General features: G+C 43.6%; 3 protein-coding genes across 5 annotated transcripts in view; 1 reads left to right on the top strand and 2 right to left on the bottom strand.

Annotated features, from left to right (window-relative positions):
* Positions 1-7,011: 7,011 nt before the first annotated feature.
* RNF20 (ring finger protein 20) lies at positions 7,012-33,369 on the top strand. Of its 3 annotated transcripts, none has more exons than XM_059411171.1 (20): positions 7,012-7,255; positions 8,399-8,553; positions 13,325-13,492; positions 13,602-13,749; positions 13,903-14,085; positions 18,417-18,535; positions 20,245-20,391; positions 20,566-20,643; positions 20,834-20,953; positions 22,282-22,461; positions 23,229-23,364; positions 23,695-23,816; positions 23,935-24,305; positions 25,504-25,621; positions 26,231-26,380; positions 29,546-29,758; positions 30,853-30,978; positions 31,136-31,276; positions 31,945-32,046; positions 32,281-33,369. In XM_059411171.1, exons 2-20 carry the CDS (start codon positions 8,425-8,427, stop codon positions 32,455-32,457), a joined length of 2,928 nt encoding a protein of 975 aa, XP_059267154.1. In that variant the 5' UTR covers positions 7,012-7,255; positions 8,399-8,424; the 3' UTR covers positions 32,458-33,369. The 3 variants fall into 3 exon arrangements, with proteins under 3 accessions (XP_059267154.1, XP_059267152.1, XP_059267155.1); XM_059411169.1 differs by having other exon boundaries at positions 7,013-7,308; XM_059411172.1 differs by lacking the exon at positions 7,012-7,255 and adding an exon at positions 11,275-11,346 and having other exon boundaries at positions 8,466-8,553.
* Positions 33,370-42,927: 9,558 nt separating this feature from the next.
* The window catches only part of GRIN3A (glutamate ionotropic receptor NMDA type subunit 3A), a 164,033-nt gene continuing 139,614 nt past the window's right edge, over positions 42,928-67,346 (bottom strand). Inside the window, exons 7-9 of the mRNA XM_059411168.1 lie at positions 49,378-49,542; positions 47,901-47,977; positions 42,928-43,267 (exon numbers count right to left, since the gene is read on the bottom strand). Of these exons, the coding sequence (XP_059267151.1) occupies positions 42,928-43,267; positions 47,901-47,977; positions 49,378-49,542 (582 nt within the window). The remainder of the gene's footprint in view (positions 43,268-47,900; positions 47,978-49,377; positions 49,543-67,346) is intronic.
* Positions 63,157-63,924, bottom strand: PPP3R2 (protein phosphatase 3 regulatory subunit B, beta). Its single transcript, XM_059412247.1, has one exon. It carries the CDS (start codon positions 63,775-63,777, stop codon positions 63,265-63,267), a length of 513 nt encoding a protein of 170 aa, XP_059268230.1. The 5' UTR covers positions 63,778-63,924; the 3' UTR covers positions 63,157-63,264.

Raw genomic sequence — 67,346 nt, 5'->3', positions numbered from 1 at the left:
GATGTGGGGCTCTATCCCAGGACCCTGGGATCATGACCTGAGCTGAAGGCAGAGGCTTTAACCCACTGAGCCACCCAGGCGCCCCTGTATCCCAAGTTTTAACATTGCCTTCATTTTCAAAGCTGGTGGGTTTGATCAGCAAGAGCTGGGACATAGTCTGGAAAGTCTTAGTCAACGGAATAGAGATTTGAATTGGACTTTAAAAGACAGAGATGATTTAGATGGTTGACCTAGGTGGATCAGTGAGCTGTTCACTTCGGAAAGACATGATTATAAGATGCTACTCAGCAACAACCATCAGGAAACTGAAAAAATAAAGGTTTATTTCTTCCAGAACCTGGAAATTACACAGCATTCCTGGAGCTACACAGTGAGCTTGGGGGGTAGGGTGGTGGCAGGGTTGGAAGGGGCAAGTGCACACAAGGACCTGGGGTTCTGCCTCTGTTGGGGTTGAGTGTAGGGTCCTAGAGTTCCCCCAGACTCACTATTGGTGAATCTAAATTTAAGAGTGGGAATTTAAAGTGATAGCAGAGAGAAAACAACAAAACAAACCAGTGGCCTAAATGGTCAGTTATCAAATCCAACATCTCTAAAACAAAGGAGCCTAGGGGTTGGGGAAGTGGTTTGATTCTTTATCTGATCTTGTGCTTATTCAAGATAGTACTCTTTCAAGTGGAGGTTTCAGCATTCAAAGCTTAAATCAGGGGGTGCCTGGGTGGCTCAGTCGTTAAGCATCTGCCTTCGGCTTCTGGGATTGAGCCTCGCTTTGCATCCTCTCTCTGCTCAGCGGGAAGTCTGCTTCTCCCTCTTGGACTCCCTCTGGTTGTGTTTCCTCTCTTGCTGTGTCTCTCTCTGTTAAATAAATAAATAAAATCTTTTTAAAAAAAGGGGCACCTGGGTGGCTCAGTGGGTTAAAGCCTCTGCCTTTGGCTCAGGTCATGATCCCAGGATCCTGAGATTGAGCCCAGCATCCGGCTCTCTGCTCAGCAGGGAGCCTGCTTCCCTTTCTCTCTCTCTGCCTGCCCCTCTGTCTACTTGTAATCTCTGTCAAATAAATAAATAAAATCTTTAAAAAAAAAAAGCTTAAAAAAAAAGCTTAAATCAGGTACTTGTATTACAAAAAGAAACCCAAGGGCTGGTGATGGGTTCTCTACAACATATAGGAAAGGCAGCAAAAAACAATAACAAAACAAAACAAACACTAACCTTATTTGCAGATGCTATGATTGCTCTCCATCCTCTGCCCCTCCCCCATATCCAAGAGACTCATCACACACTTTTCTAAGATAATAAGTCAAATACAAAAAAATATATAGTTGTCCTATATAGCACTTATAAACAATTGGAAAAATACAATGTAAAAAGTCTTACTAATGAAAACAACAAAACCTTGCACTATCTAGATATAAACTTGATAAGTGACTTGAAAGACTTATAAGAAGAAAACCATGAAATCTTACATACATAAGAAATCTTAAAACATACATAAAGACTTAAGATAATGGAAAGATATGATGTGTTTCTGGTTGGGAAGATTAAATACTAGAAAATTTCTCCTTTAATTAGTCTATAAATAGAACGCAATATATCATCATCTCAATGAAATTTTGTTTGTTGTACAAATTGTTTGGATACTTCCTTACCCCAAATTGTTGGGAGGAGTCCTCTGAGTTTTGGGGGAACACGATTCAGTCCATAGCACTAGGTTGTTAAAAGTGTTGGGAAATGGGCTCTTCTTCCCTTCTCTCCCCTCTGCAGGAATAAACACAGCCCGTAACTTTGGAGTAAATTACAAGAATCTCTTTACAAATCACTATTTGAGGTATCAAGAGGGTCCCTGTGTGCTGGGAACAGGACCACTTTCCATCAAAACTCAGCATTCATTTGCAGGAGTCAGATGGGAGCCCAGACCTCTGTGTCTCTTAAAAAGACTCCAAAGAGACATTCTTTGAACTCTCATTGTTTTGGGATCTCCATCACGGTTTATCGCTATCCTTGGGTCATCCAGTGGATGCTTTGGTTTGCTGTCAACATAATGGAAATTAAAATCATGAAAATATTAGTAACCTAAACATAGCATAAAAATGTAAATGATTGGGACGCCTGGGTGGCTCAGTTGGTTAAGCAGCTGCCTTCGGCTCAGGTCATGATCCCAGAGTCCTGGGATCGAGTCCTTGCTCTGCAGGGAGCCTGCTTCTCCCTCCGACTCTGCCTTCCACTCTGTCTGCCTGTGCTCGCTCTCGCTCGCTCTCTTTGACAAATAAATAATTAAAATCTTTTAAAAAAAATGTAAATGATCAATTCTATGACTATACCATAGACACAACGTAGCTTTTTAGGAGAGCATTAAATGAAGGGTGACTTCTTTGACTCTATCAGCTCTCATGCTTCCTGCCTCCCTGGACTAAAGCCACAAGCACAATTTGCAGAAATCACACCAAGAGGGTATAACATAGTGGACCTGGTGATCTGGGGAGAAGGAGGAAGGGGAAGAAGAAAGATGTGTGGCGATGGTGAATGTCTGTGAGTGAGGCGAAGCTGAGAACAAGAGCAGGGAGCTGGGTTCGACAGAATGCTCTCAATCAGGCAGAGCTGGATATCATCACTCAGAGCAGTGCTCCTCAAACGTGTCCGAAAGGGGAGGGCAGAATTAACAAAAGCAAGAATTTGCATTTCCAGAGAGTTTTCCTCTGGAGATTCTGATTCACTAAGTCTGGAGCTGGGGCCATGGAACCTGTATCTTTATATTTAACAAGTAATGTCGGGCTAGATAAAATACAACTCGACTAAAAGTAAGAATAAATAAGGAATAAATAGAAGAAGGAATAAGAAAGAATAAATAAGAAAGAATAAATAGAGGAATTGTGTTTAGCACACAGACAGTCCAATCTAGAGTTCTAGGAATATTTGAATGCATGGAGATGTAACAGTAATGTTACAGCAGAACATTTGTAAGGTGCATAGACGAAATGGTAAACAAAAATCCAAAGCATCTTAACTTTGTCCGTTAGGAGAGCATTGAGGCCCGCCCCCCTCCAAATAGTTGGCCAGATTTCTGAGGTGAATTGAAGACCCGACCAAAGGGCAATGCAGGGCAGTACTTGGCAATCAAAGCTTTAGGAGTGGAACTGGGGATGGAAGCATGTCGCCTGCTGCCACCTCGTGGCAGAATTGTGTAGTTAATGAAGACTGGTCAGAAACCGGAATAGCAAATGCTGGTCTGCTACTGATGAGGGCTAAACTTCTTTTTCTAGGGCTATCCTTTTTTCTCTGGATTACGATGTTGAACAGAAGGTGGCTGGTCAGAAATAGGGAATATGTTCAATGAGAGAGGTCTCTGTCATCCTCCCCTTCTTTTCCATTTCCCCAATATTTAGGGTGAGGCTACCTCTTTGAACCAGACGGGTTATGTCAGAGGTAATGTGAAAAGTCTCATTCTCAAAGTGTCAGATGGCTGACTGAGGCTTTCAGAAAAGACAGATCTCACCAGTAGCTGGAGAACATAGTTTTCTACATGATGAGAACCGAAGGGTTCTATAAAGATGTGCTGTCTTTTCACAATTTTTGTCTGAGTGTGGGTTGAAGTTAGGGGTGAAATTAGCATTCCAAGGTGTGACATTCCCTGAGACTCTTAGTTCTGCCCACCTCTGTGTTGGCTTTATTATCAAGCTGGTTGGCAAGAAGTTTCCAGCAGTTTCAGAGTCCTCACATAAAAAATTTAGGAGATAAGTAAATCGTTTCTATTGTATTTCAAGCAATTAACCCCAATCAAATGGTCCATTGTTAAGACCAGAACTTTGCTTGGGGAATGAGGCTTACTATTTTTATTAAGACGATTTTTAGAGATGAAATTGAAGTTAGCTTCCCCTAAGACATAGGGAATAAAGGGGGCTAGATGGATACTTGAATAAAATCCTCGTTGTGTTCTGTTCAGAAAGTGAGGGGAGGGGGGATGGATGCTGGGTAGGCAACAAACAATGTTCATCTAGTATCAGTGATTGGTTTGTCACAGTTCAACACTCAGGTGATGATACTCAAATGAAACTCAATTAATGGGGCGCCTGGGTGGCTCAGTGGGTTAAAGCCTCTGCTTTCGGCTCAGGTCATGATCCCAGGGTCCTGGGATCGAGTCCCGCATCGGGCTCTCTGCTCAGCAGGAAGCCTGTTTCCTCCTCTCTCTCTGCCTGCCTCTCTGCCTACTTGTGATCTCTGTCTGTCAAATAAATAAATAAAATATTAAAAAAAAAAAAAGAAACTCAATTAATGTGAGGGAACTGGTATTGGTGGGGATTATAGTAAACAAAAAGAAGAGGAAGCACTACTCAACTCTAGACAATGTGACAATGCAAGAATACAAGAATATACAAACATGTTAGAGTTTCAGCATTTTCAAGAGGAGTTGATAATCTGAATTTGTATGTCAAATATCCTATTTTATTTTTATTTTGTTTTAAACATTTTATTTATTTATTTATTTGTCAGAGAGAAAGAGCGAGCCTAAGCAGGGGCAGCAGCAGGCAGAGGGAGATGCAGGCTCCCTACTGAGCTGGGAGCCTAAGGCAGGACTCAATCCCAGGATCCTGGGATCGAGACCTGAGCTGAAGGCAGGGGTTTTCCAGACTGAGCCACCCAGGTGTCCCTCAAATATCCTATTTTAGATGTTGGAAATTAAGTTTGTTTTTGTTTCTAACCACAAAAGGCAACAAATACTGTCTAAAATAAACAAAGCTTATCTGTTGACAACATATAGCCTGTGAAACTCTAGTTTACCAATTTTGGATAGAAGAACCATTGCCTGTCATTCAGTGGTCCTGAGTATGCAAGGCTTATCAAGAACTGAGCAGCCAAAGGAGGGAGATCAGAGAGTTAGTGTCGTTCTTATGCAATACACTTCAGCAGGTGTGTCTGATGCCAGGATCAGCCAAGAGGAAATCTTGGCTTCGTGAGGATTGAAATCCACCTCGAGCCAGCGGTGAGTGAGAGCAGAATTTATTGAGGAGAGCAGATACAGACAGAGCTTCCAAGAAACTCAGAAGGGAAAGGAACATGAATCTTGTCTTTGTTTGGGGTCTGGGGTATTATTCAGGATGGTGGTCTGGTGTATGTGTCCTCTCGTGGCATCCAGGTACTGATTAGAACAAAGACAAGGGCCCCGGTATTATTCCTTGGAACCAGGGGGTCCTGGTGTTTAGTCTAGCTCTGGTGGTCTGGAGCACTCTAATAATAGCTTCCTCCAGTCATTCTCACTGGGTCCTTCCTTAGATGTTATCTATACTAGAGAAATCATTAACTCCTTGTCCCTTCTGAAGAGGACATAATGCTATTTGTATTACAATATGTAAAGTGGAGTAGGGTGCAGATCCTAGCAAGAATAGAAGCAGGGAAAAAACAAAAAGCGGATCTCTATGGAGTCCTTCAGCTTCCCTATTCTCAGGTTCCCAAACACAGTTCTCAGGCTTATGCTTCACTCAACAAAATCTGAATTCCACTGGAGCCAGTTACTCCTTTCCTGACTAGAAAAACTACTCTGCTACCCCAAACCACAAGCACTTGTTTATTTTCTTACTTCATGCACAGGTAAGACCCTGTAGGTATAGGGACCAAAGTCTTCATACTACCAGAAATCCAGCGTGGCCTAGGTTTGATCCTTATTTCAAAGCTGCCTGGATTCCTTTGGTTCATTTCCTTTTCTTTTGCTAATACAGCTATCTTTCTTGCATTTCTGAGCCCCTATCTGATGTCATTAGGTAGTTTCTCATAGTTCTGTGAGGCATACAGTTTTTTTTTAATTGATGAGTTAGATTGATTACCTTCCTATCATTAAAACATAGGCATTTAGCTTAATTGAATGGGAAATAGTTTGTTACTATTAATCCCTAATTAGCTTAAAATAAACTAATGTTCAGATCAGAAACTACTTTGATTTATGTTTCTTATCTTCTCCCTGGTCACTTTTCTGTTCCAAAGAAGCAAAAAGCAGTAACTGTATGCACCTTAGCGTCTTGGGGGTTTAAGTGCGATGGAGGACTGCCTTTTTTTTTTTTTTTTTTTAAGATTTTTATTTTTTTTATTTATTTATTTTTTTTTTTTTTAATTATCAGAGAGAGGGGGGGGAGAGGGCGAGCACAGGCAGAGGCAGAGGGAGAAGCAGGCTCCCTGCTGAGCAAGAAGCCCAATGTGGGACGCTGGGATCATGACCTGAGCCAAAGGCAGCTGCTTAACCAACTGAGCCACCCAGGCGTCCCTGGAGGACCGCTTTTTAAAAATGCCCATGCCAGGAGCGCCTGCGTGGTTCAGTGGGTTAAGGCCTCTGTTTTCCGCTGGGGTCATCATCCCAGGGTACTGGGATCGAGCCCCGCTTTGGGCTCCCAGCTCAGTGGGGAGCCTGCTTCCTCCTCTCTCTGCCTCTCTGCCTACTTGTGATCTGTCAAATAAATAAATTAAAATCTTAAAAAAAAAAAAAAAAAGGCCCATGCTGGGCGCCTGGGTGTCTCAGTGGGTTAAGCCTCTGCCTTTGGCTCAGGTCATGGACTCGGGGTCCTGGGCTCCAGCGCCCCATTGGGCTCGCTGCTCAGCGGGGAGCCTCCTCCCTCCACCCCCCCTCACCCCCCGCCGCTTGCCTCTCTGCCTACATTTGATCTCTGTCAAATTAAAAAAAAAAAAAAAGGCCCATGGCAGCCCCTACCCTAGAAGGACCAAAACTCCCCAAATAATTCCAATGTGTTGACAGGACCATATATACTTCCCTGTAAGAACCTACAAGCCCCGAAACCCCTCAAATCCTTTGGATTTTCTCCAGGACGATTTCAGCACAAAGGGGCCGGCAGTAACAACTTCCTGAGGTGCCTGAGGCTAGGTCCCTCCGCCCGGAGATTGACAGGCCCGTCGGCCAATCGGCAGTCCGAACGAGTCTCCATCGCACCAGTAATAGGCAATAGAACAAGGCACTTTATTTCAGTAGCAAAAACGAGGTCGCAGTAACACAGGCCAACAAACCGAAAAAGTCAGGAGCCCTCTCGCCCACGCCAGCGGGGACACGGCGCAGGTTGAGGTCGGCTCCCTCGCGTTGCTACGGAGACGGCGCCTGCTTCCGGGCGCTCGGCGCCCTCGCGGGACGTCACTTCCGCCCGGCGGCGCTGGAGCGCCTTCTTTTCTTCTTTCCCTTCTTCCTTTCCTTGGCCCCGTTTCCCGGAAGCTTCGATGGGTCCTCGCCTGAGGGTCAGGGGTGAGCCGTGGGGGCGCTGAGCGGACCTTGGTGAGTAACTGCCTGAGTTCCGCAGCCCAGCCGCGCGAGTTGCTAGAACCCAGGTGAGACCACGGGCGAGGGCGCTGCGGGACTGTGCGGGCCCTGGGGTATCTCCACCCTCTCGGGCTCCGGGGCTTCCCTGCGTTTGGCGGCGCGGGAGCCTGGGGTCCTTGCCTCCTCGCGAGTCGTGTTGCGGCCCCTGTCTTGCCCCTCTGTGTCCTGTGTCCAGGCAAGCTCCCACTTCGGTTACTGCCGCCAGTAACCCCTTCTGGAGCTTGAATCGGAAGCAGGGTGGTGTGTAGTCTCGGTGATGGCAGGGCTGCTTTCTGAAGCAGCAAGTGCTTTAGCATCCATTTCTCCTCCTTTGAGCTCCGAAACCCTGGGAGGCAGTTTAGGTAGCCAGAATGTTTGTTCGCCTCTACTGTACGTAGGGGGAGACCGAAGCCCTTGGGAGAACTCCTTCAAGGCAACCCGGCTCCCTGAGAGGTAGAAGGGTGATTCACTGTCAGGTCTAGGCTCTCCTTAGGGTTGTGCGACATCATGAGGAGAATGTTTGGGAGTAGGAGAGAAACTGCAAATCGAAGAAAGGGAGCTAGTTTTTCTGAGTGCATTCTTCGTGTTAGGCATTGTGCTACGTTCTTTCTATACTTATTCATTCCTTGAAAGGGGCACGGTGATTATTATATACTCGTATTCCTGGCTTGGGAAATTGAGCCTCATTGGTGATACACTGTTTGCTCAGTATTAATGATTTAATAGACATTTCTGAGATCTCTTTCAGCTCTGTGATTTTTCCAACACAATAGAATTAGTTCCTTTCCTAATCAAACTCTTTTTCTGATTCTGACATTTCAGGAAGTGAGATTTCTCTGACATTTTTCTTGGGGTCTTCATCTTTTGCCCGTTGTCTTATTTCTTATCAGCACCCTATTTAGAAATTGGTGGTTGTGTAAATTCAGCCCTGACTCTTGCTCCACAGGTTACTTTTTTCTTTCCAAGAGGAATTTGGAGATTGTGTCACTTGGTATGAAGTTAATGGATTTTGGTTAAAAGGCTGGCTAGAAAAGTTGCTAGTTTTTACACTGTGGGTGGTTTCTTTATTGTTGCTCTTGCATATCTTACCTAAATTTCTGAGGGTTTTTTCCCCACCAGGAAGACTGCTGTCATCCGGTGCCAAGATGTCAGGAATTGGAAATAAAAGAGCGGCTGGAGAGTCTGGCACATCCATGCCTCCGGAGAAGAAGACAGCTGTTGAAGATTCAGGGACCACCGTGGAGACGATTAAGCTCGGGGGTGTCTCTTCAACGGTATGTGGAAACAGTGCTGTGAGAGTGTGTGTGTGTGTGTTGTGTTTTGTTTTGTTTTTGTCAATTGCAACCTGAAAGTAAGAGATTATGGAAGCCTTCTGGTGTAAGAGAAATTTATTTGACAAGAAGAGGGAAATAGCCAGAAGTAGGTGAAATGATGTCGTCAGTTCTGAAAAGAGTATATTGACATTTGGTCTTTATTTTCAAAGGTGTGCTTCTCATCTCTGGTGAGTGGGGTGCCTGATACACCTTGATTATAGGCATTAGCAGTGGGAAACTGTACGTTCATTTTTCATTCACTGAAAAGTTAGATGCTAGGTACTAAGAGGCAGTGTAGCAAAATCACTGAGAGAATGGTGAAGAGTCAGAGTCTGAGTTCAGACGACCTGGAGTTTACCCTCAGTGCTACCACTTCTTCGTTGCTCACTTTTTTCTTTTCTTCCCTGTGCCTCTTCTCCTTGTGTATAAAATGTTTTTATTGTACCTACCTCATTGGGTTGTTGAGAGGATAAAATGAAAGAGGCCCTGATAAACAGGCTTAAAACATTAGCTTTAATATGGTAAGTATGCAATATGTTTGAGCTATTGATAATTATTATAGGGCTAGATATTATGAATGTAATGGTGAATAAAGTAGGCTCTGCCCTTGCTGTTATGGAGTTGACAGTTTCTTTAGACTGTTTCACACCAGAAGCTTAGAGTAATGTTATATGTCCATTAGACATCAGAAGCTCACTGTAATTGGTTTGGATTTAGATCAGGAGTCTGTGTTCTGGAACTCAGCCATGGGGATATGGTGTTAAAATGCTTTACATTTGTATAGCTTATAAAACCCCATCTCTTACTTATTTGAATTAGACTTAGGATCAGGGAGAATAATGGGAACATTCAGAGTAAATTGTTGATGAAGTGTCCTTAGTCTCTCTGGGGTTCAGCTGCTCCATACTTGGCCAGGAGGTGATTTTGTCTTAACACTGAATCACATTCTGCATCCCAAGGACATTTGCTAACTCAATAAATATAAATATTTGTTGAGCATCTGCTGTTTGCCAGAACTATGCTTTAAACTAAAGACAGTCCCTGGACTTCAGGCTGTCAGGTGACATTGCCAACGGAGCAGATTGTTCTAATGTTTATGAGTGGGGGATATGTTGTTCATAGGGATGAATAGCCCCGTGATCTTATAGAAGCAGAAAGGATACATCGCTGTTTGGATCTTATCCACAAAGTAGTGAGGAGCCATTGTAAGGTCTTAAGCAGGAGAGTAACATGTTGTCACTTATGCTTGGAGAATAGGTGGTAGAGGAGCATCGGTTCAGTTAGCAGAGTTGTTCCCTCATTCCTACTCCCTCTTTTCCTTTCCACTTCATCTCTCTAAGGGTAGGGAGCTGGGGCATATATCCACTAATTCCTGCTACAGTTGGTTGAAGGTTGCTCTTACAGGCAATAGCTTTTCCTCTGCACTTCGAGGTTGCTCTAGTGAGCCAGCTGAGTTGTGGAACAAAAAATGAAAAGACTGGGTGGCTTGAGGTAGGAACACTGGGGGTGTGGATGGAGCTCTCCACCATGGCTGTGTTGAAGTCTGGCAGGCTGATGGGACATGGCATGGGGCACAAAAGTGTCCACAGCAAGAAGCTGTTGCAGTAATCTTGATGAGGGATCATGGTGACCTGGGTCACTGTGGTGGTAGTATTGACAGATTTGCTGATGGATTGGATGAAGTTTATGAGATCCCAGAATTTTGGAAGTATGGACTGTCCACTTACTGAGCTAGGGAAGAGTGTGAGAGGAGCAGATTTTTTTGGAAGCTGTGGAGGATGAGGGAGGAGTTTGATTTGGGACATTCAAGTGTGGGAAAGTTTCTAGACATCTGAGGGGGTAGGTGGCTGGATACCACAATCTGCTCTCTGAAAAGAGGTCTGGGCTAATGCTGTGCATTTGGGAGTCATCATTTTGTAGGAGGTATTTAAATCCATGAGACTAGAGGCTCTAACTGAGTGTAGATAAGGAAGAGGTTTGACAGCAGAGCTCTGAAGCACTGATATTGACTGATATTTTCATGTCAACGTCATGAGAAGAGACTGACCAAAGAGACAGAAAATGAAGTAGGCGGAGAACAAGAGACCATGGGGGCCCAGAAACCAAATAATGAGAGTGTTTAAGGAAGGAGTTGTTCAGGTGCTGCTGATGGTTTGAGTAAGGGGAGCACTGAGACATTAGGTTTAGCAGTAGAGCCTTAGTGAGACCTATGTTCATGGAGTGGTGGTTCTAGAAGCCTGATTGCAGTGAGCTGAAGAGAAGAGGAGAGGAATTAGGGAAAAGAGGGGAGAGACCATGCCTGGCAAGAGTACTAATACAAAGCAAGACACAGAAAATGGGGCATTAGCCAGAGGAAAATATGGGGTTGAGAGAGGATTTGTTTTGTTTTCAAAGTAGGAGCTATTATAGCATGTTGATTGAAATGAATTGGTAAAGATGATCAAGTTGATGGGGTAGCAGAAAGAGGAGATGGTTGTTGGTGTGATTTCCACGAATAGGGGAGAGAGCATGTGATATAACGCACAGGTGGGGAACTGGCCTTAACTAGGAGCAGGGGCAGTTGATCTGTAGCAACAAAGAGGAAGGCTGTGGATGTAAGTTCAGCTGTAGGTAGGTCCGTAGCTGCAGTTATGAGCGATAGCTATGGACATTCTCTTCTGATTGCTTCTATTTTTTTTTCAGTGAAATCAGAGGCGACTCATCTGAGAGTGAGGATGGGGGAGGAAGTGTTGGAGGTTGAAGAGACAGGAGAAGGTATGAAGTAGTCATCTTGATGAGGGAACGGACTAGGCTATTTTTGCTGGCCAGCACTGAGGACCTACTTGACTCTGTGATCATGAGTTTAAAGTGAGCCCAGGCAGCATGATACTTTATGTTTTGTGGTCACGTTCAGCTGCATGGTTGTAGGCCTGTAGGAGTGGAGAGTTGGATGTTATGAGGGGTGGGGTTCTTACCAGGTAGGTGTGAAGAAGAAGCAGGGAAGGAGGAGGTTACAAAAGGTCAAGATTGCGACTTACTGCAGAATTTAAGTTCAATAAAGAAGGGACTGAGGAAGTGAGAGGAGTGAAGGATGGGAAAGATACAGAACCAATGGATTATAGATCTTGGAGGAGGTGCAGAGCTTTGGGAGTCAGGACACTAAAGAGAGTGAGCTGGTGTTTGTGGAGAATGGGGTGTTTGAAGTTGAGCTTATGAAGAGCATACACATATAGCTAAGTCTAAGAATAACTGGGAGTTTGGTGGCTGAGAGAGGCAGAGGACAAGATCATTGAAGGAAAGAAGGTGGACAACTTGATGATTTGAGATACAGGAAAGATAATCTCTATGGGGATTGAAATCAGTAAGAACTGTGATAGGAGTAGCATTTGAGAGTATAATAAGCTAGGTGCTAAATCTTTAGGAAACGTGGGGAGGTGATCTGGGCATTCATAGAGTAGCGCAGGAAGGCAGTGTCGCAGGTGGTGCAGACCAGGGCATGAGCTGCAAAGCTAGGAGGTTTTGGGGAGGCAGGTGGGCTAATGGCCTGGAATGGCAGGCTATTACAGAACAAGGAGGACGGCTGCCTGCCCCCAGGCCCAGTGCTGGAGAAACTTAAGGGGCAACAGGATTCTCATCCAGGTTTCAGTTAGAACAAGAAGGGGGAAAGGAGGGCTCAGAGAAGAGGTTGAGGATTTCATTTATTAATACGATTAATAGTCTTACTAGCTGTATGTTTGGGAAGCTCTTGACTAATTTGACATATCAAGAATTTTTTAACCAAAATGGAAGAAAGAAAATGGAAGCATTACAAGAAATTGGTGCTCTAATAAACAGTTCTTACTTTAAAATATTCATGAATTCCTAGGTAAAGTAAAAATGTAATCGTTTTCAATCCTTTTCTTTGCCTGGGATACTCACCCCATCCTTCCCACCCCTAGTCCCCACCTTGTCCTGGGAAAGGAATTAGGGAGAAAAGTGAAAGATACTGAGAGAGGTGTGGAATTACTGATGGAGTGATATTTTTGCAGAAACAGAGGAGAATGAGATCCTGAATAAAAGCTGAGGTCAAGGTATGGAAGATAGTGGAGACAGACGGACTGAAGGAAAAAGGAGAGAATACAAGGTTCTGGGAGATCTAGATGAGGACTGGTATATGGGGGTAAGGGCACAAGGTACCTGGAAAAGGAACAGAAATTCTGTTCACAGAATTTTAAGATTTCATTTATGGCACAGTTCCAGATAATGACAGAAGTCCAAGATGTGGTTTTTGAAATGTATGGCTGAAGCATAGTATGGGGGAGATACTCCCCGGAGTTAAGGAATTCAGAATGCAGCCTAGACAGCTAGAGGATTCGATCATTTGACCACATGTGCACCTCTCCGCATGGGTATTAGGTGCTGAGGTTCCTAAATGAGTGGGGGGCGGTGCTGAGGAGATAGATGTCAGCGGTCATCAGGGTAGAAGGTGGTCTAGCTGGACAGTGGAGCCTCATGGGACTTTGTGAGTGTTCATGAGAAGAGAACCGTGAGATGGGTGCGGTCCAAATTTGGTATATTAGCGTCATTCTTACTTCCCATCATCGCACATTCTTTCCTTCCTCTGTTCCTACTTACCCAGTTATTTGTTGTAAGATATTTAAAGATAAATAGCTTTAGTCATTGGAAATTACTAATTAATATGACCCTGTTGAATTTAAAAGCAGATTTGCCCAATTTCTTTGTGGAGACTAATAAGATTGGTTTCCTGGAGCAGGAGGAGCTAGACATTCGTACACTGCAAACCAAAAATCGCAAGCTGGCAGAAATGCTGGATCAACGGCAGGCCATTGAAGATGAACTCCGTGAGCACATCGAAAAACTGGAACGAAGACAGGCCACCGATGATGCCTCACTGCTGATTGTCAACCGGTACTGGAGTCAGGTAGCTCACTTGTTTGTTTGCTCAGATTTTTAAATATTTTTGTTCGCCTTAGCACTCTCTCCAAGTTGTGTTCTTTTGTTTTTTCATAACGGTGCCCACCCTCCTCCAGTTCGATGAAAACATCCGTATCATCCTTAAACGCTACGATCTGGAGCAGGGCTTGGGAGATCTCCTCACGGAGAGAAAAGCCCTTGTCGTGCCGGAACCAGAACCGGACTCTGATAGCAATCAGGAGCGGAAGGATGACCGAGACAGAGGTGAGTATTTGTGGTGCCTGCTACCACCACGTGCCGTGTGGGTTTCCGAAGTAGAGCTCTGCTTTCGGGATTTCCACTTGAGGAAAGAAAGAAGATTTTGATATTGCCAGTTTTATAATGTTGACGGCTTCTTTTTCTCCCCTGTGTCCACAGGGGAAGGACAAGAGCCAGCTTTCTCTTTCCTTGCTACTCTGGCCAGCAGTTCCAGCGAGGAAATGGAATCTCAGCTGCAGGAGCGTGTGGAGTCCTCCCGCCGAGCTGTGTCCCAGATTGTGACGGTCTATGATAAATTACAAGAAAAAGTGGAGCTCTTATCGCGGAAGCTGAACAGTGGAGGTGAGGCTGGGAGACTGGGAGAAGAAGCGGGGAGGAATAAGAGCTCTCTTTGCATGCTGATTTGTAGTTGCAGACTTAATGTATTTATTTTTGATTCCATTCCTTGGGATACAGTCTCCAGTATTACCAGTAATAACAGTAATGTCGTTGCTATGGCATGTTAGTATTTTCCAAGTTCTTCATATTTTGAGCCACTAACGGTCCTGTAAGTAGCTGAGGAAAGCTCCATTCTGATACGCTCTGTTAATTAAACACTTTTATAGGTAGCAAAATTAATTTTACTGTTTAAGGAATGGCTGTGTTTTTGGATATTTTAAATATTGGTAATTACACTTAAAAATTTTTTGTTTTAAGATGTTGAACTTTGACTTCAAGAGTCAGGGTTTTTTTTTTTTTAAGATTTATTTATTTATTTTTAAAGATTTATTTATTGGAGATTGAGAGAGCATGAATGAGAGAGAGCATGAGCTGGGGAGGGGCAGAGGGAGAAGCAGGCTCCCTGCTGAGCAGGGAGCCCAACTCCGGACTTGATCCCAGGACCCTGGGATCATGACCTGAGTCAAAGGTAGATGCTTCACCAACTGAGCCACCCAGGTGCCCGTAAAGATAATTATTTATTTGAGAGAGAGAGAGAAAGTGTGGGGCAGGGGGGTGGGATGGGCAGAGGGAGAGGGAGAGAATCTTAAGCAGGCTCCATGCCCAGCGTGGAACCCAACCCAGGACTCAATGTCATGACCCTGAGATAATAACCTGAGCCAAAATCAGGAGTCAGACACTTAACTGAATGACCACCCAGGCGTGCCCCCAAAGAGTCAGTTTTGATATGTTCTTGTTTTTTATTTATTTGTTATCTCTAATATTTTTTTTAAAAAGATTTTATTTACTTATTTGACAGAGATCACAAGTAGGCAGAGAGGGAGGCAGAGAGAGAGGAGGAAGCCGGCTCCCTCCTGAGCAGAGAGCCCAATGTGGGGCTCAATCCCAGGACCCTGGGATCATGACCTGAACGGAAGGCAGAGGCTTGAAACCACTGAGCCACCCAGGCACCCCATCTCTAATATTTTTGAAAAGAGTTGGCTCAGGTTTTAGAGTTGTTAGATGGTCTCTGTGTTTAAAAAGATAAAAGAGGGGTGGCTGGGCAGCTCAGTTGGTAAGCGTCCCAAATCTTGATTCTGGCTCAGGTATTGATCTTAGGGTCATGAGACTGAGCCCTGCAATGGGCTCCATGTGCTTAAGATTCTTTTGCTCCCTCTCTTCTCCCCTCCCCCCTCAAAAAAAATAAAAAGATAAAAGAAAATATTATATGAATGGAGAAGTGTCTATTTGAAATAATTATATTACTAGTTAGTGTTAATGGAGAAACTTAAAATTGTACGTTATATAGTAAAGTATTTGTGTAGCCAGGTTGCATCTTCTTAAATGCCCTGAATTCACATTTTTAATAATCATGCTCTAGTTGTAATAGCATAATTTCTGTGATTGTTAAGATGTTTAACCTTTTGGGGTGCCTGGCTGGCTTAGAGCATGTGACTCTTGATCTTAGGGTTGTGAGTTCAAGTCCCACATTCATCCCGGAGACTACTTTAAAAAAAAAAAAAAAAGATGTTTAACCTTTTGTTTCTGATAGTAATATGTTGAATGTAATGAACCATTGGGCAGGCAAATAAGAATTTTTAAATTATTATTATTATTATTTTAAGATTTTATTTATTTGAGAGAGAGTGAGAGAGAACATGAGAGGGGGAAGGGTCAGAAGGAGAAGCAGACTCCCTGCTGAGTTGGGAGCCCAATACAGGACTTGATCTTGGGACTCCAGAATCATGACCTTGAGCAAAAGGCAGATGCTTAACTGAGCCACCCAGGTGCCTTCTGTAATTTTTTTTTTTTAAGATTTATTTGAGGGGCGCCTGGATGGCTCAGCAGGTTAAAGCCTTTGCCTTCGGCTCAGGTCGTGATCCCAGGGTCCTGGGATCGAGCCCCGCATCAGGCTCTCTGCTCAGCAGGGAGCCTGCTTCTTCTCTCTCTCTGCCTGCCTCTCTGCCTACTTGTGATTTCTGCCTGTCAAATAAATAAATAAATAAAATCTTAAAAAAAAAAAAAAAGCTATATTTGAGAGAAAGGGCGAGTGAGCAAGAGAGATCAAGAGAGCAAGCACAAGCAGAGTGGGAGGGAGAGGAGAAGCAGGTTACCCGCTGAGCAGAGATCCTGATGCAGTGCTCAGTCCCAGGAATCTGAGCCTAAGGCAGACCCTTAACCAACTAAGCCCCTCAGGCGCCCCTACTCTTAATTTTTTTTTTAAGGCTACTTGGCTAAATTGTCAACAGAATTAAAAGGTGAGGGATGTAAAATACCTTGTGAAAATTTGATGGGAAAGGGTTTCTTTTGCTTTTCCAATAATGTATTTGCATATTAGTGTACTTTATTATTTAGATACCAGTTTTGGAATACACTAATCAGAAATACGTACAAGTGGACTCTAGCAGCCCTCCCCTCCTACTTCTCCAAAATGATCATTTTGTAAGAAGAGTGTGGTTCATGTCCTCCCAGGCTTTTTTATTCATATGTTATATCCTCTTGTGGGTTCTGTCTCCTGGTGCAGTGCCTTGGCTCACTCTTCGTTTCTCCAGTGTCTAGCACTGTATCTGCTATCTAGTGCGTGCTTAGTTATGATGAATGAGTGGCTATAAATCCTCCCTGTCACCTAATGTAAACTGAGCTGGGTGTTAATACTTTCTCCATTGACTGTACTAGAACAGTTGGATGGTGTGGTTAAATCCTATAATATGCCACATGGATGAACCGTGCGTATCATGGTACATACTGGTATGCATATTATATGCAGGTAATATGTCATTGCAGAGATTATGCCAGTGTTAAACTTGATTTTATAAATGAATATCAAGTAAAATAACTGGTACCTTTAAAAATGAACTGAAATGGGTAGTATACTGAACAGTATTTTAAAATTATTTTTGATGGCATGCGCTTTAAAGTTAGAGTTTAAGTTCAAATAAAAACGTTAATTATAAGTTACAAATCACTGAGTTATTTTTTATAGCATAAAAGGCAATTGCTGTAGATAAGCTGAACTTGCTAAAAGATAAAGATCTATAAAGAATGAATTATAGCATCAACTATACCTTTTTGGCAGTTCACCCCCCCCCATGTTTATTTTATCCTTGAATTCAAAAGAATTGGATTTATCAGCTTGTTTATTAATTCAGTAAGTATTTATTGAGCTCTTAATATATTGTAGGACTCATTCTGAGTATCTCAGGATATTAAAAGGACAAAAATTCAGCTCCCAGTTCTTAACTTGGGTTATGAATCACTTTAAGAGCTTTTGGAGCATATGTTTTTTGGCCCTACCTGTGGGTATTCTTATTTAGTAGGTGTGGGATGGGTCCTAGGGAATTGTCTAATCTTAAAAGTCCCACAAGTAATTCTACAGGCAGTCCTGGTTGAAAACCACAAAACCCACCACATGGCCAGCCTGTTGTGTATGGTGTTTCTCCACCACATGCCAGAGGGTAGGAGGAAAGCCCACAGTTTTCCCTTCTGGTAACTTGTCTCTACAGGGCACTGTATATCCTGAAGAGTATCTGATTTCACTTGCTAACATTTGGATTTGAGCATTTATATTTGTGACTCTAATTTTAAACATATTTACTTGGTGTAATAAGTTCTGTATATTTATCTACCTTCTTTGTAAATTGTAGTGTACATTTTGGCTTTTGCGCTTCAGGAGTGCCCCTAGCATCGTATTCTGGACTATGTTAAGTGATTCAAGGCTCTTACCTTCATTCTTTGTGATTTTATGGGTGCTCATTTGAGTCAGGAAATTTCTGCCCTCTGCTCCCCCTGCTCTCAACAGAGAGATGCTGCATGTTGGTGTTAGTGAATAGTAGGAATTTGTGATAGCCTTATGAAATAGAATTTTATTGCTATGAAGACTGTCACTGATGAGAGATACCTCTATCTTGTCTACAATTCTAAAATGCAGTTTTTTAGGTGATTGTGTCTTATCCGAATAAAGTAACAGAACCTCCATTTCTTTTCTCACAGCATTTTGACTTTGTAGAAAGGGATGAGAGTTAGGGGACTTTGGCTCTGTGTCATCCTCTACTGAAGCACAAATTTGGCTCATTTCTTTAAGCAGGTCATCTAAGGGCTGGGTACTTAATCAGTCATGTGAAGATAATAAAAACCAACCTACTTCTTGAAGGTTTTCAGGAAAATAAAGTGACATGCATGTTAATATTTGGTGGGAGGCGCACTTTTAAAATATGACACTATAGATATTAAACTGAAGTGCGGTTCTGCTCCCTCAGATAATCTGATCGTGGAGGAGGCGGTGCAGGAGCTGAATTCCTTTCTCGCCCAGGAGAACATGAGGCTACAGGAACTGACAGACCTACTTCAGGAGAAGCATCGCACCATGTCTCAGGAGGTACTTGACCTGAAAGAAGAGATGGTACTTTCTTGTGGCCTGCGGCAGACATTGATTTAGCATTTTGAGTGCTTTGAGGATCATCTGGCTGTATTTTGAAAGCCTATTTTAATATTAAAGAGCATGCAGGGTGGGTGTGAACAGCCAGATCTGAGAAATCGAAATCTGAGGAAAGATTAAGGGAAAAAAAAAATCGAATGCTTTTCCTAGACTTGTGCCTCTGTTGAATAGACAACTTTACGATGTTAGTTTTTAGGAAGAAATACCATCATGTGGGGTTTTGTGCAACAACACAGCAATCAAATAATACCCCAGATATAAAATATCACGTACTATGTTACTGAGGGATGGGTTGGTAGAAATTCATCTGAGAATGGGTCAGTAGGAACTACTGTATTGATGATGGGCTGGGAACTTGAGGAATGTGTGTTTTCCATCCAGATTTGGGCATCAATAGTGCTGTGACCAAACCGCATCAGGATTTGGGTATTCATTTATTTATATACAGTGATTGAGATAAAATGATAATAGGCCCTTAAGATTTTTTCTGACACCCCTGATTATCATTTCAGTTTAGTTGAAAGGATATTGTGTTGAAATTTGATGTATTTTAGTTTGGCCGCCCATACCCTGTGCTTATTGGTAAGTTAGTAGTTACCATCTCCTTAGTGCGTAGCACTTCAGTACTTTAGTATCTTCTCTGATGGTCAAGCAGTTGCCATCTTACTGCTAAGGGAACAAATTCAAAGAGGTTAGTAACTGGTCTGAACATAGAGCCAGCAAGTGATTGAACTGTAATTTGGATGTAGGTGTGTTTTACTTTAAAGCCCATGTTCTTCTTTATGCTCTTACTTTGTAAACTCAAGTGCCAAGGTCCGTGCTGGCTGTTTGCATGAGAATCATCTGGGAAGTTTGTTAATACATGTGGATTCTCATTAGCCTTAAAATATATGCATAGTAGAGGATAGCAGTGCTTCTGAATCAATTGGGGTATAGTAGAAAAATAAAATAACTTTTTTTAATGTTTGAGACATAAATTAGGTGTGACAAAGATGAGAAGGTTCACGTCTTCTGGCCCTTTCCCAAATCTCGTGTAGCATTACTAAGCTGGAGAGAGACATTGCTTTGCTCAGCTGAGCTGACGTCCACCGTGGCTCTCGTGGCTGACGGTTGATGTTATCTGTCAGCTGGTGGGGAGCTCACAGTGGTGGGTCGTCCCCTGGAAAGCCTGCATGTTGCTGCGCCAACGTGGCAGTGTCAGGGATGGGCTTCTTACATGCCACCTGGCTTCTTCCAGAGAATGAATGTTCCAAGAACAGCAGGCAGAACCTGCATGGCCTTTCAGACATAGCCTCAAAGTTGCGTAGCATCATTTCCACCGGGTCACTGAACTTAACCCAGATTCAAGAGGAGAGCCAGTGCCACCACTGCCAAAGACTTTGGGGACCATTTTTTAAAACCAACACAAAGGGTATATATTAATGTGAACATTTAACAGTTTTGTAATTAGAGTTTTCATGATTTCATTTTTATATTCATGCATTGGGAAGAAGGTGAAGCAGCTCCAATTTAATTTTGCCTATAATGTTGCATAAGCAGGGGTTAATTTTGTGAGATTTGGGATGTAAGGTAGTGATGGGAGGTATTGCTTTTCTAACTTGGGTTTTTTTTTGGCTTTCTTTTTCTGGATACCTGTCTTTGGGTTGTAGTTCTCTAAGTTGCAGAGTAAAGTGGAGACAGCTGAGTCACGAGTGTCTGTCCTTGAGTCCATGATTGATGACCTGCAGTGGGATATTGACAAAATTCGAAAGAGGGAACAGCGACTCAACCGCCACTTAGCAGAAGTTCTGGAGCGGGCAAGTGCTTTTTCATTTACAGTTTAGAGACTAGATTCATTTTTAAAGAGTCTACTCAGAAAGGATGGACCCAGGTAGTAGTACCTGGGAACAAAATGGACTCTTGAAAGTACTTTGGTTGTCAGAATAAAATTTTAGGGTCTCCTCTCACTAAAATCTTTGTCCTTCCTATAGGTGAATTCGAAAGGCTATAAGGTATACGGAGCAGGGAGCAGTCTCTATGGCGGCACGATCACTATCAATGCCCGGAAGGTAAGATGCGCGACTCAACTCGGGATACGTTTGTGACCTCGTGTCAGCTGTCGTGCTTGGTACTTAGGAGTTCACAAGTGGCAGAGTGGGGTTGGGCTAGAAGAATGGGAAGGTGAAGGTGGAAGCTTAGGACTGGGAATGATATAAAAATTCTTTTTGCTCATTTTGCTATTTTCCTTTCTCTCTCCAGTTTGAGGAAATGAATGCAGAGCTTGAGGAGAACAAAGAGCTGGCTCAGAACCGTCACTGTGAGCTGGAGAAACTTCGGCAAGACCTGGAGGAGGTCACCACCCAAAATGAGAAGCTGAAGGTAGGAGTCACCTTTCTGAAGGGCCGTAAAATGAAACTTTTCGCTGATCAATTCACATACATACTGGTTGGCCCTCAGAACTTACGAGGGAAAAGAAAAATGTGGGTTTTGTTGGTATGTCTATTTATTTATTTGTTAGTTATACTGTACCTTGTTCTGAAAAGTATCTAAGACAACCTATAAAGAAATATGTAGACTGAATCAAGGTGCTCTAACTTAGGAATTGTTGAGAAAAATGAGTAGGGTAAACTGGGGTGATGATCCAAAATGGATTAAAAAAAAAACGGGGCTCGTGTACAAGTTCTGTGCAAGGAGCACATACATCTTGTAGCAGGCAGGCTACTTAGTGTCCATAATTGCCAAATGTGGGTCACAGAATTTGGCTCTTCTGTTCCTAGCTGCCAGATCAGAGAAAGAAACATGATCAGTGATGGTTCCTGTTGGTTTTCAAACCTGCCTGTTAGAATTTTTCTCTCCCCATGTTCTTGGGGGCCGGGAAGAAAATAGATCCTGAAAGGCTTCCTGCCCCCTTTTCAGTCATAGCTGCATGTCTTTTATAATTTCATGTTTCTAGGTAAATAAAGATGTTCAAACTGAAAAACAAAACAAAACAAAACCAACCTGAGTTAAATCAGTTAAAGTGGAGAATTAAAGCAAGCCATTGCTTAAGAGAAGCATAACTGTTTTTAATCCAGTATTGAAAATCTATTTCTCTGTGACTGTTAATAAAAAGAACAAGTTAGTGATGGGGTTCCTCAACTGTGTTTTAAGAATTAAACATCCTGACAAATTTCATAGGGTTCTTCTGTGTTCCCAGGTCTGACAAATTTCATAGGCATCTTCTAGTGTCATTGGTGTAGGTTGATATATAATGTAAAATACATGTCAATTAAAACAGTTCTTGGGTGGAGAACACAGGTACCTGCTGTCACCTCTTGGCTGGTCAGATTTAATTTGATAGAGAGTTTACAGAACTAGAAGGGTGGGCAAATACAATTCATAATCTTTGTAAGGAAGATGGGTGGCTTAGTCGGTTAAGTGCCTGCCTTTGGCTCAGATTATGATCCCAGGGTCCTGGGATCAAGTCCCTCATCTGGCTCCTGTTCACTGGGGAGCTGGCTTCTCCCTCTGCCTGCTGCTACCGCTGAATGTGTGTTCTTGCATGTTCTCTCTCTCTCTGACAAATAAAATCTTAAAAAACAAAAATCAAGCAAAAAGCTTGTCTCAACTGCACAGGACATCATTGAGTTTAAGATTTTATTTCCTATCTGGCATCCAGGGCGCAGACGCTAGCTTCTGCTTCTGACTGGCTTTTGGGCCCTCCTCAGGTGGAACTGCGGAGCGCGGTGGAGGAGGCGGTTAAGGAGACCCCAGAGTACCGCTGTATGCAGTCGCAGTTCTCCGTCCTGTACAACGAGAGTCTGCAGTTGAAAGCGCATTTGGATGAGGCTCGGACGCTGCTTCATGGCACCAGGGGGACCCACCAGCGCCAAGTTGAACTCATTGAGGTAATAGCCTCACTTTGTCTTCTGTATATAAGCTTTTCTGCCTCATAAATTTTATAATTTTACCCTCTCGTGAGTGATTATTGCTCGTTCAGCAAGTATGTATGGAGTGGCCGTAGGTCTTTATTCTGCTGGATGGCGGGCATCCCGCCATTTGGGATCAGAGAGTCTGGCGGGGTGAGTAGTGACCATTAGATTGTGGTGTGGGACAACAGACACGTACCCAAAAGAGACAGTGATAAAGGAGACAGAGCACCTGATTTTCTGTGGCAAGAATAGTGCCATTTATAAGCCATTATAGCGTGTTGGGGCAAATGTAAATACGTTTTTTTAAAGGCAAAAACTTGCATTCATGTGTTCAACTGCATACCTTCCATAGTCCTTAAGATAATATTTGTTGTCATAGTTGGTCTTTTACTGTATGTCTGACAAATGAATTGAATTTAATATGTCTTACCTTACGTATATACATACGTTTACCTTCTGTTTTATTGTTTGGTATTCCTTGTAAATTATAACATTCTCGCAGGTAGGGGCTATTTCCCTCATTTCTGTAATAGCTTTCCAGTTCTCAGATCAGTTTTTGTAGCTGCCTGGTGCTCATTAAATATCGATTGAGTGGGAACTTTTCAGAGTAATCCCTCTTAGTGTTTCACTTTTTTTTCTTCTTGGATCCTTACAGGTCAAAATTAGGAAACATATTAATAGAACATGATGATGTTTCCACATTTGGATAAGAGTTTTTGATTGGTTCCCTTTTTTGTGCGTAGAGAGATGAGGTTAGTCTTCATAAGAAGCTGCGGACTGAAGTGATCCAGCTGGAAGATACGCTGGCCCAGGTCCGCAAGGAGTACGAGATGCTGAGGATAGAATTTGAGCAGACGCTGGCCGCCAATGAACAAGCAGGTATGAGTATTCTCACTCCGCCTCGCAGCTTGCAAGGCAAGCTTCCTTAAAGTTCCTTCAGCAACATAGTGTAGTCTATCTGGATCTGACAGTGTTAAGTGGAGCTCAGATGTCTTAAAGACCCTTAATCAAACCCTGGGATTCATTCTGGCTCACAGCCTGGGTGTTTGTTTTTCAATTCAGATTGGCCAGTTTTGTTTTCTTCTTAGGAGGAGGTCCTCTGGTAATTTCCCCTGTTTCTCAGAGGGCCCTGATGTGTTCTGCACTTTGTCTTCTTGTGCCTTTGCCCTTGTCACAGTTCTTCCTAACATTGCTGCTGCTGTATTTCAGGCCCCATCAACCGGGAGATGCGCCACCTCATCAGCAGCCTCCAGAATCACAACCACCAGCTGAAAGGCGAGGTCCTGAGGTACAAGCGGAAACTGAGAGAAGCCCAGTCTGACCTGAACAAGGTAACCAGGAGGGGTCAGATAAGTGCGAACAGCTGTTCTGTGTGCACGGCTGGTTTTGAGGGAGCCGAGTGGGCTGGTTGCCGTCAGTCACACGCTTGCTTCCCTCTTCGTCCCCCAGACACGTCTGCGCAGCGGCACCGCCCTCCTGCAGTCTCAGTCCAGTACTGAGGACCCGAAGGACGAGCCCGTGGAGCTGAAGCAAGATTCCGAGGACTTAGCTGCCCAGTCCTCCGCAGCAAAGGCAACTCAGGAGGAAGCCAGTGAAATCAAGTCCAAACGGGACGAGGAAGAACGAGAGCGAGAAAGGAGGGAGAAAGAGAGGGAGCGAGAAAGAGAGCGGGAGAAGGAAAAGGAAAGGGAACGAGAGAAGCAGAAACTGAAAGAGTCAGAGAAGGAAAGAGACTCTGCTAAGGATAAAGAGAAAGGGAAACATGACGATGGGAGGAAAAAGGAAGCAGAAGTTATCAAACAGTTGAAGATTGAACTGAAGTAAGAGCAGACTTTAGAGTAACTGTTTCTAGAGTAACTGCTTCTGACTCAAGCTGAGGTTAGGACATCATGCGCGCAATGTTTGGTGGATGGCGTGACTTACAGGCTGTCATGGTATCTCAGGTGTATCTAAATGTACAATTAATTGTGCTCTCAATTCTTAATCAAGTGTGCAGTCAAAATGGCTTGCGTGGACTAGTGTGGCATCTGGCTCGGTGGTCAGGGCTCGGTGAGCCCTGCACTTGCAGCCTTATTCTTCATGAATCCAAATTACAGGACATGGTGTTATGACTTAAGCGATACTCATGAGAATTATTGAAATTAACTGCTGGCAGATTGCTGGCATCAACTGTAATTTAAATCATAATGGATAGAGTTCGTATCACTCTAACTTGAACAATGTTGGTCTATTTACCCGACAGTTAACTAGTTTGTGTATGTATCAGATCACGTTAAGAGATGTCTTAGGTTTATTCCTGCAGGCATTGACATGGTAAGACAGACCTGTCCTAAATGAAACACCAACATAACATCACATTTCTGCCCCTTGTCTTTCTGCATAACCAGTAGAACTGGTTACAACTTGCTTACCATTGGTTGTGGTTGTGCCTTTATTGATACTTGGATTTGAAGGACAACTATGCTCAAAACATTTGAGTTTCTTTGGTATATAAAAGTATAGTTAAGAGGTTAGATAATTTGGGAGGAGGTGAAGTTTCAGTCTGCAGCTGATGGCTCATCACTCCACTATCGATTCTAGTTTTCTCCCTTTTTTTCTATTCCTTCCTCTTGATCTCTTTAAGGCAAATACTTTTTTCAAGTATAGTATCAGAATTATCTGGGTGACTTATTTAAAATACATTCCTGGACCCCATTACAGACCTATCTCGGTTTCTAAGAGTGGGGCCCTAGAATTTTGCCTCTTTAAGTAGGGCCACAGGTGTTTATTTTAGAACTTTATGTTGGAGAACTTAGTCTGAAGGGAGAAATGATTCCATTAGTGAGCTTGCTTTTCTGTAGTTTCCGAGTGTATCCACAAGTTTCCTGATGGTCCGTGAGGAGTATTATCTTTCAGAGCTGTGATGTAAGGTGTACATGGAACGGTTGTAAATTATTTTGCTCAATTCTAAATTCCCTTGCTCTGATGTCCTGTGTTTTCTCATTACACCTTCACTTCCCTCTACCATCCTCATCATAGGAAGGCACAAGAGAGCCAAAAGGAGATGAAACTATTGCTAGATATGTACCGCTCTGCCCCGAAGGAACAGAGAGACAAAGTTCAGCTGATGGCAGCTGAGAAGAAGTCTAAGGCAGAGGTAATCTAGTCTGCCATTACCTGTCATTCTGGTTATAGTCTGCATTTGTGGGATTTTCCTTCACATTTCTGAAGAATGTAGTTTCTTTCTTCATCGTTAAAGTTAGCATTTAAAACTTAGCAGCATTTTCATCCCTTTCAGAGACCATCTAAAATAAAACAGATTTCTGTATTCTGTACTATGTGGTAAGGTATATCACAATTTCTGGGAATCGGAGTAACCTTTTCAGACTTTTTCTTCTCTCTTTTCTATTAATGCTTTTCCCATAAATCACTGTTACACAGTGAGTTACGTTTCAGATTACTTTTGGGAAGAATGTCTTATTCTCTTAAAATTTGGGGGCCTTAAAAACAAGGGTAAGAACCACTATCCTAAGGAGAGGTGCGTGTGCACTCGTCACCAGCGTTCCTCATACGAGTGTGTCATGTGGGAATGGAGGGAAGTGACAGCAGTGTTGTGATGTGCCCTGCCAGTATAGCGTTCTCTCCCTTTCGAATTCTGTGAGGGTGCTTTGGTGTTGTGGGCCCTCCATCTGTGCAGGATCAGTTGATTCTTGAAATTGTATTATATCTTTTTCTTCTTGTGTGTGTGATTCCTTACCTTCTCTAGTTGGAAGATCTAAGGCAAAGACTCAAGGATCTAGAGGATAAGGAGAAAAAGGAGAACAAGAAAATGGCTGATGAGGATGCCTTGAGGAAGATCCGGGCCGTTGAGGAGCAGATAGAGTACCTGCAGAAGAAGCTGGCCATGGCCAAGCAGGTGGGCACACTCTCTTTGCGTAGCTAGGTTTTTAAAAAGTACATGTTACTTGACAAGTAAGTTATTGACAGTGCAGTATGCTCTTTTAGTCCAGTCTTTTTCTTTCTGTGAATATGTTTTACTCCTATATGTACGTTTGTTTCTATACTGAAATCTTTCATTCTTTATTATTTTGTTTAACGTATTTGTGAGGCAAATTTTTAAATTTTTACTTCTTCCTTTTTTTTTCAAAAGGGTAGCCAGTTGTTGTTTATTGAGGTGTCTACCCTTCCTCTGCTGATCTGGAATCAGGGATATAGTGAGTCTAAATGAAAAAAAAATGTGTGTGTCTTTACATATATACATACATATATACATATATACACACACACACACATATATACGTGTGTGTGTGTATGGTTTTATATGCATTATGATCACAAATAACGTGCCCCCAAACAGGTTATAAATAAATAACTAGTATGTTAACTGTGGCTGTTTTGAGGTCACGTAACTGTAGAGATTTTTTCTTCTCACAACGAACATATATTTCTTTATTTTTAAGTCCCAGTGTGTTTTATTAACTTTGAATGTTCAATAATAAAGATACCAGAAATGGAAAAACTATATATGTTCACTGTATCTAAGAAATAACAAAATGGCAAAGTGAAGGAGTTTTAGATTAAGTACCTTGAAAAGAGGAACTTTATTAGAACCTATATACATTTCTTTGATAAAAAAGTGGGATTTTGGCTTTTCTTAAATCTGGTGGTTTCCAATTTTCTCTTTCTTGCTCTTTCTTTTTTTCATTTTTAAAGATATTACTTATTTATTTGACACAGAGAGAGACAGCGAGAGAGGGAATACAAGCAGGGGGAGTGGGAGAGGGAGAAGCAGGCTTCTGCTGAGGAGGGAGCCCGATGTGGGACTCGATCCCAGAACTCTGGGATCATGGCCTGAGCCAAAGGCAGACGACTGAGCCACCCAGGCACTCCTCTTGCTCTTTTTAAAAATGTAATAATTATCGGGGTGTTTGGGTGGCTCAGTTGGTTAAGCATCTGACTTCGACTCAGGGCCTGATCCCATGGTCATGGGATCAAGCCCCGAATTGGGCTCCTCTCACTGTGGGGAGTCTGCTTGTCCCTCTGCCTTTGTCCTGCCCCCCTCTTGTGCACGTGTGCACTCTCCCCCTGCATGAGTAAATAAAATCTTTAAGAAAAATAAAAAAATAAAAATTATCAGGAAATTGTCCTACTATAGGTTCTAGTAAGAAATGGAGCGACATTATAAATTTAGTATTATCCCAATACAAATACTGATTTTTGGTTTTGTTGATTTTGGCACTAAGACCAATTCTATTTATTTATTTATTTATTTTTAAAAAGATTTTATTTATTTATTTGACAGAGAGAGATCACAAGCAGGCAGAGAGGCAGGCAGAGAGTGAGGAGGAAGCAGGCTCCCTGCTGAGCAGAGAGCCCGATGCGGGACTCGATCTCAGGACCCTGGGATCATGACCTGAGCCGAAGGCAGCGGCTTAACCCACTGAGCCACCCAGGCGCCCACTAAGACCAATTTTACAGTACATATGGAAAAGCACACAAGAATAGCCAATAAAACCGAACAAGAAGAGCAGTGGCAGTTCCTATCTCAACCAGGTATAAAAACAGGAAGTTTCAGGAGGTAAGATAGCTTGAGATTAATAGACTGCTAGTTCTGAATAGGAAGTCCAGAAATAGACCAGAGTACACATGTGTATTTAGTATGTACCAAAGGTACAGTTTGAAGTCAGTAGGGAAAAGGAAAAGTATTAAATGTGGAAGGGCAAAAAGAAATACTAATATTGGAAAAAAGTTGCATATATACTTAGACACTCTGCACAAGGATAATTTGCAAATGGATTATAGCTGTAATATTAAAGAAGCTAATCCATTTGGGGTGCCTGTGTGGCTCATTCGTTAAGCATCTGCCTTCAGCTCAGGTCATGATCCTAGGGTCCTGGGATAGAGCCCTGCTAGGGACTCCCTGCTCAGCGGGCAGCCTGCTTCTCCCTCTCCCACTCCCCCTGCTTGTGTTCCCTCTCTCCCTGTCTCTCTATAAAATAAATAAATAAAATATTTTTTAAAAATTTTAATCCATTAGAAGAAAACAAATTCCTTTATAAGTCGGAATGATGGAGACCTTTATTTTTTTCTTTTAAAGATTCTATTTATTTATTTGACAGAGAGTGACAGCAAGAGAGGGAACACAAGCAAGGGGAATGGGAGAGGAAGAAGCAGGCTTCCCGCTGAGCAGGGAGCCCAATGCGGGGCTCGATCCCAGGACCCTGGGGTCATGACCTGAGCTGAAGGCAGACGCTTAACGACTGAGCCACCCAGACGCGCCCTGGTGGAGACCTTTTTAACTATTAATAAAAGTTTAAAAAATATGAAAAGAATTGATAATTTCAACTTAAAACCCACAAAACTTCTATCTGGCAGAAACAACTATTCGCAAAGCTGAAAGACAAATGACAAGCAGGGAGAAAATATTTCTAACTCTTAGCACAAAAGAGCTTATCTTGCTATTATTTAAAAACTCCCCAGAAATGACAGAAAGGAAAACCCAACACCTTAGTAGAGGAATAGGCAAAAGATGTGACTCGTTCACAGAAAAGGATACCAATGGCTCTTACACATCTGAAAAGATGTTCAGTCTCCTCATAACACAAAATAGAAGTCAAAAATATTTTTAGGTACTATTTTTCACTCATCAGATTGTTGTACAGTACAGCTGCAAAGTCTGTAGTGAAATTTGGTAATTACAGTTGTGGAAAAGTGTGAGAAAATGTGAGGTTTTGTGATAGAAATTCTCTTCATCAAGGGCTACTTGAGCAATTTGCTACATTGGTGTGTAGATTTGTCTATTCTAACCAGCCCTGAATACAGATCAGCTGAGCATCAGACCATCGGTGCCAGTGTCTTCAGATAATAAGGGCTTCTTTAGTATTCCTTGGGCTAACCTAAGTGACAAAACTAAGCTGCTTAAAACCGAGTCTCTGTCGGCAGGTTACTTTATTTCTGAATTAACACTGGGAAAATTTAGTTTCCAGTGCTCATTTGGAGTTAGAAGATCCTATTTAGTTTCCAGTGCTCATTTGGAGTTAGAAGATCCTATTAAAATGAGGGTTCTTTCTCCATATTTTAGGAGGAAGAGGCTCTCCTCTCAGAGATGGATGTTACAGGCCAGGCCTTTGAAGACATGCAGGAGCAGAATATCCGTTTAATGCAGCAGTTGCGGGAGAAGGATGATGCAAATTTCAAACTCATGTCGGAGCGTATCAAGTCCAATCAGATCCACAAGCTACTTAAAGAAGAGAAGGAGGAGCTGGCTGACCAGGTTTTGACTCTAAAGACTCAGGTAATTTGAATAGAGCTTGCCAGAATTCTGTTGAAGTAGGGTACTTTCTACATGAAACTCTGCATTAAAGAATGATTATTGTGGCATTTTTTAAAATAAGAAAAAAACCCTGAAAAGTAAATTATATTTTTGGCATAATAAATTATAATTATTATATATAATAATTGTATAAATTATACATCCCTGCAAAGAAGTACACTTTAGCTGTTAAAACAAATAAGGATCTGCTAGTATGGAAAATGTTATTAAGTGATTTTATTATCCCTTTTATGTTAAAAACGTGTACATCTTTGTGTGTTTGTGCTGTGTATTTTACAAATTTCTGGAAGGCTGTATGAGAAACAGAGTGATTACCTGATTACCTCTGGATGCTGGGATGAGAGTCTGTGGGTGTATGACTTTATTTTGTAGCCTTTCATGTTGACTCTTGACTCCACTTTGTGCATGAATTCCCTTTTTCTTTCTTTCTTTTTTTTTTTTTTTTAAGATTTTATTTATTTATTTGAGAGAGAAAGAATGGGAGAGAGCATGAGAGGGGGAGGAGGGTCAAAGGGAGAAGCAGGCTCCCCGCTGAGCAGTGAGCCTGATATGGGACTCAACCCTGGGACTTTAGGATCACGACCTGAGCGGAAGGCAGTTGCCTAACCAACTGAGCCACCTAGGTGTCCCTGTGTGTGAATTTTAAGAAAAAAACTGTTTTAGAACTTCTAGCCATTCTGAGAGAAATGGCCTTTGTTTGAGCTATAATTTACAATTTAATCTAGTGTGAATTGCCAACCTTTGAAAATTAGTACTGCTGAAGAAGGTGAGTATCTGTAAATGTAATTCCTTTTGCTCTTGGCAACTTGGAAAATAATTTTCAGTGGCTTCTTAAAACTTGATTGAGCCATCAACCATGACTTTTTTTTGGTATGAAAAGGGAAGCTTTTAAGTATTGTGATCTTGCATATATTTTGAAGGGTTCCTCAGTAAAGACAGTGATGATTTGAGATTTCTAACAGAGTCTTTGTGGGCCTATGGATTAACAGTGCCTAGTCAGTTAATAGTTTTTTTCTTTCCTGTTTGTGTTAAAATCTGATTTTTCTTTTTCAAAGGTTGATGCCCAGTTACAGGTAGTAAGGAAATTGGAAGAGAAGGAGCATCTATTACAAAGCAACATCGGCACGGGGGAGAAGGAGCTGGGTCTTAGGACTCAGGCCTTAGAGATGAATAAACGCAAGGTAGGATAGCTTACCCTGTCATCTGAAGTGACGGCTAGTCTCAGAGCAGCAAATACGGAGGACACTGATGACATGATAGGTTCCCTTTCTACCGTGGCCCGGATTAACGTCTTGCCTCCCTAGAGATCAGCTGACGCTATTTGTCCTCCTCGCCTAGGCGATGGAGGCAGCCCAGCTGGCGGATGACCTCAAAGCGCAACTGGAGTTGGCTCAGAAGAAGCTCCATGATTTTCAGGATGAGATCGTGGAGAACAGTGTCACCAAAGAAAAGGACATGTTCAATTTCAAAAGAGCCCAGGCAAGAGCAATTGTGTTTTCTTTATGTTTCACCTTTCAGGTATTTTTTGAGCTCTGAAATGTTATGAAGGAATCATTGGTCTAATGTATGTCATCTCCTCCTTGATTATAAGTTCTTTGTGTGACGAGACCAAGTCTGTTTTCCTCACTGCCTTTCCCCTCAAAGCCTGTCATAGTGCCTACCACCTGGTGGGCATGGAATACAGCAACACTATCAAATTAGAGGATTTTAAAGTTCTGTAATTTTTCTATTTTGGGCATGTCCTATGTTTCTCATGATGACTTTCTAGCCTTATCCATACATCTGTACGTTATTTTAACCTACTCTTACCTTCAGCTTGAGAGTAATTACCTTAAAATAGTTTATCAAGTTTTTCATCTTTTTTTTTGTTGTTGTTTAATTCTTAGACTGTATTTTTACAGAACTGCATTGACAATAGTTAGGTGCAACTAGAGTTTGGTGATAGGATTATGGTTTTGTGCTTAGGAACAAAGAAGGTATTTGCCATTCCAGTTCTCTGCATTCCTAAGAGATAATGGACCAGGAAAGGACAGAAAGTCCTTTCTTTGCCGAGTAGAAAGTTCAAGTTGGAGCAATTTTTTTTTTTCTTCAGAAATGGCAGGTCTGGGGGAGTATGTATGTCTAATGGGTTTGCGGTCTTACCACAGGAGGACATCTCTCGACTTCGAAGGAAGCTGGAGACCACAAAGAAACCAGACAATGTGCCCAAATGTGATGAGATCCTGATGGAGGAGATTAAGGATTACAAGGTTAGGAAAACTGCAGTGATTTCTTCCTGTCCTTTTTGTTCGGGACTGAAGTGGCCTGCTAATAGCCTGGGAGAATAAATACTCAAGTTCTTTACATGAAGGGAACCAGAGGATGGTTTCTTTTGGTGGGGAGGGACACTCTTGTCTTCGTGCTTAGTGGGTTTTCTGCTTATTTGCCTCCATATGATAGCCATTTAAACCCTTATGGTCGATCTTCTCTTTTTTTTTTTTAAGGCACGCCTAACCTGTCCATGTTGCAACATGCGTAAAAAGGATGCTGTACTGACCAAGTGTTTCCATGTTTTCTGCTTCGAGTGTGTGAAGACACGCTATGACACCCGTCAGCGCAAATGTCCCAAGTGTAACGCCGCGTTTGGTGCTAATGATTTCCATCGCATCTACATTGGTTGAGCCAAGCCAAGAGAAGAAGAGGGAATGGCTAGACAGGCACTTCTTCATTAACCACCAAACCTCTACCTCTTCTCTCTTTGACTGTCACCTAAGGGCAGTTTGTCTGTCAACGACCTTTCCTTCACAGACTTTACGTCCAGGTTCTCCTCTCTAATAGCTAGATGACTTCAGGGAAAAGGACTGGTAAAGGCAGGTCTTGGGTTTTGGAATGAATTAGAAACAAACAACCCTCATTTGTCTTCCCCACCAGCTTCTTTCTTTCCTGCTTTTAGATTTCTCAGCATTTTCTTCTTCAGGCTTACTGTATAATTTTGGATTTCCATTCTTCCTGAAGAAATAAATGGGTATTTTCGACACAGAGAAGGGAACAAAGAAGAGTGGAGACATATGACTATTTTGGGGGGTGAGGGAGATCTTTTAGAAATAAGCTCTCTGTGGGCACAAATATTTCTTGATTTGTGTAGTAAACTTTTTGTAAAGTTGGATTATAAAATGGTATAATTGTGCTATTTTTTCCTGGATGGTTTGAAGCCTTAATGAAATTATGTCCAGGATGATTCATTTCCTATTCACTAAGTAACTTGTTAAGGTCAGCTGGGTTCCATGGTGAAGTTATTTAAGTTTTGAAATGCCCTACTCATTAAAAAAATCTTACTTCTTGAGGCCAGAATAATTTCAAAGTCATTAGCCCTTTTTATCTTACAATGAAATCAAGCTTGGAGAGGATGGGGAACAGGACTGAAACTTGGAAACTTGGAAACTTGACACAGGGAGGCCTTAGTGAGCTATGAATTAACTCTCATCTGCCTCTCCACAGGGATTGCTGTGATCCCTTTTTTCTGGAAGATTCTCTGTAATGTTTCTGTAGGACTTTATACTCCCCAAGCTTCAATTAAAGCAGGATTCAGTTTGCTTTAGTGTTTGTGTTTTTCTTGGGCAGTAGGTGGTTTGGGTTTGGTTATTTACTATTCATGACACTTGGCTAGGGAAGTTAGCTGTCTAGCGTTGGGGGACTGCAGCCTGTGGAATATAGACACACACACACACACACACATATATGTATGTTATTTTATAGATTTAATTTGTTTATTTGACAGATCACAGGGAAGCAGGCTCCCCGCCGAGAAGAGAGCCTGACTCAGGGCTTGGTCCTAGGACCCTGGGATCATGACCCGAGTCGAAGGCAGAGGCTTTAACCCACTGAGCCACTCAGGCACCCCAGCCTGTGGAATATTGTGGCAGAAAACCACTAGTCTCATGGGAAGTTGGATTTAGGGGAAGTTCCTCTAGTTGGGAAGAGCAGGGAGCCTCTAGTCCCAACTAGTCTGAAGTCCCAGCAACATAAAGAGCATTTAGAGACATTTTGAGATAATTACCAAAAAGGGTGATGATTTTTGGACACTCTGGCTTCTTAGTACAGAAGAGGCCAATGAATGGGTTTCAGGAATAGCCACAGATTGTATACAAAATTTTGTTTGTGTTGTATGTACGTTATTCATAGCTTTTTTCAGATTCTGAAAGGAATTTTGAAACCACACAGTCCTCCAAAAAAAAAAAAAAAAAAAATCAGCCTCACAGCACCTGAGTGACTCAGTTCGTTAACCATCTGACTCTTGATTTCGGCTCAGGTCATGATCTCAGGGTCCTGGGATGGAGCCCCACATCAGGTTCCTTGCTCAGTGGGGAGTCTACTTGAGGATTCTCTCTCCCTTTCCCTTTGCTCCCCCCACACACTCTGTCTGTCTCTCGCTAAAATAAATAATTTTTTAAAGGTTTATTTATTTATTTGAGAGAGAGACTGAGCATGAGCAGGGGGGAGGGGCAGAGAGAGAGGGAGAAGCAGACTGTCCACTGAGCAGGGAATCTGATGTGGGGCTCGATCCCAGGATACTGGGATTGTGACCTGAGCTGAAGGCAGACGCTTAACCAACTGAGCCCTTTAGGCACTCCTAAAATAAATAAGTCTTTAAAAAAAAAAAAAAAATCACTGCTCTAGATACATAAAGAACTTATTTAGAAAATTTCTTTAATGCTTATGTAGAATGCCAACTTCAAGGATTATTGGAAAAGTACTAGAATCTTCCCTTTCCTTTTTCAGGTCTTGTGGGAATGCTCTCTTTTTTATTTTGTTGTTGCCTTGGAAATTGTCTTGGCAATTTGGACCAAAATCAGTCTTGATAATGCTCTAAGGCATATGTCTTAGCTACATGGTTGGCTTTTAAATTCTTACCTCTGTAGGGATCTTTTTCAAAGGTGCTCAGCTATTTCTGCTAGCTGTTGCATTCTTGTATGAATTTCCATTGGAAAAGTTTTTAAAATCTCTGTCCAGATCCACAAAGCATCTTTGTTCTTTGAGGGCAGGAATTCTGTGCGTATGCCTCTTGAATGATGAATGTGATTTGATATTGTGAGGATTCAAGTGGGCCCCATGGTATATTGGTCTGCTTTCTGGAGTTTGATATTATGGGGATTTGTGGGAAGATTCTGGAGAATAGGGAAATGATCACTTGTCTTCTTTTAGACCTACTGGGATGGTGATGCTCGCCTCTTGAAGGAAGGTGTATTCTGCTCTCATCACTTTCCATGATCATTTGTTGGTGTGGAATGCCTTTAAATTTTGGTCTTTAAGGTTTTTGCTGAGGAGTATCAATTGATAGATAAACCCAAGGACCAATGAGTATGCAGAAAAGTTTCAACTAGTTCTCAACCGCAAAAGTCTACCTGATTCAATGTGATAAGACCGCTCCATTAAGAGTAAGTAGAAACTGATGGGTTGTGTACATGTTAGACTGGGTTTACATAATAGGAAGTCTCTGGTATGGAAATAACCAAACATTTCCTAGATCCATAATTATCCCATCACACAGAAAAATTGAGGTTGACTTTCTGGGGATTTCTCGCCAAGTTTGGTCTCTTCCTAATGTTAAATATTAAGGTGGTATTTGTAGCATATTTCATAGGTCCTAAAATTAGGAATATAGAAAGAGCAGTGTCTTAACAGTGTAGTCCACAGTATCCAGAAGCAGGCCTGGCCCACAGCACTCAGGGAAGGTCCACATGGTTAAGTTGATTCAGCTACTTGCTTCTGCTAACAGTTTCTCAGAAGTCTTGTTTTTTTGTTTTTAAGATTTTTATTTATTTATTTGACAGTTCACAAGTAGACAGAGAGGCAGGCAAAGAGAGGAGGGGGGAAGCAGGCTCCCTGCTGAGCAGAGAGCCCAATGTGGGGCTTGATCCCAGGACCCTGGGATCATGACCTGAGCCGAAGGCAGAGGCTTTAACCCACTGAGCCACCCAGGCATCCCCAGGAGTCCGTTTTATTGGACCAGTGTATATTCAAACCTGACTTTTTTTTCACCCCCTAAGTGGAAACAATTTTTCCTTATGTATTGAAGTAACTCTTCCAATTTGGATTATCCTGAAATATATAACCTTATTTTAAATTTCCTTTCTTGGTGATAACAAAAGAAATTACAAATTCTGAAACTGATAGCTCTGTTCGAGGCAATCTGTGATAGTTATGCCTTCTTTTATATGGTTTAGTCTTTGAGGAAAATCGTAGACAAAATTGGAAGCATAGTATATTTGCATTAATAGAGTAACACTATGCTCTGAGGATTTCAGGTTACTACAATCTACAGAGTGGAATGAATTGAAAGCTAGGATGTGGGAGTTAAAAGGGACCTCAAACCGTGTACTAGTTTATTTTTAAGAATTTATTTTAATTCAATTAGCCAACATATAGTAAATCATTAGTGTTTGATGTAGTGTTTGGTGATTCATTAGTTGCATGTAACACCCAGTGCTCATCACAAAACGTGCCCTCCTTAATGTCCATCACCCACTTACCCCATTTCCCCACCCACCTCCCCTTCACCAACCGTTTATTTCCTGGAGTCAAGGGTCCATTATGGTTTGTCTCCCTCTCTGGTTTCTTCCCATTCAGTTTTTTTCTCCCTTCCCCTATGTTCCTCTGTGCTATTTCTTATATTCCACATATGAGTGAAACCATGTGATAATTGTCTGTCTCTGACTTATTTCACTTAGCATAATCCTCTCTAGTTCATTCCACAGCAATGTAAATGTGAGTATTCAGCCCTTCTGATGGCTGAGTAATATTCCACTGTATATATGAACCACATCTTCTGTATTCATTCATCTGTTGAAGGGCATCTCGGCTCCTTCCACAGTTTGGCTATTGTGGACATTGCTGCTATGAACATTGGGGTGCAGGTGTCCCTTTTATTCACTACATCTCTCTCGGGGGCAAATACCTGGTAATGCAAATGCTGGGTCGTAGGGTAGCTCTATTTTTAACTTCTTGAGGAACCTCCATCCCGTTTTCCAGAGTAGCTATACCAGCTTGTATTCCCCATTATTCCCCTTATTTTAGAGATGAGGAAACAAGTCCCAGGGTCACTCAGTTTAGCAGCAGAATCATAATGTTGCAATCAGACCTCTGTTTTTCTTTGACCGTAAGTGGAGACCTGTACCTATAGAACGCACGTCATCAGGAAGATAATAAATGAAAATACCTTGAGTCAAATTTTAAGTCTTTCTGAAGGTTTCTAATTTAAGTAGGCTCTCTGCCAGGCCCTAGATTAGGACTGCATTTTCTTCTGATTGAGGTCATCTCAATCATCCTGATTGAGAGTTCCTATAGCACTTTGTTCCAGAGTAGAACTGAACCAAGAGGATCTTAGATTTCCCCTTGCGCACGCAGCCCAGCCCATTCATACATTTGGTATTTGTCATGATGGCAGGCACCGTGCTAAATCTGTTTCTTGGGAAGTCAGACTTAGGATGAGTCTGGCCCTGCCTCTTACTAGAAGGTTACTTCAGCTCTCTGTTTCAGTTTCTTAATCTATAAAATAATAATCATTACGTTATAGAATTGTACTGAGGATGAAATGAGTCGATATATACAAAACATTTAGCAGGGTGCCTGGCAACTAGTAAATGCTCAAAATATTAACTTGTATTATTGCATATAAATTGAGAGAGCAAGTTTTCTTCTACATTTTCTCCTTATTTCTAGGAAAAAATGAGATCAACATATTTAGACTTTAGATCGTATGTGTTTATTTATTTCTAAGTCTACCTGTCCTGGTTAAAATGATGTCATGGCCAAGTCATGCCCAGGCATCAAAAGTTAACTTCATTTGCTCAGTATCCTACAAACAAATTGAATGCATGTGAATGACAGCCAGTTCCACCCAGCAGTGAGGACCTTGATCTTTTACTATAACCCTCTTTAGCCTAAAATCTTCAAAGATTCCTGTGGTCTTTGGGATAGAAGTCCAATTTAGCACAGGGATCTTGCCTCTGCTTTTCTTTCTGCAGTCCTTACAGCTTGTTACCCGCCTGTGCTTTATGTTTCTGTCAATGTTCCTACAGTTCTTGTCACAGCTTCCCAACTCTGGAACTTAGCACATTCTGTTTCTTTTACCTGGCGTGCCTGTTACCCTTCTCTCAATTTCCCCGCTACGTGTATGTGCGCGCATGCACACACACACACGCACACACGGTGTCTTTTTTGTCTCCACAATACCTGATGTGCATTTGTCAGAGTATACGCCGCAGTTTTGCCAGTTTGTGTCTCCCTGCTAGACTGAGCTCCATGGGGTCAGAAACTTTCTTTCCCTCGCCAGCAGCTAGCCCAATGCCAGGCGCAGAATGAGCATCCAAACAAGGAGTGACTGAATGATGCAAAACCACCTTCGGTAAGTTGGTGGTTGAATCAGGTTACAGTGGGTTTATATTTGTATGAGATCGGACTTCGGTCTAATCCAAAGAACGTGTGTGAAGAATGCATCCTGCTAGCAGGTTCACGCTGGCAAGGCGGCCAGCCGCTAAACTGCAGGTGCGTCAGAAACCGCAGTGAGCCCGAGACCGCGGGAGCACTCTGGGATTCCCAGCTTGATCTGTACCAGTTCTTGGTTGGGCCGGAAAGCCGAAAGAGACGCCTATAACAGCTGTTTCTGTGAGACTTGGGGGCCACAGTGTTGAGTTCAGTGGACGTGACAATGCAGGTACAGTTTGTGTATCGGCTTCCTTTTCTGCGGAGCTGGGGGCCAAGCTGAGGCATGGGCTGGATGCGCTATAGCGGAAAGACTGAAGGGGGCATTGGAAGAAGAAGAGGGGTTGTAAGGCAGCAATCAGAATCCTGACAGTGTAAAATCAGTCTCCTGGAATTTAACTGCCTGTGTGTGAATCTGTCTCTGCTACTCCTCTTACCAGCTGTGTGACTTTGGACAACTTCCATAATTCCCTGAGCCTTAGTTTTTCCATCTGTAAACTGGAGGTCTAGTTCATCTACTGCAGACTAGGTCTAGAGAACCTGTGTCGAGGGGTTTTAATGAAGTTGAAATAAGTGTTAGCTACTATAGTATTGTCTGTTGACAGGCTGTGAACAGGACAGATTGTGAGAAGGTCCCTGAGCTCAGAGACCATGCCCATCTTACTCACTGTTGTGTCTCCAGCACTTGGCACGTAAACACAGGCTGTGTAGCAGATGGTTGTTGAATTACTAAATGAGGGTGGCCAGGGCAGAATTTTTTAGAGATCTCTCAGTATTGTGGCTTTTCCTAGAATATCTTTTAGACAAGGCCATTTCGATTGCACTTGGTGATGCCTGGACTCTGAGTTTTCTCAGCATGTTTTGTGCCACATCAACTCTACTAAGGAAACAGTGTAAGTCCTAGTGGGTCTCCTGTGAGGAAGGGGCTGGTACCACGTCCACATCTGAATCCCCCAAGACAATGCCAGCAATACATCAGAAAATGAAGTTTCTATCTGAACATTTATTCCACAGTCATAGAAACTGAAGATGGAAAAGACCTGAGAACATCTAGTCCATCCACATGGTTGTACGAGAAAAGTGGCTGGAGCAAAACAGCCTGTTCACTTCATGCTCACGAGACAGCATTTGCGCTCTTCCTGGACTGGAGCGATTGCACACACGTTAAAATGAAGACACAAAGCAAACACTCTACAAACCTTAAGAAAATACTTCTAAGTACATTGTTTTCATAAAACGATTGGGAACTAAACTAAAAAGAGTGAGGGACTCCTGCATTAGGTGGGTGGCATAGGTGGGTGAAGAAAGGAATAACTCAACGGTGTAGCTAGTGGGGTGGTTTTGATGACAAAAACACAAGTTCTTTCCATGACTGGTTGGATTTTCTGGTTTTACTTATCAAAAATGAGTGGGAGGAAGAGAGGCTCTAAAGCAGTTTCTTTCCCCTTCATTCTTTTACCACACCAAGGAAGTGCTTATTAGCTCCAAGGCCCTACTAGGCCCAGGGCCAACACCGAGAAGCCCACTGCCCCGATGTCGCTGGGTTTTACTAGGCAGTTGCTTCACTGACCACTTCTCTGGTCAGCACGGAAGCAGCAGCTCCTGCATGGGCTTTGTGCAACAGCAAGATCCATGAGTAATGGAGTCACCTCCAGGCACATTAAAGACCTCAACTGATTGTGTCCCTGTGGCCACCTCACTTGTCTGTCCCGTTTTTCCAACTCTTTAATTGTTGGAGGGATCCCCTTGCTGCTCCTCTACCTTGAGGCGTCCGTACTCTGGGGCCCTTACTATTATGTACAAGACGCACGTAGTCTATTTCTGCTCACCCCGCCATATTTTATTATGTGCTCCCTGTGCCGGGAACGTCCCCCTGGAAAACGGGGTGGGGTGTGCGACACAATCGGGTTGTCCAGCTGCCCAGCACCGGAGCTTGGAAAAGAATGGACCTTCCTGATCTCCTGAGAGAGGAGCCCAGAAGAGGCGGCGAGGGAGCGGCCCTTCCCTCTTTGTTCCTCACTAAACCACCACCCTCCACCCGAAGACTTGGACCTCTGGTTTCTGAGCCCGAGGGGAGCTGAAAGGACAAGTGGAGCAGAACAGAAAGAGTTTTCGAAGGACCCACCATTTCATGAACTCTTTATAAAACACAACACACTGTTTCACACACTGCAAAACACTGTTCAGTTACTACCAGTAACGACAACCACCGCCACCTGAGACTGCTTGGTTCCACCACAAGCAACTCGGCGGTTTCTCTTCATCCAGAAAACGGAGGCATTTCAAGCGATGCTGCCGGCAGCAAGCCTGCTTCAGCTCCTGCTGCTGCGGGCCACACCCTGGCCGCGAATTTGGCGGAGGAGCTCCTCGGAAGATCCCGGCGCAGCCGTGCACGGGCCGGCTGCTTCCAGGGCAGGCAGGGCTGCCTGGCGGGTCACCCCTGCTCAGCACGCCTCAGGAGAGAAGCTTAAGGTAAACCCGATATACAAAAATCCAAACTTACAAAACAGATACATTAAGGGGTAGTTAATTGCATTACAAAAGGATTCTTTACTTTACAAAAGAATTCACCTCTGGGTTCCTTTAAATAGCCAGCTTCTCGAGTACAGTCAGGAGGAGCTGCGTTAGAAAAGTGCCCGTGTACGTTAGGAGCCTGGCTGTCCGGTCGAGGGCTTCGCCCGTCCCTCAGTACCTCAGGCCGCGCAGAGCAGGCCGGCAGAGCACTCAGCGGCTGCAGAGGGGACGTGGCTGCGAGGCATCGTCTTCCAAAGGCAGCTGCAGATCCAGGTCGGGGCCTGGGGGAGAACACGGGAGGACAGGGCATTTCAAAGCAGGATTGTCCTTTCTGTTTCCAGGGCGCCCCCTGTTCCCTCACTGTTCCATCTGCAAGGTTGAAGAAGTCTGACTAGAAGCTTCTCGCCTCCCCCATCAGTTTCTCTGGGCCTCCATCCACCCCAGGGGTCTCAGACAATTAAACCAAAGTGTGAGCTAATTCAGCTGAAGGTGTTGTCTTTCCCTGGGGGACTGGGTAGCTCCTGGTGGAAATGTAGGGGAAATTTTGTGACTGCGGAGCAGCCGTCACAGAACACAGTGGTTGGGACAGTGCCGTGGATTCATGGCGGGCATCCCGAGGGAGGAGGCCAGAGCAGAGTAAGTGATAATTGAGGAAGTCTTGTCCTCAGTGGTTTTCAGGGGTGGGAGTGGCTGTACGGAAGGTGAATTAGCAGATGTGTGCTAACATGTTAAAACTTATCAAAAAGCTCGTAACTTCTCCCCAGGCCTGGAGCAGCCATTCTTCTAGAGCAGTGTTTCTTGAAGAGTAATTTTTGGATCACACATGTCCACCATCTGGGGTAGCTGGTTAACAGGCTTCTGGGCCAGATACCCCACCTCGTGCCATCTTCTGGGGAAAAAGGCCCTGACAGTCAGCATTCTAATGGGTTTCTAGATGCTTCCCATCTACACTAGCCCTGGGAACTGCTGTTCCATAGTTCCCTGGGACTCTTCCCTCCTGCATGCATGTCCATACCATTGCGCCCAGGACAGGGACACCTGGGAGAGAATGGGAGGGGACCCCACCTGGTCACAGCCCCTTGGGAAGGAGTAGGTGTGGGGACAGGAGGCCGGTGTGTAGTTAGCTGTACAGAGATGGACTGCACAGGGCACCATCTCAAACGTTAAAGCTTGTGGTGTTTGCAGGGGAGGTCTGCTTCAGGGATTCCCAAAGCTAAGAGGTAACTGCTGATCTGAAAAGGGGCTAGCATGTGGTCTGTAGAGCCTTTTCACTTAACCCACAGTGCCAGCTCGTGAGCCCTGGACGGGCAATGAGCAGGGGTAGTCCAGTGTCCTCTGAGGCCGCGTCCTTGCTCTACTTTGCTTTCCTTTACAATAGGCACACTCTGTAGGCGAGAAGCTTGGTTAGGCTAGAGGTATAGTCCTATTCCTTCCTTAGCCAAATTGTTTTTCTGGCCCAGAGCTTTTGTCCTTCAAGATGGTGGACATTTTTAATGCCTCTTCTGCCTGTCCTCTGTTCTCGCTCACCACATCCCTGTTCCCTTTCACAGTGGCACGTAAGCCCTTCCTACTAAATGTTGGTCAAGGTGGTGTCGGAGACACGGGACCCTCGTGCATGATCCAGTCAATCCCTGGTCCACTGTATGCTAATGAGTTGGCTTGGTTGTTTAGGTACCCACACCTCTGGCTCTTATCTGGCTCCTGGTTCAGAACGTAGGAACAATCTAGTTGTGGGAGTTGTTTCAAAAGCTACAACCCTGGATAATCCTGTTCTATCCTAAGATTAAAACCAGGTTTGAGTAACATTTTTCTCTCTCGTTGGTGAGAGTGCAGAGAAAGGGCTGAGACCCAGAACTACTAGCAGGGCACCCCATGAGGAGCCAGCTTTGCTGGGCCATTCATAGATCGTTGCCACGGAGTTCACTCCTGACTAACTTACATTCCTGCTCTGAAAGACCCCCACCTTGCAGAGCTAGGGAGTCTGCTTGGGAAGAGCTATGGCTGATTTTTAGTCTAGGACCGGCAGACTTGACCTCTAAGAGAGACCTAGACCTCTGCTTCCCTACACTTTTGTCAGCAATTACAAAAGAGCAGTACAGAGTGTCTCAAGGGCTCAGAGGAATGCCAGGAACCGGGAAGGGGAGCAGCACGGTCAGCTAGGACTCACAAGTCCGGTTCGTCCTTTGATACTCTTCCAGCTCCGTCTTCCTGCTCACAGCCAGCTGCAGCTCCTGCCGGATCACCTGAATCTGCTTCTCGAGCTCCGAGAGTTCCTGCATCACTGAGTTCCGAGCTCCATTTAGGGAGTCCGCCTTCCCATTGGTGGTCAGCGAGGCAGGGAGCTCTCTTCTCCTTGGAGGGAGCGGGATCTCCTGGTCGGTCCGGATGCTCAGCTGGTTTTGTCCTCCCTCATCACTAAAGATGTATTTTCGTCGGTTATCCTGACTCAGACTGGAAGTATTCCACACCGTGAGCTGACGGGGTCCCACACTGGACCTAGGAAACAAAGACACTAGATCTACCTTCCATTCTGCGGCTCTCCAAGTGCTGCTGTGGACCGTTTCAAACTGTGAATACAGAGCGGGATATGCATTCAGAGGATAGACTGCCTGCTGGAGTGGCACAGAGACAGAAAGAACCATTAAAATTCTTTTCAACTGAAGTTCAAGGTCTTACCAAGTCTTCTGCTGCCCTGAAATTGGAATGGATGTATCATCTGGAGGGCTGTTGGGCCAGAGTGTGGCATATTCTTTTTTTTTTTTTTTTAAAGATTTATTTTATTTATTTATTTGACAGACAGAGATCTCAAGTTGGCGAGAGGCAGGCAGAGAGAGAGGAGGAAGCAGGCTCCCCGCTGAACAGAGAGCCCGATGCAGGGCTCGATCCCAGGACCCTGGGATCATGACCTGAGCTGAAGGCAGTGGCTTAATCCACTGAGCCACCCAGGCACCCCGGCACATTCTTTTCTGAAGAACCCTGGATGTCTTTCCACTCCCTTCCTGCCAGTGAGGCTCAGAGCACAGCGCTGCCTTGAAACATTCTCTGGCTACAAAATGGTGCTTTAGTAAAAGTGAGAACCTATTTATTCACCTGTTAGGCTCTACGCAGAAGCCGGCTGATGCTATAAAATGGCTCATCCTCGGTCCCACAGGACTGCCCTGAAGTTCACTACTTGAGTTTGAGGAGAATAAAAACACAAGCTGCAGGGTTCAGCAAAAAGTTTTCCATTATAGGGATGATTTATGTGGGTCGAGAATGACAGCTCAGGTCTGGAGCTTTAAACGAAACCCCAGGAAAGCCTCAAATTCTTGCTGGAATAATGAAGGTCAGTAGAAACATATTCACATCCTCTCTCAGGCCAGCATCAAACCAACTGCCCCCATTTCCGAGCGATGGCTGGCAGACGGCTGCAGTTACCGCTCGACAGGCCCAAGAGAAGGGGGATCGTTCAGGTGCCTTAAAGAAGCTTGGACAGTCAGATGCAGTGAGAAGAGTTTCTTGCTACAAGAACAGAAAAGAGCCCTAGCTCTAGCCCAGCCCTAGCCATAGCTGCGGATTTCTTCTAGCCTTGTTGGGAGAGGAGCAGGGTTATTACCATTTCTTCAATCCACCACAGGGCAAACCTACGTAGAAACACTCCATATATTAAGTCCTTGTGTTTCTGTTCCCATCCATGTAACTGACTCAAGACTTTATTTCTGGACTCTTTCTTTCCAGGAGAAGGGAAGGCGCGAAGGGAGGGCTAATAAAATCTTGGTTCAGTTATATGGCTGAGAACAGAAACACAAGGACTTGACAGGATGATTTTGTTGCATTTTGTCCTGTGGGTGTCTGCAGAAATGGCCATAATCCTTTGTTCCTCCTTTTCACCCACGTCCCTTGGTAATACGACTTTGCAGCTCACCTTTATCAAGGGGGTGTCAAGGGGAGAAAGTCTGGCTTTCCCTCCCCCTGGAATTTAGTCTGGTTTCCTGACTTATTTTGGCCCAACCAGCAGCAATGGCAGGTGGGCGTTCCACGCCCATCTTTAGAGAAGCCTCGTGCACTTCCTGAGGGTCCCTCTCAGAACCCTGCTTCTGCTGCTGCAATATAAACGAGTGCTGATGGTAACAGGGTAGACAGAGTTCCCAGTCTTCCCAGTGGACCCAGCTTAAGCCATAGACCAGCCAGCCCTTAGCTGCCTTCCCCTTCCCCACAAGTTGGCTGCAGACATATGAGCAAATCTAGCCAAGACCAGCTGAGTCCGGCCCAGGCCAGTAAACGGCACTTGCTGTTGTTTAGAAAACAGTTCTTAATTTAGAAAATTAAGTTATTGAGATAATTTTCTCACATGGAAAAAACGAAGATACATGTTGCAAGCCATTAAAACACATGTTCCCAACTCCCCTGCAGCTGCTTTACACTTCTCAGAGTTTAAGTGGCATATAATGAGTGGCCAGGGGTGGAGGGCTGGGGGAAGGTGGCGCACCAGAGCACAGCTTTCCTGTGTCCTGGGCTCAGTAAGAGTCTATAGAGAACCCACTTATAGCTCTGCTGGCTTCAAACGTGGGTTGGGGTGCAGTTATAATTTTACTTCAAGCTGTACAGTTCTTTTTAATTTTTTCCTCAAATCTCTTCCAACTGAGGTTGAAAAATTTTGATAGTCTTATTTGTGTGTGTTACATGACTTACAATTTTTGTGTATCTTGGGGCAAGGGAAAATGGGGGTGTATTGGAAACCCAGTGGGGCAAAGTATAGACCAAAGCTTACATGAAATCCCAGGTTGAATAAACCAAAGACTATGCTTAGTGTCTTGTAATATCTACTTTCTTCCTCTGCTTTAAATAGAAAAGGAGCAACATCTCCTTTTGTATCATGGCCCAGAACTTTAAGCCTTTCCTCAAATCCACATGTTTATAATTTTTCATCTCTTCTCTTTTTTTTTTTAAAGCTCAAAGAAATCTTTATTCTCCAGCAGGTGCACACACAACCACCATCGCTGGTCCTCAGGGCCACACTCATCTGCATTCACCCACTTATCTATTGTTTTATTCATTCTATAAATACGGAGCACGCTGGAGGAATGCCGAATTGTAGCAGACATAGGCATTTGCATAGATACTTTTCCAAAAAAAGAGGAAAAGAGTTTTCAACCAGGAGACCTAACTCTAGTAGCACAGGATGATTCACAGGGTGAACCTGGGAATAGGGCATCTGCACATTTTCCTGGTATCCAGGCAACCACAGGAATTAGGTAAGTAGAGCTAGCAAGTCTGGTTTCCTCCACAGCTTTGTACAAATATCTGGGAATAGAATATAGAAGAATAAGCAGAAGCTGGATTCCATGACAGACTCAAGTTGCTAGCATAACAAGTGCCCTGGTAATCAACATGTGGCTCTGGGCCACCTGTGAATAGAAGATGACAGTGATGTCAGATTTGGTGTCTAATTGGAGGCCTCTTCAGTGTTCTGTTCTGTTTTCTATCGAACCTTCCTCAGCCTTAGTGTGTAAGGTGACCAGTGGGTGAACTGCGTTTGGCACTAAAAATGAGCAAAACGAGCTTCCACAGACCAATTCTGTAACCTTGGAGTTCAATACTCCATTGGAATCTTCAGAAGAGACATGACAGCTGTGGGGCCTCAAATTCTCACTGCATTTGAAAGGTTACAGCTGGGTGCTGGGCAGAAGGGACATGGCCCAGGAAGTGTGGGCCCAACATAGGCCAGGAGGGCATGTTCTGCCTTAGCTCCTTCTCAAAATAAGGCACTCCAGAAGGGAATCTGCCAAGAAAAGTGGGTACATCGAGTGATAGACACATTTGGTTCTCAGCTGAGGTGAGAGAAATGTGACTGGCAATCCCATCACGGTTGGAAACGGGACACTGGGCTTCCTGTTTCTATTACCGCTGGTAAACAAATGGTTTTTCATGAGATGATGATGTCTTCACTGCGATGTCTTCTTGTGTTCCTCTGGCTCAAAATTTGTGTTAAAAAATAATTACAGAAAAAATATACGAAACATGACATAGAACAGCTGTGACCTGATTAGTCTCCAGCTTGTCGCTGACAGGGCTGCAACACAATCCAGGAATACCACAGACTGTGAGGGCGAGGGTGCTCACTGACTGGAAAGAGAGGCTTTGAGCGAGAACGGAAACGATTCTGACATGCAAACTGGAGACAAGGGGACAGCAGGTCCAGAGGAGGTATAAACAATGAAGAAGAATGATGCTTTTTACTCCTTCTTCCTCTATTATGAGTGAGGAGTGTGTGTGGCAGATTTCAGAATTACCCAGGAAGCCAAGCTTTGAGCTGAAGATCTGCCACCGATGGCAGAATTGCTCAGGGGGGTACCCTGAACGGAGGCTTCTGGGCATGAGACAGAAGGAGGAGAGCCGCCCCAGGCAGGAGGCAACAGAGGCCTCTTTAGCCACAACAGCCACCCACAGGCTGCATGTGGGGAAGGTGTTCACTAGGCATTTAATGCTTGTTACTCCCTATCAATGAGATGCTTTTCTGGAGAGTTTGTAGTAAGAGCGCCAGGAAATGGATTAAGCAGAACACATCCGCTGCATATTTCAAATATTCCTAGGAGTGCTGGAAAGCAGTGGGGAGCAGACCCATGCCAGAAAGGCAATACAGCATGAGACGAAACTGCCTGCAGTCCTTGTGAATTCAGGCTTGCGTGTACTCTGTGCACAGTAACAAGAGCTAAAATGGCTTTGTTCCCGGGACTTTGCATGTATTATCTCATTTAATCCTTGCAGCATCTCTAGGATGTGGATTCTGTTTTTATCTCAATTTCACAAATGAGGACATGGAGACACAGAGGTTAAAGAAATAACTTGCTGTGGCACACATATGACAAGGGTCTGTGACAGGTTAGGATCTGGATGCGGGACTCTCAAGACCATGGCCTGGGCTTGTACTGCAGTTCCCTGTCCACAGATGTAGACACATTTTTTTCCTTCTCTGTTCTATTTCTCTTTGAAACCACATGTATTTTTGCTGACTGTATTATCAACAACTTGGTCCTGATTTGATCTGAATTATTGATACATAATTTCCCCTTTGAGTAGGGAGTCCCAGTTAGATCTCCACTTTTATTTTTACAAACATAAAGACACCTGGTGCTGGCCACCTTCTTACCTCTTTTCCATACGTTTAGTCTTGAAACGCTGCTGCTTTTCCTCTACAAACGATGTGTTTAGTGCTCTATGTAACCTCTGGCAGAAAAAACAGATTCACAGGTAGAGGTCATTAGAGACACACAGTCTGGGGACAAGTACCACCTGAGTTTAATAGTGTATCTCACTGTTACAAATCTGGGCCTCTTTAAACACATTTCTAGGGATGCCTGAAAACATCAACCTCTAGTCCTAAATCTCAGGAGAACCAAATTTTAATTCTAAGCTATTATTCCATCTAGAGGGAAAAACAGTAATTTGAAGGAAGCTTTAGAAATGCTCTGAGACGTAAAAAGGCATGTGATAGCATAACAAATAGCATGGAGGACATGGGGAGATAGAGGTAAGAAGGGAGTTGGGGGAAATTGGAAGGGGAGGTGAACCATGAGAGACTATGGACTCTGAAAAACAATCTGAGGGTTTTGAAGGGGGTGGGTGGGAGGTCGGGGTACCAGGTGGTGGGTATTATGGAGGGCACGGATTGCATAGAGCACTGGGTGTGGTGCAAAAATAATGATACTGTTATGCTGAAAATAAATAAGAAATTAAAAAAAAAAGGCATGTGATATAAAGAAGAATCGTCACAACTACTGTGTGGCAAAGGGCCTTGCAGCATTGCTAAAGGAGAGTCAAAAACTTAGGTCTGAATGTCTCAGCAGCCAAAACAAAGAAGAGAAGAACCAGAGAATTCTGCTAGTTATGTTAGCACCCGATGGAGGTCACCTGTAGCCGAGGCAGCAGGGGCGGCCTTAGGGGCCAGAAGCAGGGCTCCCGGAGGCAGGAGGGAGCCGCTGGTGGGGAGATGAGGCTGGCACCTGCGGCCTCCCCTTCCCTGGGGGCAGCTGCTCCTGCTGCCAGAGTCCCTTCTGTTCTTCTCCGGCTCTCCCTGCTCACCGCTGACAGGGAGCGCATCTGAACAGGGTGCTGGCTGGATGCTCTCTGGGGTCCCGGGGCCTGAGCACACCCAAGTCTGGGGACTGAACGTCCATCCTGTGCAGCTGGGCCTGGGCACCGGCTGACCTCCTCCCTCGGGGCCTTTGAAAATGGGGACAGAACAGGGGCCACTAGGTTCATCTAAAGGGAAAAATAGGGACTTCACACTCATTGAACGAGTTTCCATTTTGGCTGGAAGAGAGTGTCGGAAATAAATCTCTCACACCATCCCCTCGAGTTGTCACTGTTAAGTGAAACCAGGTTAAAAACAATGCCATCGCCTCCGTGGGAGGTGCAGTGCAGGTGATGAGACAGGCGGGGGTATGACAGGACAGGCTACTTCACTGGGAAAGCGGATTGATGGGCTAAAGGGAACTCCACTTTCTGCGCAGAGCGGTCTAGGCCGCCCGGTTCTCTTGGGAACTGGTCACCTGTCTGCCGCGGGGCTCTGGCCTGTGGCCTCGGCGGCAACGCTGAGGGTTCATCCCGAGGCGGCCGGCACTCACCTGGCTGGTGTGGAGCCAGTAGTGCAGCCGGGACCTGTTCTTGATTCGCGGGAGCAGCAGTCTGTACACGATGTGCTCCCCGATGGCGGTCAGCATGGACAGACCGAAGCCCACGCACAGAAGCACGAAGAGTCCGGAGAAATGTTTGATGCCCATTTGCAAAGTCTGTGGCAGAACAGGAAAAGAAAGGCCATGAATGCGAGGCTCCACCTGGCCCCACACTTGTTTTTAGATGCACATCTTTTTCTGTCCCCCGGGAGAGCTGGAGACTACCCCTCCCTGAGCGCTTGGCACGCTTCACTAGACCACGTTGGGAGAGGGGCCCAGCCAGAACCGAGGGCGCAGCACGCTTCCTGGGGAACAGGGCACATACAGTCCTATTGTCTGAAGGGTCTCAAGGTCTCGGCCACCCTATAGGCTCTAGAGACTGAGACAGAGGAGAGAGACCAAGGGTTGAAACAATTTAACATATTAAAGCACTGAACAGTTATCAAGGAAAGAACCTTTCTTAGGGATGCAGAATGAGTAGGTTTAAGGGGAAGAGACGTTGAATTCAGTAATTTTGACATTTAGATCTGGCAGGAACATGGAGATCATCTACTTCAATGTTCTCATTTTACAGATGAGGAACCTGGGACCAGGGAAGTGAAGTAAATTCAGGCAGTTCACAAAATTAGACAGCCACAGAGGGGTAAAAAAAAGGGGGGGGATCTAATATTTATTGATTGCTTACTTTTTTGCACTGAGATAGGTATTAAAACCACAATTTACAGTTGAAAACCACAATTCACAGTCCTTGCAGCTTTTAAGTGACCAAGCAGGTCTGTAAGTCCATGTTTGTTTAGCTGGGAAACCTGGGGTCTTTCTGTTATCCAACAAAACAGCAGCTGGGGCACCTGGGTGGCTCAGTCAGTTAACTGTAAGACTCTTGATTTTGGCTCAGGTCATGATCTCATGGTCATGAGATCAAGTCCCACATCAGGTTCTAGCCTGAGCGTGGAATATGCGTGGGATTCTCTCTCTCCCTTTGCCCCTCCCCACATCCTTCCCTCCAAAAAAACCCACCAGCAGTTACAACAACTATAGTTACAACAATTTTATGTGGCAGGTACTTTGCTATGTGACTTACATATGAGATCTAAGAGAATCCTCATGAGTTCTCTATGAAACAGGTATTATTCAATCACAGACATCAATGACGAGTCAATCCTGCAGAAAGAAAGACTTTGCACACACTGAGTGCCTACTTTAGGCAGTCTCTGAGGTACCATGGGATGAAGACAGGAGGATTATGTCTCTGCCTTTAATCAACTTGAGTCTAGGGAGGAAGCAAACATTCACAGGCCATGATACAGGCACAGATCCGTGTCTTCTCAGTTTTAGGGAGAAGCTGGCTCACAAGAGAAGTAGAATGTGGAAATGTGGAATGTGGGTGGGAAAGTAAGCACTCTGAAGGCTGTGGAAACAGAGGGAAAGAAGTGACATCTGGCAGAGTGATGTAGGGCGCTGTGAAGCAGACCATGGTGGCTGAGATGTAGGTCTGGGCAGAAGGCATGGACCATGAGGGAGAAGCAGGGCCACACTAAAAGCCCTCAGATGCCAGGGCTAAGGAGCCTGTCATCCCTCTTCTTGAGGCTTTCACTGATCATCGTCATCATCAATAATTACTTAGCACTTAATATGTGGAAGGCACAGCTCTGAGCACTTTGTCACTGTAGGAACCTGCTTACTATTCACAACAACACATGAGGTAGGTACTGTCATCACTTCCATTTTACAGGTGAGGAAACTTAGGAACAAAGTAGCTTGGCAACTTGTCCAAGGTCACAAAACTAGCGAAGGTAAAGCTGGCAGTCTGACTCCAGAGCCTATACTTTTACTCACTCTCCCTTGACTGATGTCAGTGTTCCCCATTCTCTGAAGGGGTCTTCCTTTCTTTCATTCTTCCCACCCGAATCCTGAAGACCTGAATCCTGAAGCTAGCCAGACATGGTTCAGGCACTGAACTTGGGGATTGCGGACTCTGGTGGAGTCTGGGCCATGAAATCTCTTTTCCCCCATGTCGGTACCTCCAGCAGTGGCTCAGTATCCATGACAGATACCGCCTGGACAACTAATGACTGGAGGTGAGCAGGGACATAGAGCATGGCCTGGTCTAGGTGACTGAGCACAAGGCAGACCACCTGAGGATGAGGCAGAAGCCCAGCCCTAGGGAATAAGGAATGCTGGTCTAGGAAAGGCAAGAGATGGATCGGGCCCTGAGAGCTACGAAAGCACTAGGGCTTCTCCTGGGACAAATGGTGACCAACTGTGTAATGCTGACCTCCAGAAAGCAGATTACAAATATGGCTGAAAATAGCCACTGGGCTGGCCCTCTCTGTGTATAGGATATAGCTACTATATAAGGATTTTATGAGTTATTACTGCTATGGATGAATAAAATTGGGGAATTCATTTTCGATTTTAACATCATCAAACAAACAGCAAAACACTTACAGACTGGCAATGCTTTCTTATAAGGTGCTGCCAAGATGAAGGAGAAAAATGTAACCTACAGTGAAACATCTTGCCTTTTAAACACCTGGCTTCCCCCTCCTTTTTTTGTGCATGATAATAACTAGTGTCATTTTCCTCTTCGTACCTCAATAACAAATAGGCTGTACTCAGTTTATTTTATACATTTTTCTTTAAAGATTTTATTTATTTGAGAGAGAGAGAGCCTGAGCAGGGAGAGAGGCAGAGGGAGAGGGGGGAGAGAAAATCTTGAGCAAACTCCATGCTGGGCTTGATGTGGGGCTCAATCTCACGAACTTGAGATCCTGACCTGAGCTGAAACCAAGGGTGGGACACTTAACCAACTGAGCCACCCAGGCACCCCCTCATTTTTTTTCTTTAAAGTTCTGTTCTTTATACCCACATACCAATGGACTAATAGATACAGTTACTGTTTCTTTTAAATTAGGTATCTAATATGTGTGCCAGGCATCCTTATGCATATTATGATCTTATAATAACCTTTTAAGTATTATTATCTCCATCTCCCATTCAAGGAAGCTGAGTCTCATAGAGATTAACCACCTTCCACAAGATCTTACAAGCTAATAAATGGGAGAGTCAGGCTGTGGATCCAGGACAGTCTGACGCTAAAGCCTACACTGCCTCTCAAGTGAATACCACTTATGGGTACTCCTTGCCGCCTGGACCCCAGGATCATGGCCTGAGCTGAATGCGGACGCTGAACCGACTGAGTCCCCCAGGTGCCCATGTGTCTAAGAGTGTTGTAGTGATACTTAAAGAAACTCATTGGGATTTTTAGATGAGTGGGAATGCTCTGGTGTTTCCCCACCACCATTTAAAACAATGGGAAGGGCTTCTACCTTCTGGAAATTCACTAGCCAATGTATTTCCAGGAGTGGACTAAATTCAGATAAAGAGAGATGCCTGTTCTGGCAAACGTTCTGAGTGGTTTCTGCCCAGATCCATGAGTGCTCCCAGTGACACACAGAGGCCAAGACCACCAATTTCGTTGCTGCCTAAACTGTGCTTGGCATCTTGCTCAGATGTGGACATTTGAAACATCTGACAGCTGGTGAGATAACTGATTAATTCTGAAACCTCGAGCAAGAAATGCAGTTGGACTACTTCATGTATCATGCCTTAGATGGTACTGAGTCCAAAGAGCTAAGCCTCCCTAGCTCCCAGTGCACATCTCTACATACATACCACCTACACACTTTCTCTCGTCCTTGGACTTGGCTATACCTGTTTTCAATTCCTCTGTCCCCATTCTCTTTTGGACTCATTCCAATCAGGCTTTTTGTCCCAACCTATAACCTACACGACTCCTGTTAAAGCCATCAATGACCTCCACATTGCTAAATCCAACAATCAGTTTTCACCTTATTCATGTACCAGGTTGGACACTATTATTTCATCCTCTTTGATATATTTTCTTCACTGTTTCTGGGATACCTCTCTCTTTGTTCTACTTCAGTCTTTACTGCTTTACTGGTTTCTCCTCATCTTTCTGTTAGTAAATATTGGTATGACGTTGATTTTTAGCTACATTCACTTTCTTATCCAGACTCATGGCTTTAAATCCCATCTATCTGCCAATGACTTCTAAACGTATATCTTCCCCAACTCTTATTCAGTCTCTCTACTTGGTTATCTAACAGACATCCCAGATTTAACACACTGAAATAAATAAATTTTCCCTGAGAATAGCTCCTCATATAGTCTTTCTCATTGGAGGATCTCCATCCTTGCTATTGCTTGGGTCAGAAACCTTAGAGTTATCTTTGACTGCTCTCTTTCTTTAGCATTCCATACATAGTGTGTCTGCAAATATGGCAGACCCCACTTTCATAGTATACACAGAATCTGATGACTTCCCACCACCTCCACCAACCACTCTGGTCTATGCCACCATCACTGCTCACCTAGACTACTGAAATAGCTTCTCTTTGGTTCCCTGACCCCCTCAGTTTGTCTTCTGCATGGCATCCGGCTTGGCTCCCTCAACATATCATGTCATGCAATGCCCAGTGATGGTTTTCCATCTCATCTAGAGTAAATGCCAGAGTTCTTACAATGTCCTACAAGAAGTTCCATGAGTTAGTCCCACACCCCCTAACTTCACATCCTTCTCTCACTTGTTCATTCTGTTCAGCTACTTGGGCTTTCTCTCACTTCTTTAAGTCTACGGAGCAGTCGAGGATCTTCATCTGTTCTCTCTGCCTGTAACTCTTCTGCCAGGCATCAATATTGCTCCTTCCCCTCATTTTCTGCAAGTCTCTACTTGCAGAAAAGGGTCCTCAAAGTCTCTACTCAAATGTCACTTATCAGTAAAGTCTAGCCTAACCATATGGTTAAAAAGGCAAAACCTGCCCTGCTCCCCTTCCTTTCCTGGACACAACCTATACCCTCACTGTTTTATTTTTCTCCTGTCATAATAAATATGATTTTATTGCTTATTTCCCTTCTCATGTAGAATATAAGCTCCAAGAGACCAGGGGTTTTGCCATTTTGTTCAGAGTGGACCCTGATTGCCTACAATAGTGCCTAGCATTTACTACATGTTCAATTAATATTTTTGAATGAATGGATGAAAGGATATGAAAGCTAGTATCTTTTTTGTATAATGTAAATGTATACAGATCCCCCCCCCCAAAAAAAAAACCACTTCTGTTTCTCTCAGGAGAGTTCTAGAATAATTCTGTGAGGGAGAAAGACAAAGATGCATATTCTCAATTGATAGAAGAGAGAACTCAGAGAGCTCAGAAAACTTGCCATCCTGACTTCGTAATGCCAGTGTTCATCACTCTGGGGACATAACTGGGGGGAAATATATTTACAATTAATAAAATAAAAAGTTAGAGACTGAACGCAGTAATTTCAGCTGGCTTGTGTTGGGAGTGTATTGTACTGATTTTATTTGCTGAGGACCCTTTTCTTGGGGGACTGCCCTTGCCCACTTCATATAATTTTGGTGTGTCTACCAGTCACAGACTCCCAGGTCTTTAGTTCCCTGGAGCCAAGCATGGGGCCCAAGGTAGGTCAGTTTGCATTTGGGCAGAGACATTGTCACTGAAAGTGACTGAGGCTGAGTTCCAGTGCCAGTGCCTCAAAGACACTATTTTCCCTATTTCCTGCCACTACCATCCCTGAAGTCCTGTGGTTCCTGAGGCATCATCAGTCATTCTCCTCACTTCAAAAATACTGAGCTCGGGGCACCTGGGTGGCTCAGTGGGTTGAGCCGCTGCCTTTGGCTCAGGTCGTGGTCTCGGGGTCCCGGGATCGAGTCCCGCGTCGGGCTCTCTGCTCAGTGGGGAGCCTGCTTCCTCCTCTCTCTCTCTCTGCCTGCCTCTCTGCCTGCTTGTGATTTCTCTCTGTCAAATAAATAAATAAAATCTTAAAAAAAAATACTGAGCTCCCCACTATTCTTTCAATAATCCCCCTTTTTCTTGTTTAAATTAATCTGTTGCTTGCAACCAAAGAACCTGACCTGATCGACTGCTTAAAGGACTAAGCTCCCTTAGCTCCAAGGTATAAAAAGAATCGATCTTGAGACAGACTTTATTTCTCATGCAGAACACTGAAGTGAATGTGTGAGTCTGTTCTAGGAAGATTTCTTTGACACAGTGAGGCTCTGCCTTTCTTTGCATGCCTCCAAAAGCTTGGTATATAGTAGGTGCTCAATAAATGCTTATCAAAGTATACATCTGACAAGAATCTTAGTTATAATTAATCTCAAGATTTCTAGTACCTATTAAAGTAGGTTTCCCCCAGAGCAAAATAACTACAAGAACCATAGGAAATCATTTTATACTTTAGTGATCTGATGCATTAAACTTTGCATTATCTCCTGTCTGAGTCTGTAAAGCCCAATCCTGGTGTTCAAACAAATTTTCTTTTCCTTTAGTAAGAATAGGAGTAGGGGAGGAATAATAGTTTTAGCAAGAGGTAAAGAGAAGAAAGGCTATGGATCTTCTGAAATATGGATGACTCCTAGATACTTAGAAGCAGGACATGTAGGAAGCAAATGATGTTTCAAATTTAGAAGACCTGATTTATACACTTTTTTTTTTTTTTTTTTTTTTTTTTTGCCACCAACTACTTTGACCAGAAGAGCAGCAGCAGCTCCACAAATCTGGCAGATTCATTGTTTCTATACACATGACCCTCTGAGGGGGACGGACAGAAGATGGAGACCTGCCTGAGGCATGGGCTGGAAGGTACCAAGGACAGCTCCTAGGGGAGACAGTCGGCCTGGCTAGGGAGTACCGTAAGGGTGAAAAGTATCATTTGGGATTTCTAAAAAAATTAACAAAATCAAGAAAAGGGAGAAAGAAGGTGTTCACTCAGAGGATCTGGAATTTTCTCATCTATGAAGGGCAGACTGGAAGATCACAGTTAACAAAAGAAACACAAGAGATGATTTGTAAAATCCAATAGGACAATGCATAAGCAAAGTTAACAGTGCTCACATATTTGGATGAGGAAAGTAATCTAGATGGAAAGTATCAGTGTCTGTGGGAATGTCCCACCACTTCCCAGGCCCTGGCAGCCGGGGTACACCTTTGTCTTCTTTAATCTGGAATCTGCTTAATGGCTGGCTCATCAACATTTCCTGCCTATAGTGCTGAGGAAATGCTCCCTCTCTGTTCCTTGTGTTCCACAACCCCCTGCTCCTTCTAGGCTTTGGCAACCATTGTTTAGCCGTGGACCTGGTGCTCAGTTTGCTACATTAGTTTCATTGTGTGGCCTTTTGGAAATCTTAATTTATTATTAAGGCAGCTCAGAAAAATATTTCTAAAACTTAGAGATAATTAGCCATAATCCTTAGACTATACAAATACTTTCTTTTTAAAAACAAGTTCTATTTTTAAGTGTCAACATCCAACAAAAACAAGTTCTATTTTTAAGTGTCTATTAGAGTTTGTGGGACTCAAACTCACAACCCTGAGATCAAGAGTCACAGGCTTTAATCAACTGAGTCAGCCAGGTGTCCCTACAAAATGCTTTCAGTTCTTCCATTTTCTCTCCTGAACTGCATATGAAACATATGCATATGTATTTTCCAGAGTTATGTAAACATACAATTATGCTTTAAAAAAACCACTATTTTCTAAAAATGTTTGCATTTACAGTTACTTCATTAATTTTAATGGCCTTATGTTGTCACCTATTATTTACCATAATTGACCTAGCTAATCTCAAACTTTCAGGTATTTAATTTTAATATTATTAATTGTATATATATGATAAATATTGCTGCAACAAAAAATCTTCTACGTATAGCATTTAAAAAATTGGCTTTGACTTCCTGAGATAAATATATGCAGTGAGTGGGATTAACAGGTCAGCTGATGTAACTGTTTTGATGCCTGGCGACATGTGAAGCAGCTCTCAGAAAATGTGAACATTGCTGCTAGTGTTGCCCCAATGCACAGCACACTCACAGCCTTGCCAAGCCTGTTTTGTACGTAATCGCTTCTTCGTGTTTTAAACACTCTGATTTGTATTTCCTTAGTGAGGCCATTTTCTGATTTTCCCATCCCCTTTTATATGAATCATATATTTATAACCTTTGCCAATTATACATTTCAGACAGGGCCAGGCTTTTTATTTAAAAAAGCTATTAACTTCTTTCCTACATATTATTTATGTTTCTCTAACTTCAGGTTTTACCGTTAGCTTTTGTTGGATTTTATTATATGGAAGTTTGAAATTTTATATGGCTGTTATTTGTTTTGACTACTGTAAACCCATCTATTGTTTTAGCTGTTAGAAAATATCCACATTGTTGGGATAAGTGTTTTATGACCAGTTGCTTTATTTTTGAAAAAAATCAAAAGGCAAAACCTGCCCTCCTGCCCTTCCTTTCCTGGACACAGCCTATACCCTTACTCTGTTTAATTTTTCTCCTGTCATAATAAATATGAGTTTATTGCCTATTTCCCTTCTCATGTAGAATATAAGCTCCAAGAGACCAGGGATTTTGTCATTTTGTTCTTGAGCTTTTATACTAAAGGGTGGAGCACGTTATTTTCTCTTCATTGAGACTTTCCATTTTAACCACATGCTTCAGAGATACATTAGCCAGTAAAAGGACACTCTCTTCTTAGGGTGGCATGCACTCCTTTATGCTCATTTTAAGATCTTCAGATTTTTTTTTTAAAGATTTTATTTATTTATTTGACAGACAGAGATCACAAGTAGGCAGAAAGGCAGGCAGAGAGAGAGAGAGAGAGAGAGGGAAGCAGGCTTCCTGCGGAGCAGGGAGCCCGATTCAGGGCTCGATCCCAGGACCCTGAGATCATGACCCGCGCCGAAGGCAGCAGCCCAAACCACTGAGCCACCCAGGCACCCCAGATCTTCAGATTTTAAAAATATTGGCAAATAAGAAAATTGTGAGGACAAACATCATGTAAAACTAACAACAAAAAGTGTACTTGTGGGTCAGATTAAGCCTATGAGCTATCAGACTATATCCTTTGATGTACACAGCTGTCTTGCTGCTAGTGTCCCTTTCAGTGTTGTGGTTTTTCATTGTGAATCAGTTAATGCCTTTAAAGCTGACACATGCTTTGCTACTTATTCACACAGTCACCAGCCTTTGAGAGAGCTATGGTAGCCAATATGAAAGGAGAGGGGTCCAGTTCTGATTCTCAGTCTAGTGGCCTATTACGGTGCAACCTTGTCTTTAAAAACATCCAAGCCTTTCCCTTTTCAAGGCAAGAAAAACAGATAAAACACAGTAGCCAGATCAATGACCTCCTCCATGCTAACAAAGAGAATCAGCAGCATAAATGCAGAACAGCTTGTAACAAAATAAAAAAGTTTCCTGAGAGGTTTTTCCCAGAGAATGTCTCTAAAGCATGACCTAGAGGATAAACCAACAACGCTAAAGCCATTTTCTCCTACATTTAAAAAAAAAGTGGTTTGGGATTGCAACATACATTAGAAAGCAGATACAATCCATTAACATAGGATTCATAACAACATATTGTTACTGATCTCTATAGCTTAGACATGTATGGTTGCTATTATCAGTTTAATCTAAACAAATCACTCATTTTTCAAAATGAGATGAAGATGGAAGATGACTTATGATTGCCTTGCTTTTTTTTTTTTTCCCAATATGTAGAACCAAAGAGGAGGCAGCTGCTTGGTCCTTTACGAGTAATTCACTCCTTTTGTGAAAACTGAGGTTTGATTTGATTATATTAATAACACCAGAAATATTTTGAAGCAGGTAAATATAAGAACCATAAAAGTAAGAGGTAATGCAGTGAGTTCAGCGTTTGGGATCAGAAGAAAGCCTGGTTCAGGGGTGCCTGGGTGGCTTAGCAGGTTAAGCATCTGACTCGTGGTTTTGGCTCCAGTTGTGATCACATGGGTGGTGGGAGTGAGCCCCACAGGCTCTGCACTTGATGGGTGGATCTGCTTGAAGATTCTCTCCCTCTGTCCCTCCCCACACTGGCATGCACTCTCTCTCAAATGAATGAATAAATCTTTTTTTTTTTTTTAAAGATTTTATTTATTTATTTGACAGAGAGAGATCACAAGTAGGCAGTAGGCAGAGAGGCAGGCAGAGAGAGAGAGGAGGAAGCAGGCTTCCCGCTGAGCAGAGAGTCCGATGCGGGGCTCGATCCCAGGACCCTGGGATCATGACCTGAGCCGAAGGCAGAGGCTTAACCCACTGAGCCACCCAGGCGCCCCTGAATGAATAAATCTTAAAAAAAAAAGAGGAAGGGGAGGGGGAGAAGGAGGAGGAGGAGCTTGATTCAAGTTCTTGCTTTGCCACTTACCAGCTGGGAGATCTCGGAGAAGATTCTGGATCTCTCTATAGCATCATGTATTAAACTGAATGATGGCACCTACTTCACAGTGTTATTACGATTAAATGATGTAACAACTTCAACAGTATCTGGAACAGTGGTTCAGTAAATGGGTATCACCCAAGGAGTTGCACAAAACTACATTTGTTGGCAACTGGCAACTAACAGAAAAATCAGAGCATTCTAACTTGGAAGTAAATGTGATGTTTCTTCCCAAATACCCATACAGTCAGATCTTTCCAGTTTCTGAAACTGGAAACAGGCTCTCAGTTCAAGGTCATTGCCATAAAACTCTGGGTAACTACATTAAGTAGACTGATCAAACAATTAGCCTGTTAATTCCAGCCATTCCAGAGGCTGAAATATTTTCCTCTTGTTAAATTAAAACATGTAATCCAACATGTTTCAAACCCTTCATTGTAATTTTTAAATTTCCATATTTAAATTTACAAGGTACATTGCAGGGTATATAAAAAATGTCTATGAGGCCTTCTTGGCTAGTACTGCACATGCTCACTTTCCTCATGCAGTTTCCTCCACAAAGTCAAATAGGTTGGGCTAGAATCAGAGTCTTCCTTTTATTTTTTTAAAAGATTTTTTAAAAAATTTATTTGTCAGAGAGAGTGAGAGCACACACAAACAGGGAAGCAGCAGGCAGAGGGAGAAGCAAGCTCCCTGCTGAGCAAGGAGCCTGATGTGGGGCTCCATCCTAGGACCCCAGGATTCCAGGATCATGACCTGTGCTGAAGACAGATGCTTAACCCTGAGCCACCCAGGTGGCCAGAGAGTCTTTCTTTTAAACTTTCTCTAGTCAAGAAGTCCATTTTTTTCTGCAAATGAGGGGGTGGGGAAGACTATGACACTGTTTGTTTTCTGGATTAGGATTACACAAATATCCAGTTTAATTTTAGAGTGGTGTAGCTAAGTACTAAGAAAGGGTTCAAAAGGAAGAAATAAGCGTCCTGTTTCCCTTATGTATCTTGATCTAGTAGAAGTGGAGAAGGGGGTGGAAGGGAGTTAGAATGAACCCACTGTGCTCTAGGCCCTTGTCTTATTTTTTAGTAGGTTCTACACCCAACATGGGGCTCAAAGTCACAACCCAGAGATCAAGAGTTGCATGCTCTACCAAGACAGTCAGCCACCATTACATGTTTTATATTTTTGAATCCTCAAAATAACCAATGGATCCTTATTTTAATTAGGAGAACTGATAGTGAGAGGTTAGGAAACTTGGCTTATGCTCACACAGCTAATAAATGCCCATCGTTAAGAACCTGCTTGTAAATGACTCCAAACCCAGGTGTGCCTGATTCTTTCAACGATGTCATCCTGAGCTATGACTCAGATCACTACATGGTTGGGACCATTTATTATTAACAGATTTTTTTTTTTTAGGACTGCACAGAAATGAAAGGAACAGAGATTCCTATTTTTTGTGGTTCCTAAATAATCTACTAAATTAAAAAGTATGGCAGGAGGGCTTGGTAGATGGGTGCCCTGACAGTAATGAAATTTGTGGACTTATTTTTCCTACTTCTGTTTATTCAAGAATAGCAACTGGCTTCTTCAAACTAGAAGGATAATTTCTTTCAAGCAGATCTTCCTCATCCTGAGAAAAATCACCTGAGTTTTGTCCTGTGTAGGGAGAGTAGGTTTCACTGTCCTAAGGTTTGGAGCCTTCAGCCCTTCTGTGGGGAGTGGTCCATGGTAAGCAAGAGGACTGGCATGAAGTGGCAAATGCTGGGACCAAAGACAGTTGGTTTTCTGAGAACTGATCGCAAGTGGGGCCTCGGAGAGCTGGTAATATCCGGATATAGGCAGTGGTATACTTACTGGTACACAAGTTCTCCAAACAAAACATGAAATGTTTTTGCTTCTTTCCATGATGTACTAGTTCTATCATGGCCAAATTCTCTCTCTCTCTCTTTTTTTTAAAGATTTTGTCAGAGAGAGAGAGACCGCACATAAGCAGGGGGGCAGCAGGCAGAAGGAGATGCAGGCTCCCTACTGAACAGGGAACCTGATGCAGGACTCAATCCCAGAACCCTGGGATTATGACCTGAGCTAAAGGCAGATGCTTAATGAACTGAGCCACGCAGGTGTCCCTCCCATGGCTAATTTCAATCTAATGACATGACATCCCTAAACACAGAGCTAGAAAGAAGGCACACACACTGCCCTTGTCCAGGATGACTAGGCTCTAATACACACCTTGGCTGCAGGTGTATTAGCCTGTTAGGAATTTTGGGCTGAATTCCATTAGAAAAAAGGCTTCCTGGGGTGAAAGAGCTCTCAGCTTCCCTGCCAGGCCTCAGGTCTGATGTTTAGAACTGAGTTTAGCTAGTATAGACAGCATTGCCGCCCTGCAGCAGAGATGTGTTTGCCCATCTCTGCATCTTTTGAATGTATCTGCCTCTGTCCTGTCAGAACAATTCTGAATCTGTTTATTTCCCTCTAACTGGGGGTGGGGTGGGGTGGGGTGGGGGCAGGGGCTGAGTTTTGGAGGGAAGAGCTTTCTGGGAAAGTCCCTGCCCTATTTGGACTGGAAGCAATCATTTTTTTATGATTTTATTTATTTGACAGAGATCACAAGTAGGCACAGAGTCAGGCAGAGAGAGAGAGAGAGAGAGACAGAGAGAGAGAAGAAAGCAGGCTCCCTTCTGAGCAGAGAGCCCGATGCGGGGCTCGATACTAAGACCCTGAGATCATGACCTGAGTGGAAGGCAGAGGCTTTAACCCACTGAGCCACCCAGGCACCCCAACTGGAAGCAATCTTAACTGTACTTCCTACTGGGATGGCTGGCTCACCTGGAAAAACTGCCACTAAGTCTGAGAGTTGGGCTAGGCACTTAGTCCAGGCTTATTAACATTTCTTATAAGAGCCCTGAGACCAGTTCTTGGTCAGGAGCTGGAATGACGGGACAGGAGGAGGCCTCCAGATGAGCTCAGGGATATCTAGATGCAAGATGGGGAGTGGGCTACAGCCTAGGAAAGGGAAAGGTGGGCTTTCACCGCCCAGAGAGAGCTGATTAAAAGGTGCTCAGCCAAGAGAAATAGATCTGTTCCTGCTGCCACAACAGGAAGTTAGCAATCTGTTGAGAGAACCTGGACACAAGGAAATGAAAACAGTTCACCTAACCCCTGATTTAAATTGTGCAATTCCCTCCCATCTATAAAACTATGAGAAGTAAAGGCAAAGATATGTATATTTTCTTATTTTGGAATTTTTAAAGTTTTTGACACTTTATAGTTTGGATCCTGAATCAAAACAAAGAAAAAGATGTTTAGAAAGACCTTTTGATTTTCTTTTCCCACCATGCTCCTTCATCTTGGTCTCCCCCAGTCTGGGTGTTCCCCTGAATCACTGAGATAAAAAGAATTCACAACACCGAGTTGGTTATGAGGTTCATGTTAGAAAATGTGGCTTCACAAAGAGAAACACTTCCAAATAAATCTGAGACCCAGCTCCTGGGCTGCCTTGAGCAGATCTTAAAAGAGACAGAAAGGGAAGTAAGAGTTGGTGGGTGGAGCTCTTAAAAGCTCACACAATCACCACCAACTTCTTGTGGACATCCAGGCCTCTAACCACAGCGCTGAACTCCTCAAAGGATATTTTCCCGTCTCCATCCCGATCCAGGACGATGATGGTTTTGTCCACTAACTGCTGTAACTGCCAGTCCTCCAGGTTGTCGCCCACCATCAGCTTCAGCACCTGGAAGAGCTCCCCGTTGGAAATGTAGCCATCTTTATCAATGTCATAGATGCTGAACGCAAACCTCAACTTCTCCTCCTCGTCCCCCCTGACGCTGAACTGGGAGGTCCCCAGGATGAACTCCTTGAAGTTCACTTCTCCATTGCCGTCGGTGTCGAAGACGTCGACCACTCGCTGCACCAACGGGTTCTGGTGCAGCTCGGGCAGGGACACGAACTCCTCCACGCTCAGAGAGCCTGAACGGTCCAAGTCCAGCTTCTTAAACCTCTTGCTCAGCCTTTTAATTTCATCGGAGCTGAAGTGGGAGCATATCTCCTCCGGGTAACTGGCTTCATTTCCCATTGTGGACGCGGACACCCCTCGCAAGGGCTGTAGGCGCGGGCGGGTCCAAGCCCAGCGATTGCGCGGCTGCGGCGGGAGGATGGGGGGTGGGGTGCGGGGCAGGCTTGGAAGGCTGGCGGACCTCTCCCCTCCCCCACCAGGAGTCAGGAAAGGAGCGGGGAGGCGGGCAGAGAGGGAAGTGGGAGAAGGTAGGAGAGTGCGGCGGGGGAGGGGCTGGGGTAACGGACGCCCAGGAGTGGACAGGCATATAGGTTGCTCCGCCCTCTTTCCTTTTCTTGCCCACTTGGCCGCTGGCGGTTTTCTTCTAGTTCTGCTGCTGGTGTTTCATCTTCTCGCTTCCTCCCTTGTCCTTAGTAAGCTCCAAAGGGGCAGTGTCCCCAGCACAGTGCCTGAAGCGCAGTATGTTTCATCAATACGCTCAGAATGACAGAGCGCACTGCAGTCCTGTGCTCTTTATGCTTATGCGGGCCTTGTGGTGGGCTAAAAGAGGTAATACATCAAAGAACTGATCTTATACATATTTCCTAAATTCTCTGCCGCGATTTCCTAAATTCTCTGCCGCGATTGACATCCTTCAGGTGCAGTGGTCACTGACCCTTTTCAAGACCTGGGGTTCCGGGTCTTAGTACAGGACCACTCAGATGTCGCACAGAATTTCTCACATGATCACTGATATGCGGTAACATATTCCTGAGAAATATAACAGCGCTGAATCCAGGGCATTCTTTCAAGAAGACACAGTTCCTAAGACTATGGCCTTGGTTGCCCTGTTACTTGGCATCCATCATCTTATAGACTGGTCTTTATCTTTTTCCAACTGGAGCCTGGTGGCTGCCCTAAGGACCATGCTGGGAATGGCTGTAATGTGCCCAGAGATGCCTTTTGCATGTTTTGAGAGCGACAGTGGTCCTTCCACTGTCTCATGCTTTCCTCTTTGCTTAACCTGGATTTGTCCTTTTTGATAAACATGAATCTCTTGTGTCCGCCCCACCCCCACATCCCTTCTTCCTTTAGAAGCACATCATTTACTCCAAATGCATAAGAAATGAACTGACTCAAGGGCAATGTAGTTCACCAGGAGAACCCCAGGCCACTAAATCAAACTGAAAGGGGTGAACACTAACTTAAAAAATGCTACTACATTCTTTGTGTTTTAAGTTAAGCCAAAATAGCACTCTAAAGGCAACTACTGAAACTGCCATGATGGCTAAGGGGTACCTAACCCAAGAACCAGACAGTTTAAGGGAAAAGGGAAGTTTTGTAGGCTACAATATTTAATAACTGAATTATTATCCCAACTGATTGAATGAATTAGATCTGAAAGAAACATGACAGCGTGGAAAGATTTCAAAACAGAATAATCCAACTCTGAAGTGACCATTGAGTAAGGCCTCAACAACTTGCTTAACATCAGTTTTTCCATCTGTAAAATGGAGCTAATAATACATTTTGTACAGCTGTGTGAGGATTAAAGCTGGTATTAGCCAATATGAGAAATCACTGTCACATCATCATTATCCTTACTATCTCCCCTGTGGGTGGAGATGAAGTCTTAAAGAATGAACAGTTGGCAGCCTGGGTCCTTACACGCAGCTATGTCATTTACTGAGCATTCCTTGGTACCACCGACAGTGTGCCACTCACTGCTCTAAGCACTTCCTCAGCATTAGCTCTGGCTCCCCCAGCACACTCCTTGAGGACTGACCGCACTGGCCCATCAAGCATGTTTCTGGAGTCCACGCTGTCTTACCCATGATAGTTGTCATTTGGAAAGGAGATATTAGTGTGGAAACTTTCAGTAAATGTATTCTTCTGTTCCTCTATGGGTTATTTTTAGGAGGTAGTAAAGGGTAGTGGAGAGAGCAGAAGAATTCAGTAGACCAGGTTCCAATCCCTGCTCTGCCCAGATTAACAATGAGCCCTTAGAGGAGCCATTCCTGTCCCAGCCTCAGTGTACTCATCTGTAAAATGGGGATAGTAATTATAACTGCCTTCTCCACTGCATGTAGTTCTGAGAGCGAGATGCGGGAGTGCACATAGAAATGTTATGTAAGAGAAGTACTGTCACAAGAGTCAACTCACGTGGAACAGACACTATCAGGAAGATGGCACCACTTCACTAAAATAATTCAGTGTGCAACCAAGAATTGCTTTACTCCTTCCCTGCAGAGGATGCAACGTCACGCTGGATCTTAAGTTCTAGTCAATGTGAAGTTGAGTTCCCCATTGCTCCACATTTCATAAACTTTGTAGGTCAGTATTGTTATGGGGCTCAATGCCATTGTTTCAATTTTCTCTGGTTGTTATTCTTAGTTATTTTCACTGTTACTCTTTCTGGTTTTATCACTGTGGAGGGATCCGGACCGTCAGATATTCATTGCAGTAAGTAAATGGAAAGGGTTGACTGTTCCAGAAGAAATCAGGAGCCTGATGGCACTTCCATTTCAGCAAGTTTTTAGGGAAAGAACTGTAAGATGGTCACATGCAAAAGTAACTGGCATTAGAAAATAAAGCCAAACATAAGTGATGAGTCCTGTAGTTCATGTAAGGCATCATCTTCCAAGTTAGTCAGGAATATGGGTTTCTGAGTAGTATCACACATTCTGGGAGCGACCCACGCAGTGGGTCATTGACCTTGACCTGGAAGCCCTCACGTATCTGTGATGTTGTCCATCACCATATTTAACATCAATCTGTGTTGAGGTTAGCCATCTTATAGACTGTGGAAACACATGGCCCTGAGTTTAAACCTGAGCATCAGATTTCTCACTGCAAATCAGTGTTATTTTAGGTTTAAGTGAGAGAACATCTCAAATAATCCAAAGCCATCTAAAATAGCATGTCGGTGCACAGTAGGTGCTCAATACCTTTTGTACCCTATATTCTTTCTACTCTCTTTCTTACTCCTTTGTTTTCCCTAAGGCAGATATTTGGCTTTGGCTATATGTGTCTTGTTTTTCTTGGATGTGATATACTTTATTTCAAGTTTAAATCCATTTAACAAATGGATTGTGTGCCAGGCCCTCTGCCTCCTGATGGGTCTTCTGCGGTGAACAAGACATAGTCCCCTGAGAAATATACAGTTTTGCTATTGAGAAATCTACACTCTAATAAATAGTATGGAAGGATGTAGTGCTGTTTGGTCAGTCTTTCACGTTTCTCATGTGTATTCAAAAGGATGAAGAATAATATGTTTGATTTTCTTTCGTAATTCTGGCATGGTGTTTAATATGAGCCCAGGTTTTCAATCATCATTTTGCTATTTAACAACTCTGTGATCTTGGGCAGAATTATTTATTTGAATCACTGACCATCTATAAACTGGGACAATTGCTAACTCATAGCATCCTTTTCAGGATTAAATGAGATAGTACACCTTAAAGAATTAGGCTCAATGCCTAGCCATAGGAGGTACAAAGATGATAGATATTATAATTACTGCCTACTTTAGGCTTACCTGGAAGATTTTAATAGATGATTTAGATATATGTACATGCAGATATACTCAACTATTCATTTCTTCTCTTCACAAATGTTTATTGAACATCTCCTATATGAGAGGCTTTCTG

The sequence above is a fragment of the Mustela nigripes genome, chromosome 9 (assembly GCF_022355385.1).
Source record: "Mustela nigripes isolate SB6536 chromosome 9, MUSNIG.SB6536, whole genome shotgun sequence".
NCBI lineage: Eukaryota > Metazoa > Chordata > Mammalia > Carnivora > Mustelidae > Mustela > Mustela nigripes.
The sequence above is the reverse complement of the archived record's forward strand: the minus strand, read 5'-3'. Positions and strand labels throughout refer to the sequence as shown.

Bases quoted from the DNA above. Each gene is read 5' to 3' on its own strand.
- RNF20 (XM_059411171.1), top strand. From the start codon at position 8,425: ATGTCAGGAATTGGAAATAAAAGAGCGGCTGGAGAGTCTGGCACATCC. The intron at 20,644-20,833 runs GTAAGATGCGCG...TTCTCTCTCCAG, and splicing joins TCACTATCAATGCCCGGAAG to TTTGAGGAAATGAATGCAGA. The intron at 20,954-22,281 runs GTAGGAGTCACC...GGCCCTCCTCAG, and splicing joins CCCAAAATGAGAAGCTGAAG to GTGGAACTGCGGAGCGCGGT.
- PPP3R2 (XM_059412247.1), bottom strand. From the start codon at position 63,777: ATGGGAAATGAAGCCAGTTACCCGGAGGAGATATGCTCCCACTTCAGC.